This window comes from Pseudophryne corroboree, chromosome 6 (assembly GCF_028390025.1).
Source record: "Pseudophryne corroboree isolate aPseCor3 chromosome 6, aPseCor3.hap2, whole genome shotgun sequence".
Classification (NCBI taxonomy): domain Eukaryota; kingdom Metazoa; phylum Chordata; class Amphibia; order Anura; family Myobatrachidae; genus Pseudophryne; species Pseudophryne corroboree.
This window is the reverse complement of record NC_086449.1, coordinates 405704836-405776924: the sequence shown is the minus strand read 5'-3', so window position 1 is coordinate 405776924 and position 72089 is coordinate 405704836.

Genomic DNA, 72089 nt, shown 5'->3' with positions numbered 1-72089 from the left:
CCGGGTACTTGCGGCAGAGACATTCTGGCTTAGGCACATGATCGCAGACGCTGTCCTGGTTCATGTGGCTGCTACAGGGAGGAGGTAAAAGGCATCTCCAGGCGGGACCCGCCATTAAATTGCGTTCTGTCCGTGACCTAGGGAGACGGGTCACGGCGCTGGCGTGGACACAGTCTCCGAACAGGGATCCCACTAGACCACCGGAGCGTCTTAGTACAGGTCGGGTGTACTAACACCCCATTTAATAAGACTCTGTACCAGGGATGGAAGTCCAGCATAGGGGAGGTGGTGCTTGACCTATAGCCCCTCCCCCGGCCAAAGGCGCCATCTCTGAGCAGAATTTCCCGTCCTGGTGCTGCCTCACACTATCCCTCACTCCCTGACTGAGACGCTGGGCGCCATCTTCTGAGCACAGCTGCGGCTGGTCTTCGGGGACTGCAGGGCAAGGTCTCCTTTGTAAAGCCGCCTGTATACAGCACAGTGACTTTACAAACACTTGAGTGTTCTACATGTCTTTATACAGACAGTATTATTTAAGAAAAAGTGTTCCTGTTTTAGAATGTATTGTACGAGTATTCTTTTTTTCCCCAATAGTTTTTATTGAAGTTTATGAATAACAGTTACAATGAAAGAACACGCAGATACCAAACAACGGAGCATTAGCTATAATTTCTATAAAGAAGTTGGTTAAACATGTAAGCAGAGAAAAGAAAGAGAAAAAGATAGAGCAGAAAGAAGAGGGGGGAAGCCAACATGTCTATCTGTATGGCAAACATTATAGTCGAGTATATCATATTCATTGAAAGACATGAACCCATAGGGAATTAGGAGATCTCCTGACATGAGGTCTATGTGGTCAAACTAATTTCCGGCTAAAATTTATGTGTATAAGGGGGGTGACGTAAGATTATCCATGGTAAGGTGTGGGATGCCAGCCCAGGGGGAGTTACTTCTTCTGATATAGTCATCCCATTTCAACCAGCTATCAAAAACACGAGAGCCAGACTGGGAATATAGTTTACCTGACGTTTCAAAGACATGATGATTATGAATTTTAGTTTTAATGGCTATAATGTCAGGTAATCTTGCTGATTTCCATAATTGGGCTATGGAGGCTTTCGAAGCTATAAGTATGTGTCCCAGCAAGTACGTATCTGAGACAGCTACGTGCGGATGGGGGTAGTGAAATAGGGCTATGAGGGGATCTAAGGGGACAGTATATCCAAGCACATCTGAGATCAAGACAAAAACTTCTTTCCACAAGGGTTGTAACATTGGGCAGGACCAAAACACATGCATAATGTTCCCAATTTGTCCACATCCTCTCCAGCAGTAGGGGGAGACATCCGGCCATATCTTATGCAGCCGATCTGGGGTGAGGTATGCTCTATGGATTAGTTGAAAAAACATTTCTGAATGACCCATACAGCGTGAAATTTTAAAGCATGAGTGATAAATTCTCAACCATATCTCTTCAGTGAAAACATTGGGCAGATCAGCCTCCCATCTACCTTGGGACCCAAACGTATGGGTCGTCATTTCTGAAATCAAGTAATTATACCATCTGGAGACATTGCCCCGACTCTGTTTAGTGCGGACAAGGAGAGGGAGCATCTTGGGGAGACATTTAGAAGCTGAGGGATTGGGGCGATGCCTGGAAAGCCAATTTCGTATTTGGAGATACTTATAGAAGTCCTGTTTCTGAATATGGAAATGCGTTTGTAGATGGGTGAATGTGACCAACATACCCTGTGAATGAATATCCTGAAGGGTCTGTAGGCCCCGGTCTGACCAGGAGAGTAGGGACAGGTTAGGGATCATTAGAGTTATCGTTTTTAATGAAAGCTGGAGGAAGGGGAGAGATTGCTTAGCCTCGGGTGAGAGAAGAGTATGCCAGGCATTTAATGTGCATTGGATCGCTTTACTTTTATTAACTGACGTAGGGATAGCAGACATTGGGAGCCACAACAGATCTGCAAGGCAGTATGGAGACACTGTTGTCTGTTCGACAAGTACCCATGGTTTCACTATATCCACGTCGACCCAATCTCTGAGGTGGCTCAAAATGCACGCTTTGTGGTAGTTTTCTATATCAGGGTAAGCTGCTCCTCCCTTGACCTTTGGGGCTGAGAGGGTGGATCTAGCTATTTTTGGTTCCCCCCCAGATGTAGTTGGAAAGGATCTTATTGAAATCGTTACAAGTTTTCTTCGGGAGGGGGCGAGGGATAGTTCTAAAAAGGTACATTAGCTTCGGTAGAAGCACCATTTTTGCCGCCGCCACGCGCCCAAGCCAGGAGACATCCTGCAACATCCAATCTTTGGTAAGTGTTCTAAATGCTGCGAGAAGTGGGCCGAAGTTACATGTCAGGAGATCTGCCTCCCTAGAGAGGTGAACTCCCAGGTATCTAAGAGATAGTGATTGCCAGGGGTATTTATACTTTGTTTTCAAGGAGAGGACCTTGTCTGTATTTATGTTCAATGGGAGGGCTTCGGTTTTAGCGGTATTAAGTTTGTAATACGACATTTGAGCATATCGTCAAGGACAGCATGTAGGCGGGGTAAGGAAGATCTCGGTTGCAAGAGACATAGCAAAATGTCATCCGCAAAGAGACTTATTTTGTGCTGTTTCCCACCTATAGGGGGACCCAAAATTAGATTATCTCTTCTAATACATTCCGCTAATGGTTCAATCGCAAGAGCGAATATTAACGGGGATAAGGGGCATCCCTGACGGGTACCATTAGTAATTTCAAATCTCGTAGAGTGGCACCCATTTGTGAACACTCTAGCCGATGGACAGGAATATAGGGCTAATATAGAACTGAGAAAGCGACCTCTAATGCCAAACCTGCGGAGCGTGTGCTGCATATATTTCCAATGGAGCCTGTCGAATGCCTTTTCGGCATCAAGTGACAGGAGCAAGAAAGGTTGATCGGCCTGTCGGCAGTGTTCGATGATATTGATCACTCTCCTAGTGTTATCAGAAGCCTGTCTACCTACTACAAATCCAACCTGATCTGGGTCGATCAGGGCGGGTAAAAGGGGAGCAAGTCTATTTGCTATTCGTTTCGCAAAGAGTTTAACATCGACGTTAAGCAAAGCTATGGGGCGATAGTTTTGGACGGAAGTGGGTGATTTACCGGGTTTCGGAATTGTTACAATTTGGGATTCTAGCATTTCTTTCGGGAAATAAGAATTGGTGGAGGCTTCATGAAACACATTCAATAAGGTAGGGGCGAGCAGTTTATTAAATTGCTTATAGAAGTTAGACGGGTAACCGTCGGGGCCAGGGGCCTTATTAAGAGGAAGGGAGGTAATAGCAGTTTCTATTTCCTCAAGAGTCCATGGGGAGTTAATGAGTTCGGTGTCTTGTTTCGACAAAGATGGGAGAGGAAGAGTCTGGAGGAACTCAGAAATTTCCAGAGGCTCAGGTTGAGGAGTATCAGGGTCATCTTTTAAATTGTATAGTTGGCAATAGTAGTCCGCGAATGTGTTGGCTATATCTGAGGGGTCCATAACTTTGGTGCCTTTGGAATTATATACTGCCTGTATCCGTTCCCGAGCTCTGCGTCCACGAAGTTTGCGAGCAAGAAGTCTACCCGCTCTATTGCCTAGGGAGTAATATGTTTGATTAAGCCGCTGGATGTTGCGGTGGACCTCAGCAAGCGCAAAGGAATTAACTTTGTCCCTGGCTGATAAGAGCTGAGAGAAAATGGTTTTATTTGAGGGGTCTTTCTTATGGGCCTTCTCCAGGGAGGCGACCTCCTGCTCCGCGGAGGCGAGTTGCTGGCGTGAGTCACGTTTCAATTTAGCCGCGATTTGTATCGCTGAGCCTCGGACCACGGCTTTCAACGCGCACCAATGGGTGAACGTGGAAGTATCTGATGGTTGATTAGTGCATAAGTACAGTTCCAGAGCTGTCTGTACAGCCTGTAGACCCTCAGGCCTATTTAAGAGGTGGGAACCTAGTCTCCAGGGTCCCGGGGGAGCATTATAAGAGAAGACATCCCAGCTCAGAAGTAGAGGGGAGTGATCCGACCAAGTCATTGGCAAGATGGTGATCTTGCGTATAGAGACTAACGTTGGTCTATCTACAATGGCCAGATCAATTCGGGAGTATGAACTATGTACATGCGAATAGAAGGTGTAATCTCGTGTCGTGGGGTGTTTGACTCGCCAGGCATCATACCAGTTGTATTCAGCTAATAAAGTTTTAAAGGGCCCGGCTGACATGCGGGGTTTTAGCGGACGAGGAAGTATAGGCGGGTTGGATCTATCTATGTTAGGATCCGGAGCTATATTAAAATCGCCCAGAAGCAAAACAGCTCCCCTGGACTTCTCCTGGAGGGCTTGAAAGAGATTTCTACAAAAAGGAATCTGTTTGGTGTTGGGCGCGTAGCAGCAGGCAATGGTTACCTCAACTTTTTCCAGATGGCCAACCAGTATTAGATATCTACCGTCTGGGTCTGAGTATTGGGTCGAGAGCACAAACGGGCAGTTATGGGCTATAAGAATAGCTACCCCAGCCTTCTTAACAGGTCCATTAGCCGTATAACATTGGGGGTATTTAGGGTTAGAGAAACGCGGGGGATTAGTAATTGGAAAGTGTGTTTAGCGAAGTAAGTAAGGGCTAGTTTCCTCTTGTGGGGAGAGTTCAGCCCGTTAGCGTTAATTGAGATAACATTCACCATGGGTCAAGAAAAGGAACTGCGTAGCATAAGCGAATCAAAGGATGTAAACAAAACATACTCGACAATAGGGGTATCATAGAATGGCTTATAAAACGGGGAGCAGGAGAAAAAACAAAAACAAAACGCAAGAAATAAAAAACAGCAAAAAACATAACTAGTCTCCCTTGAGACCAAAACCAGACGCCTTGTCCAGGCGCCTGTGTAGAACCGTTGGGGGTTAGTGGCATGACAACCATCCACCACCCCCGCCCAAGGACATGCGTGAACCCCCGACTCAGCCCCCCCCGACACCCCCCCCCACCCACCCCAGCACACCACCCGGGGCTTACCCATGGCACTACGGAGGAGGGAGGGGGGGCCCCAGGGGGGAAGCCAAGCCAAGAGCCCAGCAACGCTAAATCTACATGTTGTAATACACCTAAATAGGTAACAATAACAAGAAGGAGGAGAGAAAAAATAACACTTTGAATTGACCGGTCTATCGTAGAGGTAGTTCCTGGCCACACTCACCCTCCTCTAGAATTTAAACCTCTCTAAGAACATGTATATAACAGAACACATAAGAATCTGGAGGAAACATTGACACGCGAAGGTGAAAGGAGGGAATGCATGTATCAAAGCAATATATACTTTAAATGCGACAAATGAAGAGTCAGCCATCGCCTAGACTTGACTCCTACTTCACCGTGGACCAGTCCTGTTGGAGTCTACGCTGAGGGGAGGAGTCTCCCCCGGATGGACTCGTAATGTTCCAGGAGCTCAGGAGTTTCATTCCTTCTTCGACGTTATCAATCACGATCGTGGAACCTTCACGTGCAATGAGAAGCTTGACAGGAAATCCCCAGCGGTAAGAGATATTGGCCTTCCTCAGGGCCAGTGTAATGGGTTGAAAGGAGCGACGTCTGAGGAGGGTAGTTTGAGACAGGTCTCCAAACAGTTGCAGGTCCCCAAGAGCCTTTGCGGTATCTGATGATGGTCTTGATGCTTTAAGGATTGCTTCTTTAATATGAAAATAGTGCATTTTCATCAAAACATCCCTTGTAGCGTGGGCCGGGGCTGCTCTGGCTTTAGGAAGTCTGTGGATCCTGTCAATAAGGAGATCAGCTGATGCGGCCTGCGGTAGGAGTTTTCCGAATAGGTTAACAGCGAAATCCTGAAGGCTACTGTTAGATATCTCCTCAGGAACCCCGCGCATTTTAATATTGCTTCGTCTAGATCTGTCCTCGAGATCTGCGATCTTATCTCTAAGCTTGTGCACCTCATCCTCTAGGTTATCGTGGGAGTCCAATAGATGGTTGTGGGACCCCACCACCTCCTCCATTTTCGTTTCCAGATGGTTGGTACGATCTCCTACCTCGTCGATGGATTGCTGACATGCCTGGAGAGTGGAGCGAAACTCCGCAGCGATGTCTGATTTAAATTGCGACATGAGTAATTTCATTGTACCCACTGTTAACGCATCAGAGTCGTTGATAGCTTCCATGGATGGGGAGGGCTGTCTCGGGGGAGATATGTCAGAGGTAGGAGGGGGAGGCGGGGGGTCAGCCTTCTTCATCTGAGGTTTATCTCCCATTTTTTTAGGAGGTTGAGGGGAAGATTTAAAGCATGATATTTGCGACACAGATTTGGAGGCTTTCTGACGCTTGGGAGCCATAACAGAGGTCAGGATGATCTGGGGGAACTGTCAAAATTGCAAGTGTTGAGAGCGAGGGTTCCACACAATGGGTTACCAATCGGTGCATATCCCGGGCCGGGACGGTGGAGGGAGAAGTAGTAATCAAATCAAATCATAGCCATCATGTGCGAGCAGAGCCTCCCTTCCAGGGAGAGCGTAGTATATCAGAGTGGACACTAGATGGAGCCTCCAGGCCAGCAACCAGCTATAATGTAGTAAGTAATGCAATATATTGGGAGACAGGAGTATTCCGCACGGGGGGCTGCACTGGAGAAGAAAAGAGGAGAGGGGTCCAGCGTTGTGAGCAGCTGTGCGGGGGAATTAGCCCTGAGGTTTATCAACCAGGCCACCGTATAATCTGTGGGGCCTCTCTCTTCATCCACCCACGAGCAGGGGGGGGGGGGAATTCAGGGGGGGTCCGGCTCCTCATATATGAGGGGCCTAACTCACCCCCGCCCTCCGATTAGTCCCTCTCCGCCGCTGTAAGGGTCCAGGGAGTCAGCTGTGATTCGGCTCCCGCTCCGGAGATCACTGTGCCGAATGCAGCCGAGAAGCCGCCAGCCGCGCACCCGCCTCCAGGCTCCCGCCGCCGCCTCCGGCCCCCGAACTCTCCGTCAAAGTTGCTGGGGGGAACACGCCCGGACTGCAGGCACCGGTCCACGGGGCCCAGGGGACCAGGTAGTCAGCGGCATAAACGTGGGGAAGGGCAGGTGTTTTCTCCGCTGGTCGCGGGCCCGCGGCTGGGATGATTTAAAAATCGAGCCCGGGGATTCAGGAACCGGCGTAGGCCGCAACCCGCAGAGGCCCAGTAAAGGACCTCCCGGCTCCGCAGTCCACGCCTAGGGGTCCCAGGTCAGTGCAGGCTGTCAGTAAGGGGGGGAATTTTCCAGCCACCCCAGGTATTTATGGCCAAAGGAGACGTTAGGAAGCAGGAGCTCCTCAAGCACACGTCCTGCTACAGCTCCAGCTAGGCCACGCCCCCTTGTACGAGTATTCTAATATATACCTCTGGTCTAGGACCGTGCTTTGTTTAATAATTTCTGCTTTGCCTGTGACTGTGCGTGCTTGTATCTGCTGTGTGGTTTCACTTTCAGTGTTTCCCAGATATAACTGTTTCTATATTCTGTACCCTAAGAGGCTAGATGCGTCTGGGTCTGCTAATATAGTGTGTCACAGTATTTATCCAATACGTATATTCTATTGTGTACTCAGTCACATAATACCGGATTTATTCGCAGGTATTGTACTTTGGCTTTATCGTATTTAGTCGCTCTGTTGCATATTTACATAATGTCTAACAGGAAGGGCAGTAAATCAGTGGAAGCTCCTGCATCATGCAGAGCATGCTCAAGGGATTTACCAGAAGAGGAAGTTTTGTATGATGGCTTATGTACTATGGGGGGTAATTCAGACCTGATAGCTCACTAGCATTATTATCAGCGCTGCGATCAGGTCAGAACTGCGCATGCATATGCACCGCAATGCGCAAGCGCGTTGCACGGGGACAAAGTGTATCATTGCTGTGCAATGGGTTTTACGAAGAATCCATTCGCACGGTCGATTGCAAGGAGATTGACAGGAAGAAGGCGTTTGTGGGTGGCAACTGACCATTTTCCTGTGAGTGGTTGGAAAAACGCAGGCGTGTCCAAGCGTTTCCAGGGCAGGTGTCTGACGTCAATTCCGGCCCCGGACAGGCTGAAGTGATCGCAGCGGCTGAGTAAGTTCTGGGCAACTCAGAAACTGCACAAAGTTTAGTTGTACCGCTCGGCTGCACATGCGTTCACACACTTGCACAGCTAAAATACACTCCCCTGTAGGTGGCGACTATCTGATCGCAGTGCTGCAAAAAAACTGATGGTTAGCGATCAGGTCTGAATTACCCCCTATGTGTCATATACCTCCTAGTCTGTCCGCAACTCCTGGGTCTACTTAGGAGCCACCCTGGGCTGCGTTCACTAACCTACTGGGTACTCTGGTAAAACGCCTTACACCCCCTATGGGACCACCTGTATCACTACAGCCACATATTGTACTTATGGTTAATCCGCCTTGGGCGTAAAATGTATCTAACCAGCTGCAACAATTAAATCAGTCCTTGGTTAGACAGACATCCTCTCCCTGCAGAGTTATATAGCAAGTGGGAAAATCCACCACTGGTGGATTCTAACGTCACCCCCCCCCCCCCTTCCTTGTGGTGTCATCCACTCTGCCTGTCACTACTGTCACCTCACTGAAGGAACCAACAGATAAGCATGTGGAGGGATGCCCAGTGGCAAACGCAGGATTTCTAGAGGGGGGTTTCCAAATACAATGCACAATATCTAACTGCTGGAATACAGTATTAATATTTATTTATTTATCATTTTAGATGGTCTATAGTATAGGCTGTTTCAGACATATTTCAATAATATAAATAAGGTAAGTGGTCAGGAAAAGGTTAAATATACTATAATAAATACACAAACATAATAGAACCAGTACTGCACTTACTAAGCACGGGTGTAGTAGTGTATGCTGGCGCCCGGGCTCCCGTTGACCAGCATACCGGCGCCGGCATCCCGACAGCTGGGCGAGTGCAAATGAGCCCCTTGCGGGCACGGTGGCGCGCTCACGCTATCTTTTCCCGCCAGGGGGGTCGTGGACCCCCAAGAGGGAGAAAAAATGTCGGTATGCCGGCGGTCGGGGTTCCGGCGCCGGTATGCTGGTCATCAGGAGCCCGGCCGGCGGCAAACAGAAGACCACCCACTAAGCACACATTCTCCCACCTCATGGTAAGGCTGCAGTCTCTTCTTCCTGGTAGCTGCTCTCTGGTCCAGAGCAATGATTGAGGATGCAGATGCGCGCACACACAGCAAACTTGGTAGAAGAAGCTACTACCACTGGGCATGTGCAGCAGTTCTGCTTTGTCCTTTACACTGCATGATGTGTCGGCAGCTCTAGTAATCATGTTATATACTATTGCTATTGTCATAATTTGAGCCACTTGCCAAGAGGAGGGGGGTTTCCGGGCAACCAGAAACCCCCCCTGCGTTTGCCTATGATGCCTGAAGTCTATTTACTCCCTTACAGGAGCTGTGCATAGGCACACTATTGCTGCCTCCTGGGCTGCAAAAGGTATTGAAGCGTGGGTTCAGGCATTAGAGGATGAGCTGCCCGAGGATATTTCTGACAGGGCCAGACAATACCTGTCTCACATCACCGCTGCCTACTAAATTCAGATGGCGTCCTCTGAGGCGTGCTCTGTGTTGGCAGCCAAGGCGTCGACTACGTCTGTCCTGCCTTGCGGTATTCTGTGGTTGAGGTCATGGAAAGTGGACCTAGACTCCAAAAAGATCTTGGAGGTACTCCCCTTTATTGGGGACATTTTGGGGGTCATTCCAACCCGTTCGCACGCTGCTCTTTTTTGCAGCCGTGCGAACGGGTCCGGCATGCGCAGTGGGCGCAATGCGCAGACATGTCGCTGCCCTGCCATGGGGAACGCCGGGCAGCGACTGAATTAAAGAAGAAAACGATCACTGCCGTGATCGCAACGTGATTGACAGGAGGAAGGCGTTCCGGGGTGGCAACTGACTGTTTTCGGGGAGTGGAGATCCAAACGCAGGCGTGTCCAGGCGTTTGCAGGGCAGGTGTCTGACGTCATTTCCGGGAACTGAGACTCTGAACTCATCGCAGTGGGTAAGTAAGTCCAGACCTACTCCTCATCAGCACAAAATGTTTTTGCATAGCTCGGCTGCACAAGCGATCACAGCCTTGCTATGCAAAAATACACTTCCCCATAGGCGGCATCTAGTTGATCGCACGGGCTGCAAAAACTCGGAATGAGGGCCTTTGTTTGGGGGAGAACCTGAATAAAATTGTGTCTTGAGTTAGTAGCTGCTAAGACTAGTATTTGGGAGAAAAGCAATCTTTCTGCACAGAAGGCAAAAGGAACCACTTTTCGTTCCTTTCGGCCTCAAGGGAAAGCAAAAGATCAGGCATACCCGAGACAGTCTTGTGGTCCCAAAACCACAAAGCCCAAGGCCCAAGGCCAAACAATCCTGGGCAACCCAGTAGTCTGCTTCCAAACAACAAAAGCCTGCTGCATGACCGGGCAGGCCTCTCCCTGGGGGAGCCCAGGGTGGGTAGCCAATTTCTACAGTTCACCCAGGCCTGGTTAAGACCACTTCAGATGCATGGGTGCTGGAAGATGTCTCTCATGGGTACGCGGTCTCTTTCAAGAGATGTCCCACTCGCCAGTTTTGCACTACGGTTCTACCTTCGGATCCATTAAAGGCGCAAGCTTTGCAAACAAGTGTCAGTTCTCTCCTGTGTACAGGAGTGGTTCAGACTGGATCAGATCACTTTATCTCTGGAGGTTCATCTGTCGCTGACCTGGTGGCTACAAGACCAGTGATTAAACGGGGCTTTTTCTTTCTGGATCCCTGACTGGGTCCAGCTGACAATGGACGCCATTCTCAGGGAATGGGGTGTAGTGTTGGAGCAACACTCATTTCAGCATCTCAAGGGGGAATCACTCCTCCCAATAAACATTCTGGAGTTGAGGGCGGTGTTCAATCTCTCGCCCTGCCTCTGGTACAAAAGAGGCCTGTTCAAGTACGGTCAGACAACGCCACCATGGTGGCATACATAAACCATCAAGGGCACGCGTAGCCGCATATGGAAGTGTCAAAAATCCTTTGTTGGGCAGTGTTCATTCCAGGTGTCCTAAACTGGGAAGCGGACTTCCTCAGTTTCCAGGATGTGCAAATCCTTTGTTGGGTGGAACCGACATAGTAGAGTCTTCATCCGGAAGTTTTTCAACTCCTAGTGGACAGATGGGGCCTACTGGACCTAGACCTGATGGCGTCTCGACACAATCACAAGGTACCGATCTTCGGATCAAAGACCAGGGATCCTCAAGCAGCATTCGTTGACGCACTGGCAATTCCATGGAACTTTCGGCTGCCCTACGTGTTCTCTCCAGTGTCACTCCTGCCCAGGGTACTACGGAAGTTCAAACAAGGAAGAATACTACTACTAGTCGCTCCAGCGTGGCCTCGAAGGAATTGGTTCTCAGACTTGCAGGGTCTATCGACAGAGAGACCCCTTCTACTTCCGCAGCACCCAGACCTTCTGGTACAGGGCCCTTGTCTTTACCCAGACTGGCTTTGACGGCGTGGCTCTTGAAGCATCAGTCCTGAGGGCCAAAGGATTTTCCGAGGCGGTTATTCAGACTATGTTAGAAGCCCGCAAACCGGCATCTGCCCGGATTTATTACAGAGTCTGGAATTCTTACTTCACCTGCTGTGCTGATAAGAATTATGATGCACATCAATTCAGAACGTCCAGAATCCTGGCTTTTCTGCAATGAGGCCTTGACCTAGATCTTTGTCTGGCCCACCCTCAAGGTTCACATCTGTCCCTTGTTGGTATGGTTTCAGAGAAAAACTGCTTCTTTACCTGACAGTCATACATTCACTCAGGGTGTACTTAGGAGTCAGCCTCTCTATGTCCCTCCTGTGGCTCCATGGGATTTGACTGTTGTACTAAAGGTCCTGTAAGAGTCTCCATTTGAACCTCTTGAGTTGGCAGAACTTAAATGGCTCATGGCCAAAGTCCTGTTTTTACTGGCTATTGCCTCTGCAAGACGGGTTTCTGACTTAGGCGCTTTGTCCTGTTGTCCACTCTATTTGATTTTTCACAGTGACCGGGCTGTTCTACGAATTCGACCAGGTTATTGCCTAAGGTGATGTCATTTTTTCACCTTAACCTAGAGATTGTGGTTTCGGCCTTTATCGCTTCAGACTTGTCTTCCAAAGAGTGTTCTTTGGATGTGGTAAGGGCTCTCCATATTTATGTAGAGAGGACTGCCTCTATCAGGAGGTCAGATTCCCTTTTATTACTGTTTGATTTCCACAAACGTGGCTGGCCTGCGAATAAGCAAACTTTGGCCAGATGGATTAGAATGGTGATTGCACAAGCTTATGTGCAGGCTGGACTTCCAGCTCCTACTGCAATAAAGCCCATTCTACTCTGTCTGTTGGATCCTCTTGGGCGGCCCGCCATGGCACGTCCGCAGAACAATTGTGCAAGACAGCTACGTGGTCCTCAGTGAACACGTTTATTAGGTTATATGCCTTTGATAGTTCCGCCTCCCAGGATGCTTCCTTTGGACGCCGGGTTCTCATGCCCGCTAAGGCACATCCCCTCCCTTGAGGAACTGCTTTAGGACATCCCCGATGTTTTCTTGTGGAAACTCTTGTATACTGCTGCAGAAAAGGAGAGTTATGGCAGACTTACCATTGTTAACTCTTTCTGCAAGGTACATTGGTTCCACAGGGCGCCCACCCTGATGGGGAGGCATTTGATATGCCGACTGTCGGGATCCCGGTGCTCACCATACCGTTGCCGGGATCCCGACAGCCGCTATTCTTACAACTATTCTCCCTCTTGGGGTGTCCATGACACCCCTGGAGGGAGAATAAATAGCGTAGCGTGCCACCATGCCCGCCCCGCTGCCTGCATGCCGGCGGTCGGGATCCCGGCGCCGGTATGCCAAGCCCCGGCAAAACGTAGTAGTGGGTTTCCTCTGGGTACTCCGGTTTCCTCCCACAAGCCAAAAATATACTGGTAGGTTAATTGGCTTCTGACAAAATTAACCCTAGTGTGACTGTGTGTGTGTATAAATGTGCTAGGGAATATAGATTGTAAGCTCCACTGGGGCAGGGACTGTTGTGAATGGCCAAATATTCTCTGTAAAGCGCTGCAGAACATGTGTGCGCTCTATAAATAACTGGTAATAATAATAATTTGCACAAACTTTCCTTGCGATTTTGACTGTATAGTCCTTTCAATTACCACCTTTTTAGTTCAACTAGCATCGCGTTTAGTTCAAATTGCACCGTGTGTATTGACCCTTGTGATGCGATGCACGCTCCTGTCTAGTCCATACCTCAAGGCAAAATAGTATGTGCATGCAGGTATTTCTCTAGCATCCATAAGGGATATTGGGGAATTAGTACGATGAGGTATAGATGGGATCCAAAAGAGCCGATGCACTTTCTTCAACTGGATGTGCTGGCTCCTCCCCTCTATGCCCCCTTCCACAGGCAGTTTAGAAAAAGTGCCCTCAGGAGAGGATGCACACTCTGGAGCTCCAGAGAGTTTTCTGCAGTTTATTTTTAAACTTTATTATTTTCGGTATGCTGTTTGGGCAACCACATACCTGTACCATGGGTGTTAGGGGGAGGGGGGGGGGGCGGTCACTGGCCTCTGTAAGGTGTCAGAGCTGCTTCCCCACTGCAGGACCACCGTCCTGAGAGGTTGTTGTACAGTGGGACACACTGCCTTTGTCGCAGCACGCCGCACACCCCTAAGATTGCAAAAACGCAGGGGCGGCATACGGGACCCTCCTGGGGGTTACCCGCTATAGCCCCCCTGTGTACACTGGCAGCAGTAGTGAAAACTAGCACTTGTTGTGATGTTTTACACTTATAGGGAGACTTTGCCAGTATAAATATCACTGAAGCTCCAGCGCCATTACGGGGCGTAGCTTCCGCAGAGCGGGACCAGCGCCTTCCTCTGCTTACAGCTGCAGCAGCAGCGCACACAGCTACTCCAGACACTCAGGATACGCAAGTAAACTGGTACAGGGGTGTAGCAAAGGGGAGAGCCACTATTGTACACAATCTATGTCCTGAAAGGGACTAAAACTACGGTGTTATACAGTCATATGTAACACTGTAGGGGTGCAAGGTGCCTTTTCCTGGGGAATATGGTAGCACGCAGCAGCTGAGGAACAACACAAGTCCAGTTTCTGGTACAACTGACCCCGGCCAGTTTTATTGAAACAGAAAATAAAACAAACCCCAAAATAAAAATACCTTGCCTGTCCGGCACTAACTAAACATAAGATATTCCTAACTGTCACTAAACAAAACACAGAGTTCTTCAGTACATACTGTATAGCTCACTTGCATCAGAAAGCGTGTCTCTCACACACAGATCCTGCAGCCTTCCCAGGCAGTCTGCCCATACTAATCAGGTTAGAAGCACTATATCACTCTTACACAGCTGAATCCCTGATTAGCCCTCTGTGAGGCCAAAGACCCGAACTTGGCCCAATGTCTAGAACTCGCCTTATCTCTCTCTCAGAGCCTTTACCCAGCTTTTACAGCAAACTGAAAAGGTTCAGACAAAACCAAAAGCATTTTTCCTAGAAGTTAACATTTTCTAAAACATGTAAGACAAGAACCTGGGACAAATATACCTGCCCTCAAACACTATCCCAGTGTTCTTGTCACATATCCCCCTCCCCTGTTTCGACCTAGGGGCCGGAACACTTGTAGCCCCCAAACAGAAGATGCGAGACAATGCATCTGCGTTGGCCAATTGTGTTCCCGGTCTATGTTCGACAGTAAACTTAAAGTCCTGCAACGCTAGAAACCATCTAGTTACACGAGCATTCTTGCCTCTATTTACATACATCCATTTTAAAGGGGCATGGTCTGTCACTAGTCTGAATTGTCTACCCAAGAGGTAATATCTCAAGGTATCTAGTGCCCACTTAATGGCCAAAGCCTCCTTTTCCACAATGGCATACCTTTTTTCATGCTCATTGAGTTTCCTACTCAAATAAATGATAGGGTGTTCGTCCCCATCTCTGGTTTGGGACAGCACAGCACCTATCCCTACCTCTGAGGCATCTGTCTGTACCACAAATTCTTTTGAAAAATCTGGTGTTATCAACACCGGTTGTGAACACAAAGCCACTTTTAACGCTTGGAACGCCTTTCCTGCATCGGGGTTCCATTTCACCACATTTGACTGCTTCCCTTTGGTAAGGTCTGACAACGGCACCGCTGTGGTCGCAAAATTAGGAATAAACCGTCTATAGTACCCAGTAATTCCCAAAAAAGCCCTTACCTGTTTTTTATTCACTGGACGAGGCCAGTTTTGAATAGCATCAACTTTATTCAATTGGGGCCTAATCAGACCTCTGCCTATGGTGAAGCCCAAGTATTTGACCTCCTCCATTGCGAGGCAGCACTTCTTTGGGTTAGCAGTTAACCCTGCCTCTCTGATTGAGTCCAGTACTGCTTGTACTTTAACCAAATGGGACCCCCAGTCTGTACTGTGAATTACCACATCATCCAAATAGGCAGCTGCATATTTTCTATGGGGCCTCAAAATTTTATCCATCGCCCGTTGAAAGGTTGCTGGAGCCCCATGCAACCCAAAGGGTAACATCTTATACTGGTACAGCCCCTCCGGAACCGAAAAGGCTGTTTTTTCTTTGGCGCTATCAGATAAAGGTATTTGCCAATAACCTTTGGTCAGGTCCAATGTGGTGAGAAACCTGGCTGTTCCCAGCCTTTCTACAAGCTCATCCACACGGGGCATGGGGTATGCGTCAAACTTGGACACCTCATTTAACTTACGAAAGTCATTACAGAAGCGTATGCTACCGTCGGGCTTCGGGATGAGCACTATGGGACTGGACCACTCACTGTTAGACTCCTCTATGACTCCAAGTTCTAACATGGTTTTAACTTCCTTAGAAATAGCTTCTCGCTGAGCTTCAGGAATCCTATATGGCTTTAAATGAACCCTGACCCCTGGTTCTGTGACAATGTCATGTTTTATTATGGTCGTTCGGCCAGGCAGCTCTGAAAATACCTCCCTATTTTGGATGAGAAATTCTTTAACCTGATTGTTCTGATCAGCTGATAATGTCTCTGACACCTTCACTGCGGGAAGCAACCGGGGTGAAGACACCGAAGGGCAAGGCTCCGCTGACAGAGACAACCTATCTTTCCAGGGTTTGATTAAGTTAACATGGTAGATCTGTTCGGGTTTTCTCTTTCCAGGCTGGTATACTTTGTAATTAACCTCATTCACTTTTTCCCTAATCTCAAATGGACCCTGCCATTTAGCTAGGAATTTGCTTTCCACAGTGGGTACCAAAACAAGAACTCTATCTCCAGGAGCAAATTCCCGTATCTTGGCACTCCGGTTATAGACCCTCTGTTGAGCACTTTGGGCCTGTTCCATGTGCTCTCTGACAACAGGTACCACGGCTGCAATCCTATCCTGCATTTGTGTTACATGCTCAATAACGCTTCTATAAGGAGTGGGCTGTCCTTCCCACGTCTCTTTGGCAATATCCAACAGCCCTCTGGGGTGTCTACCATACAACAAATCAAATGGAGAAAACCCCGTAGAGGACTGAGGAACTTCTCTGATGGCCATTAACAAGTAGGGCAACAAACAATCCCAGTTTTTCCCATCTCTCTCAACAACCTTTTTTAACATACTTTTTAATGTTTTATTAAACCTTTCCACCAACCCGTCAGTTTGGGGATGGTAGATGGACGTCCTGAGGTGAGTGACCTTAAATAACTTGCACAATTCTTTCATGATCCTTGACATAAATGGAGTACCTTGGTCAGTCAAAATTTCTTTTGGTATTCCCACTCTACTAAATACCTGCACCAGCTCCCTAGCTATCGCCTTGGTTGTGATAGTGCGTAAAGGGACAGCCTCAGGATATCGAGTGGCATAGTCCATAATTACCAGGATATACTGATGGCCCCGAGCAGACTTTAACAAGGGCCCCACGAGATCCATGGCTATTCTGTCAAACGGGACCTCTATAATAGGCATGGGAACTAGTGGGCTCCTGAAATGGGGTCTAGGGGCATGATACTGGCATTCAGGACAGGAAGAACAATATTCAGACACTTCTTTATAAACCCCTGGCCAAAAGAACCTTTGTAAAACTCTTTCAGTGGTTTTTTCTGCCCCTAAATGTCCTGCGGTAACGTGACTATGAGCTAAATCTAGTACCGTTCTCCGATAAGGCTGGGGAACTACCAGCTGTTCCACCACATCCTCACCCCTTTTGACAATGTGGTACAAGAGCTCATTACAGATGGCCATGTGGGGATACGTAACCCTGTCACCTGGTACCACAGGTTCCCCATTAACAATCTTAACATTCTCTCTAGCCTTTATTAAGGTAGGATCCTTTAACTGTTCAGACGCAAACAGATCCTTCTTTACCTCCAGGTCAGGCACGCTTTCAGTTCTAACTACTATGTCTCTGTTCCCGGCAAGAGGGTCCTCACTGGACTCCCCATCTGTCACTTCCCCAGCCAAACTAGCAAAAGGCAAAGGGCCAGAAAGTTCCGAAGACCCACGTACATCCATAAAATCACCGGTATTATCAACTGGCTTTTTACTTCTCACATCTGTTGATAACCGTGATTCCCACAGTTTCCAAAAATGAGGAAAATCCCTCCCTATTATGGCCTCATGCACCAAGGTAGGGACCAGTCCCACTTTAACCATTGCTGACCCACAACAAGTTTCTATATTCACCTCAGCAGTGGCATAATGTTGGGTATCCCCATGTATGCAAGTTACCCCAATAGGTATTTGCTGGACCTTTAAGGGGTTCACTAACCCAGCTTTCACGAGGGTAACTAAACTTCCTGAATCTAGCAAGGCCTCTACCCGGTTACCTTCTAAGAACACATCACACATTTGTTTTTCCAGCTCAGGTGAAGGTACCACAGTACAGGCTAACCTAGCAAAGAAAGACATTCTGCGACATTCAAAGGCAGCATCACATTGCATGGGTTCTTGCGTGACTGGGCAATTGGCAATAACATGACCTGGCATACCACACCTAAAACATTTAACCACACGATTATCAACCCATTTGGGCAGCATAGACCGTTCTAGCCCCATTGGCCTGTTTCCAGGGCCAGTGTTTACAGTCTCTCCAGCCTTGCGTTCTCTTAACCGCCCAGCAACGTTTTCCCACGGAACAGTCTTACCAGTCTTTACTGAAGGGCGCTGTCGAGGATCTATGGGTTGCTGGGTGGTCATCAGTAGTTCCTCTGCTGCCATATACCTCTCTACCATGTCCACTAATTGGTCAGCAGTACCCGGGTTTCCATGGCTCACCCACTTGCGCAGGACCATGGGCAAAGATCTCAAGTAGCGGTCCATGACGACTCTTTCCACCATCTGGGGACCAGTTAATGTCTCTGGCTGTAGCCATTTTTTTGTTAGCTGAATAAGGTCGTGCATCTGGGAGCGCGGAGGCTTCTCCATGGCGTACAGCCAACGGTGCACCCGTTGTGCTCGTACTGACAGCGTGACTCCCAGGCGGGTCAGGATCTCAGTCTTTAGTTTATCATAGTCCCGAGCCTCAGCAGGGCTTAAATCAAAGTAAGCTTTTTGGGGCTCACCTGACAGGAAAGGTGCCAGCAGACTGGCCCACTGTGCTTTCGGCCAGTTCTCACGCTCGGCAGTCCTTTCAAACGTGGTCAGATAGGCCTCCACATCATCAGCCTCTGTCATTTTCTGCAGGAAGTGACTGGCTCGTATAGAACTAGAGCTGGTTGGAGCACTGACGGCCACATCTCCAACCCGAGCTGCAAGTCTCTGCACCACTTCTGCTAAGGCCTCTCTATCCTGACGCTGTTGCCTGTAAAGTTCATCAACAACTGCCTGCTGTTGTCTCTTATTTTCCTCCATTGCCACCTGCTGCTGTCTTATATTTTCCTCCATTGCCACCTGCTGCTGTCTGTTGGCCTCCTGCTGTAGTCTCCAATTTTCCTCCATTGCCACCTGCTGCTGTCGGTTGGCCTCCTGCTGAGCCGCTGTAGCTTGCAGCAAGGCTTTAAGCAGATCCTCCATGTCAACAGATTTTTCAGGCGGCTTTGTAGCTGCTTTCACCCAGGACATATATCAAACCCTCAGGGGTGAGTCTCAGTAACTTCACACTGGGCTGTATCTGCATAAACCACCGTTTTCTGCAGGCCTCACAAAGCTGCTGCTTTCACTTATGCGCAGAACGGCCTGCTCGCATTCTCCACCAAGTTGTAACACTGTAGGGGTGCAAGGTGCCTTTTCCTGGGGAATATGGCAGCACGCAGCAGCTGAGGAACAACACAAGTCCAGTTTCTGGTACAACTGACCCCGGCCAGTTTTATTGAAACAGAAAATAAAACAAACCCCAAAATAAAAATACCTTGCCTGTCCGGCACTAACTAAACATAAGATATTCCTAACTGTCACTAAACAAAACACAGAGTTCTTCAGTACATACTGTATAGCTCACTTGCATCAGAAAGCGTGTCTCTCACACACAGATCCTGCAGCCTTCCCAGGCAGTCTGCCCATACTAATCAGGTTAGAAGCACTATATCACTCTTACACAGCTGAAACCCTGATTAGCCCTCTGTGAGGCCAAAGACCCGAACTGGGCCCAATGTCTAGAACTCGCCTTATCTCTCTCTCAGAGCCTTTACCCAGCTTTTACAGCAAACTGAAAAGGTTCAGACAAAACCAAAAGCATTTTTCCTAGAAGTTAACATTTTCTAAAACATGTAAGACAAGAACCTGGGACAAATATACCTGCCCTCAAACACTATCCCAGTGTTCTTGTCACACATATAACAGCAGTCGTTTTTCTTAACACAGAACAAACTCCGTGTCACTTTCCCTGATTCTGCAAAGGTAGATGACTTGTTTAAGTTAGCCTGGAAAAATCCAGATAAAAAATACCAAGGGGTATATTTACTAAGATTCGTAATGTTCAGAATTTGTTTGAAGTTGAAACACGACTGACATCGTTAGTGTGAAGTTGCAACTTTTTGTTTTTTTTACGACTCATTTACTAAGCGTTCGTAATTTGTGTTTTCGTATTTTCCGATGTCAATGTCATCCGTAATATATTTTATGTGATCGCGGCCGACTCTTGTTTTTCCGGCTGTATTTTGTTGGTCTTTTTACGAATTCGTATCTTTAATTTCCACGGCAGTGTTTTTGACCCTTCCCGGCCGCGTTATTTTCTTACTTTCGTTTTCGTCACTCGTCCATGATTGGTTGTGTTTGTCATGGAGGAGTGTCTGTGCTCATTAGTATAAAAACGCCCACAACCAGCCGCACCTCGTGGGTTTAGCTAGTGGAGAGGTGAGAGGAAGTTGGTGTTTTGGAGTTGGTGATTTGTTGGTCGGTTTTGGAGGTTTCTTGCGATTGTTGAGTGCTGTATTGTGTGTGTAAGTAGTCTTGTGGTAATTGTTGTGTAGTCTCTTTAAAGTTTGTGTCATTTTTAGTGTTTGTGCATTTTACTTTCAGTCTATTGTCAGTGTGTGTGTCTGTGTGGTTGGTGTGCAGTGGTAGTGGAGTTTTTTTATTTTTTTTTATTAGTGTTATTTGTTGTTTGTCATTATTATGTCCCAGTCAGAGGTGAGTGAGGTGGAGGAGGTGAGTGAGGGGGAGGTGGTTAGTGAGGTGGAGGAGAGGGTGATGTTGCTGCTGTGGCCTCAAGTGATAGTGACAGTGATGGTGGTGTTGCTCCGTAGCCATGCACCACTACCAAGATGGGCAAAAAAGTTAAATTTAGCTTTGCGGAAAATATGGCTTTGGTGCATGAGTTGATGCGCCATCATCGCCAGCTGTTTGGGCGTGATGCGGCCAAGGTGCCTTCGCGCAGGAAAACTGTTCTGTGGGGGAAGGTAGTAGCGGCAGTAAACACTGAGGGTGTGGTGAAGAGGACCGAGGACACGTGTCGGAAGAGATTCTACGACATCAAGCGCCGTGTCAAGGCCAAGATGGCAAAGGAGGCTAAGTCAGCCAGGCAAACAGGGTGTGGCCATCCCTTTATAGCGTCTTATCGGGAGTGGGAGGAACCTGTGCGGACCCTTATTCCGCATGAAGTTGTTGGTGCGACTAATGTGCGGGATTCGGATCGTCCTAGGCCTGATGGTGAGTTTATTTTTACAAATCTGTTATATCTGCATATGTGTTTATGTCTAATTAGTATTTTTAAAATGATATCGTATTGTTAATATTTTTATGTTCTAAATTGATTATCTATTTTTTTTGTAAATATTTTGTGTTTGTATAGTGAGGTGTTAGGTAGGTTTTTTTTGTTTAATGTCTGCTGTATTTTACTTGTCTTTGTGGCCAATATGTTAGTGTAGATGGCTAAGTATTGTATGTTTTTTTTTTGTTTTTTTTTTAATTTTCTAATTTTTCGGATTTTAAAATTTTATTTTCAAATTTACTCATTAATGTAATAATGTAAAATATATGGTAATACATGTGTGTATATTCAGCTGTTGGCCATGGAAAATTAGACTTCTTGGCTATGTTTTTGTCTTTGGAAATGGAACCTCATTAGCCTATTTACAAAAAATGAAGCAGCCCATTGTTTCAACATTTATTGTTAGAAACTGTACCCATAATGGTAATCATATGTCCACATCACTAAATGTTGCTGCTTACAAAAGTACACACTGTAATTAAAGGTCATAAACACCAATGTATCATTTTTACAGTACGAAAACAAGCCACCACTTCCAGACCACAAGCAACACTGTCAAGAGCTGTGGATGCTGGCGATACAGGTAACGCAAAAATGACACCTGTTAATGTGGCCACCACAAAAAAGCAAAAAAATCTAATGTTTGCATTAATCCATAGGAACTTCAACATCGCATCACAGTCCACAAAGACGTCCTTCACAGGGGTCTGGCAGCCACACGAGCAGGCCTAGCAAGAGACGTCATCCTGATGTCGCACCAACACCAGCATTAAGCACACCCCCACGTCGTATTTCAACTGTGTTGCCTCAGCCACCAGAACACATTTTGGAGAGTACTCAATCACCGGGACCACATTCCCCTCAGCTGCCTGGTGAGTAAACACAAAACATAAATTACACATCAGCCAAAAAATGTAATAATCCTAGTACTTATCCACAACAGCAAGCACATGGCTTGCAAATTTTTAAAATCCAAAAACCACTAAAAAATGTAAGCAAATTTAGAGTGTTCTCTTGCGCCTTATTGCGTATTGTGTTGTCATTATTTATTTGAATAGTAAAATATTGAGCTTCAGGTAGATTCACACCCTTTAACAATGGTGATAGAATTCATATTGTCATTTACTGTTTGAAATTTTAATGCAAGTACGATATGGCGGGTGACAAATCACTTTTTTTCATGGTGTAAACTTTGTACCTCTGTGTTTGTTTCGTAAGTGTGGTATTTGTCAAACATGTGTCCACTTTTGTTTTTGAAGTCATTTTTTTCAACATAAAAACCAAAATAATTGGCCTTTTTGATTGTGTATACGAGTCTTGGTGAACATCCTAATTTGCTTAATAAAAATGTTTGACAAACAAGTCTACAAAGTTAAACGAAATATCAAAACCAGCATCATTTTCAAATACACTCAAATGTTGTCCCCTTAAACCCCATACAGAACCAGACATCATGCCCCCGGAAGCCCAGCAGGAATCTGAACAGGAAACATACACCCTCCATCTGCAAGCAATAGATGTTAACCAACCAAGCACGCCTCAGGAAAGTACCCCGCCACCTCAAATGTCACCACACCCATAATTGAGCCAAACAACCCCCCACAACAACCTGAACCATCATTTTGGGTGACATGGAACCAATAACAGGCACAGAATATTGATTGCCTACGCACACACACCCAATACCTAGCCTGTCTGCCCCATCATCTCCCGAGACTGTGTAGAAACACAAGCAGGCTCAATGTCTAGCTATGTAGAGTCGCAAACAGTATGGAGCAGATGAGAGCAGATAACAGCCAACTTATTGTTACCTTTCAGCGCATAATGGATGAGCAACACCGCCATCAACAGGCCCTCATTCAGTTAATTCAAAGTAATCAAATTATATCAGAAACCATGTCTCGTATCATAGACAACAACACAACTTATGGCAACCCTGGCTAACCTCAGTCAAAATATTAATTTGTTGGCACAACACCAACAAGGTTCCACCTCAGGGACCAACACACCTACACAGACCCCAATTTCATCACCAGTTCGAAGATCAAGCCGAACCCGCTCCACTGCCCAAACCAAACCCACGTCAGCCACCAAAGAACAGCCTACGAAATAGGCCACCCTACAGCTGGAGACACATTGTTGACAAAACTAGGTCTACACAATAGCAGTTATTTGTAATGAAAACACATGTTGTACAGTAATAAATGTGAAAAGTGATTGATGTGCAATGTGTTATGTGCAAAAAACTGTCAGTGTAAGAGGAAAATTCTTAGAGTTAACACTCACATGTGTTGGGAATATTCTAGCATCATTACTAACATGAACGTTTACCACATTACAGCCATAATTATGTGTAAACAATTTTGTAAAGGTTGGTGTTAGTCAATGTATGTTTGGCTAATAGGCACACATTACTCAATGTCCATTATGTTGTGCTAATGAGGTAACATATTTCAAACACAGCTTTAGAAGAAAGTCGACACACAACAAACACAAACAATAGGCTAAACAATAATGGTTGTTAGTGCATACTAAATTATTATGTAGTATTGTGGCAAACATTACCTTTGAATGTGAAAAAGAAACTTTTAACATTATAAACACATAATTACTAAACAAAAACGCAAAAAAAATAGCTAAGTAACTGATACCCAACAGTTAGACATAAACACATATCAAGGAAATAAACAACACTCAGCTGACTAGCTCAAGAGGGAGCAAGAGCCACATTACTACAGAAAATACATTGGTGTGCATTAATTGTTCATATACAAAGCACACAGGCAAATTTACTTACCACTAAAATGTGCCAAAATCAGGTCTTGCCTTACCTGCCTCCCTATATCTGTACTCACAGTGTCGCCAGATGTTTCTAACTCCTCTGCTTGCTGACTGTTTTCTTCATCATCACCATCATGTGGCAGATGTTGCTGCAAACACATGTTATGAAGAAAACAGCAGCAGAACACAATCCTAGTCACCTTTAAGGGACTATACAACAAAAGCCCGGCAGACTTATCCAGACACCGAAACCTTGATTTCAGTACACCAAAACATCGTTCTATCACATTCCGCGTAGACTTATGTGTATGATTGTAATTGTGTTCAGCAGGGGAATCGGGGGCGGACAATGGAGTCAGAAGCCAAGAGTAGCAGCTATAACCCCCATCACCTAAAAAAACAGATTAGCAGCATTGTAAAATATTGATGCACAAACACAGTGCTAACATAATGTGCAGGTTGAGGTAAGCACAACATTAAACACATATACTTGGTACATACCCAGCAGCCAGCCATCCGGCATTTCTCCAGCCTCAAATTTATCAAAGAGGGATGACTGACTGAGGATGAAGGAGTCATGGCAGCCGCCAGGGTAACCCGCAACAACACTCATAATTTTGAGATTTGCATCACAAACCACCTGGACATTAGTTGATTGCCCAAAATGTCTATTTATATAAATATATTGCCTGCCCCTAGGTGGTCTCAGCTCAACGTGTGTGCAATCTATGGCACCCAGCACATTTGGCATGCCAGCAAGCTCATAGAAAGCTACCTTGACTGCATGCCACTGAGACTCCTGGGTAGGGAAGCAGATAGAGGCATCTATGTGGGGTTCAAATGCATCCAAAACCTGAGTGTACAGTCAAAAATATAAGGTGAGTGTCTTAAGCACTTTGTTCAAATATACTATTATAAATTCACATTACACAATACAGAAATGGGGCATAGAGGAGTATGTATGGTTTGCCTCACCTGATTTAAATATTTTGAAAAGGTGGCCTGTGAGATTCCTATTACATCGCCTGTCACAGCCTGAAAGCTGCCAGTAGCCATAAAGTGCAACACAGCCAGGAGTTTGTGCAGGCCTGAGACAGAGCGAGAGCGTGCTGTCTCAGGGGCTAGGTCCAGTTTGACTAGGTCATACAGACGGAAAATGTTGGTCCTATTTAGCCTGAACATCTGTATGACCTGGTCATCGGCCAATGCGTTTAAGTTCAAACGCCCCCTAAAAAACCGAGGCCTGCGCAGCCTCCGCGGCACCTGTACATACTGCTGACCATGTTCAGTTTCCTGGCCCTGGTTTCTTGTAGCCTCATGGAGCAGTCTCAGGAATCCCACAGCAAAACCAAATTCACTGCTACACACGGCAGCAGCCATTTCAGAGTGATTGATTTGGAAAATGTGCTGGCCCACCTTTTAAAGGCCCAAAAATGCAGGTGTGATTAATGATGAAGTCGTAACACATGTAAACACGCTTCTCAAAAGCAGGTCTACTTTTTTCCCGTGTTTTTTTATGAATTGTATTTTTTTACGACCGCAAATGCTCTTTCACGGTAGAGATTTCAAATACGAATGCATAGTAAATGACCGAGTTCTATACCTAAACAGCCGCGTTTGACCGATGGTGTATTCATTCGTATTTTTACAACACAGCCGTAAAAAAAATACGATGCCCTCATCACTGCCGAGATTTGAGTTTAGTAAATTCCCGAGATGACAAAAACAAAAAACACCAAATCGGTCAAAATCGTGAGCTTAGTAAATATACTCCCAAGTGTCAAGATGGTTTTTGCACACATTCCCATTTGTTCCTGAAAGCAGGGAAATCTGGGAAGAACCCCCGGCTGTTGATGTATCAGTCTCTCGCCTATCTAAAAAGGCGGTACTGCCAGCTCCGGGCTCCTTTACCATAAAGGACACTGGGGATAGAAAAATAGAGACTACACTGAAGTCTATCTACACAGCAGCAGGTATATCACAAAGAACAGTCATAGCAGGTTGCTGGATGACTCATGCCATTCATACGTGGGCTACTCCAATTCAGGAGGGCCTCTCAGGGGATATGTCCCTGGTCACTATGGTGACTCTCCTAAAACACATTCAGGACACTGCACGCTTCCTGTGTGACTCTCTCAAGGAGAAAGGCAATATTAATGCTAGGACCACTGCTATGACAGTGTCGGCACGCAGAGCTTTGTGGTTGCGTCAGTGGATAGTGGACGCAAAGTTCAAGCGCATTGTAGAGTTTCTCCCTTTTTCAGGGGATTAGTTCTTCGGGGTGGAATTGGATACGTGGATTTCTAAAGTAACTGTGGGGAAATCCACGTTTCTCCACTCTGGGGTCCCACCGGCAACACGTTCGAACCCAGGGCTGTCTACCAAGTCCTTTCGGTCTACCAGATTTAGATCTAGGGCCAGAGGTGCCTCCAATGCGGCTAGAGGCACCAGAGGTAAGAGAAGAAAAACCGCAATCGCAGGTTCTCAGGAGAGCACCAGTTCAGCTTCCACTAAGGCCTTAGCATGACGGTGCCCACCCACTCCGAGGGGATCTCGAGGTGGGAGCTCGGCTGCGTCACTTCAGCCGCATCTGGGAAAGCTCCTGCCAGGACACCTGGATAAGGGACCTCATTTCATAGAAACATAGAAACATAGAATTTGACGGCAGATAAGAACCACTTGGCCCATCTAGTCTGCCCCTTTTTTATTTTATCCTTTAGGCAATCTCAACCCTTTTTTAATCTTGATTCTTTGTAAGGATATTCATATGCCTGTCCCAAGCATGTTTAAATTGCCCTACAGTCTTAGCCTCTACCACCTCTGATGGGAGGCTATTCCACTTATCCACTACCCTTTCTGTGAAGTAATTTTTCCTTAAATTTCCCCTGAACCTCCCCCCCTCCAGTCTCAATGTATGCCCTCGAGTTCTAATACTTCTTTTCCTTTGAAGAATGTTTCCCTCCTGAACTTTGTTAAGACCCTTTATATATTTGAAAGTTTCTATCATGTCTCCCCTTTCCCTTCTCTCCTCCAAACTATACATGTTAAGATCTTTTAGCCTTTCCGGGTAAGTTTTGTGATGTAGGCCATGCACCATTTTAGTTGCCCTTCTTTGTACACTCTCTAATGTATTTATATCCTTCTGGAGATATGGTCTCCAGAACTGGACACAGTATTCCAGATGGGGCCTTACCAATGACCTATACAGTGGCATTATCACTTCTTTTTTCCTGCTACTGATTCCTCTCCCTATGCAACCAAGCATCTGACTTGCCTTTCTCATTGCTTTGTTGCATTGCTTTCCTGCCTTCAAGTCACTTGAAATAGTGACTCCTAAATCTCTTTCCTCCTCAGTAGTTTCCATTATAGTACCCTTGATACTATACTTAGCCTTTGGGTTTTTGAGACCCAAGTGCATGATTTTGCATTTTTTAGCATTAAACTGTAGTTGCCACGTTCTTGACCATTTCTCAAGCCTACCTAGGTCATCAATCATTTGTTTGACCCCTCCCGGTGTGTCTACCCTGTTGCATATCTTTGTATCATCTGCAAAAAGGCATATCTTCCCTTCAATACCATCTGCAATGTCACCAACAAAGATATTAAAGAGAACTGGACCAAGTACAGATCCCTGGGGTACTCCACTGGTAACATTTCCCTCCATAGATTGCACTCCATTAACTACAACTGTCTGTTTCCTATCCTGCAACCAGGTTCTTATCCATTTCACTAATTTATAATCCACCCCCAGGCTTTCAAGTTTATTTAGCAGTCTGTGATGTGGGACAGTGTCAAATGCCTTACTAAAGTCTAGATATGCTACATCTACAGCTCCCCCTTGATCTATTATTTTCATCACAGAGTCAAAAAAGTCAATAAGATTTGTTTGGCAAGATCTCCCACCAGTAAATCCATGCTGTTTTGGATCCTGTAAGTTGTTTGATTTAAGATATTCCACTACTCTTTCTTTTAATAGTTTTTCCATTACTTTCCCTACTACTGATGTAAGGCTTACTGGTCTGTAGTTACTTGCTTCTTCCTTGCTTCCACTTTTGTGCAGTGGAACTACATTTGCTCTTTTCCAGTCCTCTGGAATATCACCTGTATTTAGTGACTGGTTAAATAATTCTGTTAAAGGTGTAACCAGGACATCTTTTAGCTCTTTGAGTATCCTTGGGTGTATCCCATCTGGTCCCATTGATTTATCCACTTTTAGTTTTGAAAGTTCTGTTAGGACCTTCTCCTCTGTAAATGTATTTTCATCTACCTTATTTTTATGAATGTCCTTGCAATTTAACTGTGGCCCCATCCCTTCTTCTGTAGTAAATACTGAGCAAAAATAATTATTTAGGTGATCTGCTATTGTCTTGTCTCCCTCCACCAAATGCCCACTCTCTGTCTTAAGTCTTATTATTCCTCCATTTGATTTTCTCCTTTCACTTATATACTTAAAAAAAGTTTTGCCCCCTTTATCTACTGACTGGGCCATTTTCTCCTCAGCTTCTGCCTTTGCACGTCTGATCACTTTCTTAGCATCCTTCCGTCTGTCCAGATACTCCTCTTTGTCGTTATTATTTTGAGTCTGTTTGTATTTCCTAAAAGCCATCTTTTTTGCTTTCACACTAGTTGATACTACTTTTGTGAACCACACTGGCTTCCTTTTCCTGGTGCTTTTCCTAACCATTTTGATACAAAGGTCTGTTACACTTAGTAATGCACTTTTAATTTTTTTCCACCTCTCCTGCACCCCTTCCAAGTTTCTCCAGTCTGCCAATGAATCACTTAAACATCTCCCCATTTTAGCAAAGTCTGCATTTCTAAAATCCAACACCTTTGTTTTTGTGTGAGAGGAGTTGGATCCTGTCTTTATACTAAACCATACTGCTTGATGATCACTGGATCCCAGGTGCTCACCCACATATATATCAGATATCCTTTCACCATTTGTAAGAATTAGATCTAATATTGAGTCTTTGCGAGTGGGCTCCCTCACCAATTGCTTGAGAGATGCTCCCTGTAAGGAATGTAGAAATTTGCCACTTGTAGCTGAACTTGCAAAAGACCCCTCCCAATTTACATCAGGTAAATTAAAGTCTCCCATGATTATGACTTCTCCCTTAAAAGCCATTTTAGAGATGTCCAACAATAGGTTCCTGTCCAAATCCTGCCCCTGGCCTGGTGGTCTATAGATCACCCCAATGCGAATAATGTCCTTCTTCCCAGTTTCTATGGTGACCCAAAGGGCCTCAGTTTTGGCTTCAATATTTTGTATTAAAGTGGCATTTATGCTTTTTTTCACATACATTGCTACCCCTCCTCCTATTCTTCCTATTCTATCTTTCCTAAATAAATTGTATCCTGGTATAGTTAAGTCCCAGTCATGATTCTCATTGCACCAAGACTCTGTAATTGCCACAAAATCCAGGTTATCCCTTGTCATTATCGCAATGAGCTCTGGAATTTTGTCTCCTAAGCTCCTAGCATTTGCAGACATAGCTTTAAAAAATGTTTCTGTGCATTTGTTAGTAGTAGCCATGTCCAGAGCGTACAAAATAAATGACAAGTTTAAAGTTGAAATTACCTGTTTGGGGATGTTGCTCAGTATTTGTTTTCTTTTACTAATCAGTAATCATACTCTGTCCTTTACACCATGACTATACCTTACTAAATATAAAGACATAGTACACCTGACCACAATGGGTTAATGTTCAAAAGAGGTAATCACCAGTTAGTATGCAATACTAAACTGTTTCACTGAGCAACTTCCCCACACATGCAATGACATTTTCAAGAAATCATTACATAAAGAAACATACATACAGTAAGTTTGCATAAGAGAGAACTGTAGTGAGCAGATTGGGGATGCCTTTTCCTAGGTTTTGTAAAAACGGATGATATGCATAAGATGAATTACATACTTTTGTGCATTAAGGCAGTCCTTTTGTGGTAGTGTTGGTGTGTTGATGTTTTCCTTCTGGTTTTCTTCGGTTTAACGCAGGTATAACGCTATTTTTATAATAACACTTTTATGTCAGCACTTCTATGAAAGCACTGCCAGCCGACGTCTATCCAGCCGTATACTAGACTAGACTATTCAAACATGAAATTCATTTGACATAATCAGCAAATGCAGTACAACTTGCTGGGATGTGTAGTTCAACGAATCATACCTAGACTATTCAAACATGAAATTCATTTGACATAATCAGCAAATGCAGTACAACTTGCTGGGATGTGTAGTACAACGAATCATACCTAGACTATTCAAACATGAAATTCATTTGACATAATCAGCAAATGCAGTACAACTTGCTGGGATGTGTAGTTCAACGAATCATACCTAGACTATTCAAACATGAAATTCATTTGACATAATCAGCAAATGCAGTACAACTTGCTGGGATGTGTAGTTCAACGAATCATACCTAGACTATTCAAACATGAAATTCATTTGACATAATCAGCAAATGCAGTACAACTTGCTGGGATGTGTAGTTCAACGAATCATACCTAGACTATTCAAACATGAAATTCATTTGACATAATCAGCAAATGCAGTACAACTTGCTGGGATGTGTAGTTCAACGAATCATACCTAGACTATTCAAACATGAAATTCATTTGACATAATCAGCAAATGCAGTACAACTTGCTGGGATGTGTAGTTCAACGAATCATACCTAGACTATTCAAACATGAAATTCTGAAGGCTACAAGCTGGAGTTCGACTGCGCTTCTCCCCAACGATTTTTCAAATTAAGCTTTCCAGCTTTGCAGGATACGCGTGTTACGCTGCAACAGGCCATCCTAAAATTTGTCCAGTCCTAAGTCATTGTTCCAGTGCCACTTCAACAGCAGGGAAAGGGTTACTACAACCTGTTTGTGGTACCGATACCGGACGGTTCGGTAAAGCCCATTTTAAATCTAAAATCCTTGAACTGTTACCTAAAGGTTTTCAAATGCAAGATGGAATCCTTTCGAACAGTGATTGCGGGCCTGGAAGAACGGGAGTTCATGGTCTCACTGGATATAAAGGACGCCTATCTCCATATCCCGATTTGGCCACCTCACCAGGCTTACCTGAGGTTTGCCCTGCTGAACAATCACTACCAGTTCCAGGCCCTGCCTTCGGTCTGCCCACAGCTCCGAGGGTGTTCACGAAGGTGATGGCGGAGATGATATTCCAACTCTGGGTCCAGGGGGTCAATATTGTCCTTTATCTAGACGATCTCTTGATAAAAGCAAGATCCAGGGAGCTTTTATTGCTCCATATAGACCATACTCCAACTTCATCACATCATAGGTGGATCCTCAAGTTATAGAAGTCCCACCTGGAGCCAACCCAGCGGCTCCTGTTCCTGGGAATGTTGCTGGATTCTGTGGCCTAGAAAGTGTTCCTCCCAGAGGACAAAGCGAGAACGCTTCAGGAGATGGTTTGAATGGTCCTCTGGCCTACTCGAATATCCATCCATCTTTGCATAAGATTGTTGGGGAAGATGGTAGCCTCATATGAGGTGATCCAGTATGGAAGGTTCCATACCAAAACATTTCAATTGGATCTCCTGAGCAAGTGTTCCGGATCACATCTTCAGATGCACTGGATAATATGGCTGTCACCTCAGGCCAAGATTTCCCTCCTGTGGTGGCTGCAGTTTCGGGATTCAGGATTAGATCCTCCTCATGACGGATGCGAGTCTGAAGGGATTGGGAGCTGTCACCTAGGGGGCTCAGTTCCAGGGCAGGTGGTCAGCCCACGAAAGCCCTACTTCCGATCAACATTCTGGAACTTCAGGCGATCTACAGTGCTCTGCTTCAGGCCTCCCCTCTACTCAGGGATCAGGCGATCCAAGTTCAGTCAGACAACGCCATGGCAGTGGTGTACATCAATCTGCAAGGAGGGACAAAAAGCAGGGCCTTTACTCCACAGGGCAGAAAGAAATGCAAGAGCAATGTCCGCAATCTTCATTCCGTGAGTAGACTTCCTGAGTCGTCACGATCTCCACCCGGGAGAGTGGGGGCTCTACCATCAGGTGTTTTAACAGATCATTGACTGGTGGGGCTGCCCACAAATAGACATGATGGCTTCTCGACTCAAGAAGAAGCTTTGCTGGTATTGCTCACGAACCAGGGACCCTCAGGCGAGGGCAGTAGATGCACTGACGTCGCCTTGGCCTTACCGGCTGGCCTACCGGTTTCCTCCGATTCCATTTCTCCCAACGGTGCTAAATCGAATCCGGAATTAAGGAGTCCATACAATTCTGATTGCCCCGGATTGGCCTCTGAGGGAGTGGTACGTGGATCTTCTGGACATGTCCGCCAAAGACCTTTGGCCTCTACCACTGAGAAGAGATCTTTAACCAGGACCGTTTGTCTACCCGGATTTGCGGTGACTTCATTTGATGGCATGGAGGTTGAGCCGACCATCCTAGCTCACAAGGGCATTTCCAAAAAGGTTATTGCTACCATGGTTCAGGCCAGGAAATCTGTAACGTCAAAACACTATCATCATATCTGGAAAAGATCTGTATCTTGGTTCGAGGAATGCACGTATCCACCTGCAGAGTTCCACTTGGGACGTTTCCTCCGTTTCCTGCAGGCTGGTGTGGATAAGGGCTTACGTCTGGGTTCCACTAAGGTCCAGATTTCAGCTCTCTCCATTTTCTTCCAGAAGAAATTGGCAATGTTGCCAGAAGTTCAGACCTTCTTGCAAGGGGTACTTCACATATAACCTCCTTTTGTTCCGCCCACGGCACCCTGGGATTTGAATGTGGTGTGGAATTTCTACAGTCCTCCTGGTTTGGACTTCTGATGATGGTAGAAGACAAGTACCTCACGTGGAAGACTGTGATATTATTGGCCCTGGCTTCTGCTAGGCGTGTCTCAGAATTGGGGGCCTTATCGTGTAAAAGTCCCTACTTGGTCTTTTACGAGGACAGAGTGGAGCTCCGGACTAGGCAATAGTTCCTGCAGAAGGTCGTCTCTGCGTTCCACTTGAATCAACCTATTGTGGTTCCGTCAAGTTCTGGCACTTCTGCTCCTCCGGAGGCATTGGATGCTCTGCAAGCCTTGAAGATATATGTCAAGAGCATAGGCGTGCGCACGGCGGGTGCCTGGTGCGCACAGGCACCCCCTAATGTCCGGCACCCCCCGCACTCCATGCCTGCGATCTCAGCCTGCTGCACTGACCAACTGTGCTGCTGCGCCTGCTGGCCGCCGCCGCCGCGTACATGCTGCTGTCACTAGTGGCAAGTGGCTGCCCAGCGGCTGCAGTGGGGGTGATTGAGGTAAAGTTCCGCCTCCCGCACGCGCCCACCAGTCTCCTCCCGCGGCTACGCGAGCGCTGGGGGGTTCTCATGAGGCTGGACTGGACGAGTCGGATGCAGCGTCTCCTCTCCTGTCTGCGAGTATGAGACACATGTCAGGGGTGCCGGCGCTAGTGGCATGTCCGGGGGGGGGGGGGGGAGAGAGAATCGGTAAGCGGGCAGCTTTAATTAAATATGCTGGCCAGACAGACTCTAGCTGACCCGGCAGGGGCTGGCAGCAATTATGGTGGCTGTGTAATTTTTTTGTGAAAGCTATGTGTGTGTGTACAGTATGTATAGTGTCTGCTGTGTATCTGTATGCTACTCTGTGTCTACTGTATATGCATGTTGTGTACTGTGTATGTTAGTATATCGTGTATGTGTATGTATACTATTATATTAGTCTCCTATGTGTATGTATGCTGTATGTGTGTGTATGTATGTATGTATGTATATAGGTATATATATGTGTGTGTGTATGTAAATATATATATATATATTATGTGTGTGTATATATACAGTATATATATGTGTGTGTGTGTGTGTACTGAACCCCCCTCCCCATAAAAATCCTGCAACTGCCCCTGCGCCATCTCCTCGCTGTCCTGCAACTGCCGCCGCCAGCCACGCCAACATTACAGGCTCAGCCCAGGCAGCGTTCCTCTCAGGAGGAATCGGAGCCGCCGCCGGAGCGGAGGACACAGCTGAGCAACCCTGAGACAGTTCAGCACTCAGCAGAGAGGGTAAGACACGCTATCTGTCTGTGTCACTGCGACACCTCTGTTTAATATATGTTAAATTTGTTTTTTTTTATTACTATGAATTATTTATATCCCTCAAAATATTTATTATTAATAATGTGTTATACTTTTATGATAACAGTGAGCACTACTGGGATATTATGTGTATCTGGCACTGCTGGGGGCATACTGTGTGCCATAATGTGAATTCTGGGTCATACTGTGTGACATAACATGAGTTTTGGATCATACTGTGTGGTGTAACGTTAATTTCAGCTCATACTGTATGTCATAAAGTTAATTTCGGCTCATACTGTGTGGCGTAATGTGAATTTCGACTCATACCGTGTGGCGTAATGTGAATTTTGTCTCATACTGTGTGGCATAATGTGAGTTTCGTCTCATACTGTGTGGCTTTATGTGAATTTTGGCTCATACCGTGTGGCGTTATGTGAATTTCGGCTCATACCATGTGGAGTAATGTGAATTTTGTCTCACACTGTGTGGCGTAATATGAATTTTGGCTCATACTATGTGGCGTAATGTGAATCTTTACTCATGCTGTGTGGCGTAATGTGAATATGGGGCACTACTGTCAGTGGCTGGTGAGCATAGGGACATTTGTGACAAATGCTGGTGTCCTGCAGTGGGGTCTGATGGCAAAAAAAGAGGCAAACGTGGCTCTGATGGCACAAGTGTGCATTATAAACTTGTTTGTGTTATATTAAAATGGAAATGTTCATCCTGGAATACATACTTCTTACAGGCGGCCGGGATCCTGGCTGTCATGATCCCGACAGCGGGATACCGGCCACCAGTATGCCGGCAGCGGAGCGAGTGCTAGAAAGCCCCTTGCAGGCTCACCGGGATCGCCATGCTAGAAGGCCCCTTGCGGGCTCACTGCACCGACCACGCTGTGGGCACGGAGACTCGCTGCACTCGCCGCAGGATCTATTCTCTCTCTGTGAGTGTCGTGGACACCCACAGAGGGAGAAAAGCCTGTGGCGCCGTTATTCCAACAGGCGGTCTCATGATTGCCTCCTGTTTGGCTCAATAAATCTCCTGTACTTTTCAGAGTGGCCCACTCAAAATTAGGGTGTAGTGCTGGGGGGTGCAAGGGGTGTGTGTGGGGTGGGGGGTGGAGAGGGGAATGCATATGCACCTAGGCACACCACTCTCTAGTTCCGGCACTCGGTCAGGGATATATTGGAGAAGTGTAAGCAGTGATAGGGTACAGCGGCAGCTAGCATTCAGGGTTATGTCGTAGTGGACCGTCAGTACTACCTGGGGGTGTATTATATCTACTTTATTATTAGGGAGAAATTAGATTAAACCATGTGATTTTACTGAGAGAATGTAAAATTGTTTTAGACATGTCCTTGGGTGATGCTAGACAGTAGACAAGCCCAAAAGGTGGTGCTAGATACGCCCAAAAGGCGGTGCTAGACATGCCCCTCTGGGGGTGCACCCCCTAATAAAATTAGCTGCGCACGCCTATGGTCAAGAGAACAGCTCGGATCAGAAAGATGGATTCCTTGTTTGTGCTATATGATGCGCAGAAAAATGGTTGCCCTTCTTCAAAGCAGTCCATTGCTCATTGGATTAGGCTTACTCTCCAACAGGAAAAAAAGGCATTTGTTTCCCCCAGCACCCTGAATGATAACCGTAACCAGTTATAAATTCCACATAATAATAGAATTCAGAGATCTTCGTTACACATATTTGCACAAATGTGTGAATAAGCCCCAAAGCCGCATCAAGGCGTCTCTGTATATTTGGGGTCCCTAGCGCTATATCTAGGTGCAGGGTGTGGCACCCCAAAACACCAGCATAAGCCAGAAAGCCCAGCGTAGCATACCCGTGAAAAAACTATAGTGTTAATAAATTAGTATTTAGGAAGCCGAAGCTATAGAGAAAGTGATACAAAAATGAAATGCTATAAAAATAGAGAAATAGTGTTAAAAAATTAATAAGTGAAAAGTGTTAGTAGAATGTAAAGGTATGCAACACTAAGGCCATCCAGCTCAGCCAGTCCAGAGGCACCACACCTCACACCTCCATTACCCCAATCTGGGTCTAAGATTAACCAGCAAGGAGCCACATGATAATGGCTCCTTACTACAATATGTCTAAGCTAAGAGCTACCTACCTTGGAGCAACCCCATAATCATCAAAGCAGTCCATTGGCCCTGGCTTCTGCTAGGCGTGTCTCAGAATTGGGGGCCTTATCGTGTAAAAGTCCCTACTTGGTCTTTTACGAGGACAGAGTGGAGCTCCGGACTAGGCAACAGTTCCTGCAGTAGGTCGTCTCTGCGTTCCACTTGAATCAACCTATTGTGGTTCCGTCAAGTTCTGGCACTTCTGCTCCTCCGGAGGCATTGGATGCTCTGCGAGCCTTGAAGATATGTCAAGAGAACAGCTCGGATCAGAAAGATGGATTCCTTGTTTGTGCTATATGATGCGCAGAAAAATGGTTGCCCTTCTTCAAAGCAGTCCATTGCTCATTGGATTAGGCTTACTCTCCAACAGGCCTATGTGTCGCAGCCTTACCTGTTCCACAGTCTCTGAAGGCCCACTCTACAAGATAGGTGGGGTCTTACTGGGCGGCTGCCTGTAGAGTCTCGGCCTTGCAACTATGCCGAGCTGCTACCTGGTCGGGGAAGAACACCTTTGTGAAATTCTACAAGTTTGATACCCTAGCCAAAGAGGATACCCAGTTTGGGCAGGCCGTTCCCGGCCGTTCTGGAAGCTTTGGGACGTCCCCATCGTACTAATTCCCTAATATCCCTTATGGATGCTAGAGAGAATAGGATTTTAATTACCTACCGGTAAGTCCTTTTTCTTGTAGTCCATAAACTCAGAATTACCCCCAATGAGTGGTGAGATTCACACACCAGCACAGCAATAACATAAGGGATATTGGGCGCACGCCTCAGTGCGTTGACTTTTCTGCAGGTTGTCTCTTATATGGTTACCTGTTCAGCTGTTGCTGTTTTGTTACCAGCTGTTGCTTGTTGTTTTATGTTATTACTGTGCTGGTGTGTGAATCTCACCACTCATTGGGGGTAATTCTGAGTTGATCGCAGCAGCAAGTTTGTTAGCAATTAGGCAAAACCATGTGCACTGCAGGGGGGGAGCAGATATAACATTTGCAGAGAGTTAGATTTGGGTGGGTTATTTCGTTTCTGTGCAGGGTAAATACTGGCTGCTTTATTTTTACACTGCAATTTAGATTTCAGTTTGAATACACCCCACCCAAATCTAACTCTCTCTGCACATGTTATATCTGTCCCCCCTGCAGTGCACATGGTTTTGCCCAACTGCTAACAAATTTGATGCTGCGATCTACTCAGAATTAGGCCCATTGTTATGTTCCTTCTCTCAAGTATGTAATTTCTCCTTCGGGCACTGTTTTACCTATAACTGCCTGTGGGAGTGGGCATAGAGGAGAGGAACCAGCACACTAAGTTGAAGAAATTTAAAGTGCACCGGCTCCTTTGGACCCCACCTATACCCCATCGTACTAATTCCCCAATATCCCTTATGGACTACGAGAAAAGGATTTACCGGTAGGTAATTAAAAATTACCGGTAATTCCTTTCCTCCTAGTCCATAGTGGATACTGGGGTCTTGTACTTTAGTACCATGGGGTATAGATCAGGTCCACTGGAGCATGGCACTTTAAAACGTTTAGTGTGCGCATGTGTGTGCTGGCTCCTCCCTTCTGTGCCCCTCCTATCAGACTCAGTCTAGGAAAACTGTGCCCGAGGAGACGGCACAGATATGATATGAGAGAAGAAACAATACAACAGCGCGGAGGCAACAACCAACACACAACCATAAATGAAAAGAGGGTGCTAACCAGAACAGAGGATAGCGACACCAACCTAACGCGGATAGCACAACTATCCCAACAACAGAATAGGACCGCAACTTCTGTCCAACCAAACACTAACACAGGTAAGTAGGAATGAAGCACTGAGGCGGATGCCCAGCATCCACTACGGACTAGGAGACAAGGAATTATCGGTTGGTATTAAATTCCTATTTTCTCTTACGTCCTAGTGGATACTGGGGTCTTGTACTTTGGGACTTCCCCATGGTACTAAACAGGTGGGAGAGTGCTGAGACCTCTGCAAAACCGCCTGACCAAACTGAAGGTCATCCTTGGCCAAGGTATCGAACCTATAGAATTTAACAAACGTGTTCGAACCAGACCAAGTTGCAGCGCGGCACAACTGTAGGGCCGATACACCCCGGGCAGCCGCCCAGGAAGACCCCACCAACCTTGTAGAGTGGGCCTGAATAGGCGTCGGCAAGGGCAGAGCCACCTAAGTATAGTATGGTCAACCGGAGCCAACGAGCAATAGATTACTTAAAAGCCAGCCGACCAATCTTGATGGCATCATAGAGGACAAACAGCGAGTCAGATTTCCGATGACGGCCATCCTTTTGACATAAATCTTCAGAGCCCTGACCACATCCAAGGATTCAGGACCAACGGAAGCGTCAGGCAACACTGGAAACACAATAGGTTGATTCACATGAAAAGCTGACACCACTTTAGGCAAAAACTAAGGGCTGGTCTTAAGTTCCACCCTGTCTGCATGAAAAATCAAATAAGGGCTCTTACAGGATAAGGCCCCTAATTCAGAGACACGTTTGACAGACGCCAATGCTAATAACATCACCGTCTTCCAGGTTAGAAACTTTAACTCCACCATATGTAAGGGTTCAAACCAGTCCAATTGGAGAAAGGACAAAACCACATTGAAGTTCCACTGAGCCGTGTGAGGAATAAAAGGTGGTTGCATATGAAGAACACCCTTAAGGAAAGTCTGTACTTCTGGTAACATGGCAAGCTGTTTCTGGAAGAAAATAGAGCGTGCCAAAATCTGGACTTTGAGCCTAAACGTAGGCCCATATCCACTCGCGCTTGTAGGAAAAGTAGAAAGCGACCAATTCTAAATTCCACGGGCGACACCCTTCTACTTTCACACCAGGAAACATACTTTTTCCAGATACGATGATAATGTCTTGACGTAACCATCTTCCTGGCCTGGACCATGGTGGAAATAACACTGGAAGGAAGGCCCTTTCTTGCTAGAATTTCCCTCTCAACATCCAAGCCGTAAAACGTAGCTGCTGTAAGTCTGGATAGACGAACGGACCTTGCTGCAGAAGATGTCGTGGAGCGGCAGAGGCCAGGGATCCTACAGAGACAAGGTCAGGAGGTTCAAGTACCACGCCCGTCGAGGCCAATCCGGGGCAATTAGAATTGCCTGAATGCTTTCTCTTAGCCTTTTTAGTACCCTTGGGATCAGCGGTAAAGGAGGGAACAGTTACACAAACTGGTACATCCACGGTGTCATCAAGGCGTCCACTGCTACAGCCTGTGGATCCCTCATCCTGGAACAGTAATGGCGTAGCTTTTTGTTGAATCAAGAAGCCATCAGATCGATCTGCGGACAGCCCCACCGGTGAAGTAACTGTTGAAACACCTGGGGATGTTAGGCCCCATTTATCTGGATGGAGGTTGTGCCTGCTGAGTAAGTCCGCTTCCCAGTTGTCCATTCCTGGAATGAATATGGATGAGATGTCCCTTGCGTTGGCTTCTGCCCAGAGAAGGATTTTTGAAACCTCTTGCATCACCGCTCTGCTTATTCCCCATTGTCGATTTATGTACGCCACCGCTGTGGCGTTGTCCGACTGAACCTGAATCGCCTGATCCTTCAGGAAATGAGAAGCCTGCAGAAGAGCATTGTAAATTGCCCTGAGCTCCAGGATGTTTATCGGCAGAGCCGATTCCTGTCTCGACCATATCCCCTGGAACTGGGCCCCTTGGGTCACAGCCCTCCAACCTTGGGGGCTGGCATCCGTCGTCAGTAGAATCCACTAGTGGATATTAAAACTCCTGCCCCCTACCAGGTGAGGAACTTGTAGCCACCATAATAGAGAGATCAGGGCTCTCAGAGATAATGTCACTTCCTGATCCATGTGAAGATAAGACCCCAACCATTTGTCCAGGAAATCCAGCTGAAAGGGTCAGGCATGAAATCTGGCCGTATTGGATTGCCTCGTAAGCAGCTACTATCTTGCCCAGTAATCGGATGCAAAGATGAATGGATACCTTGCGATGACTGAGCACTGAGTGAACCATAGCCTGGATAGTCCAGGCCTTTTCCATTGGGAGAAATACCTTTTGAGACACTGTATCCAGTATCATTCCCAGGAACTGAAGATGCTGGTCGGTTCCAGGGGAGATTTAGTATCCACCCATGATCCGAAAGTAGGCGAGTCATCGAATCGATGCTGTGCAGCAGACGCTTCCTGGACACAGCCTTTATTAGAAGATCGTCCAAGTATGGGACTATGTTCACTCCCATCATGCGCAGTTGCAGCATCATCTCTGCCATAACTTTGGTGAAGACCCTCGGATCTGTGGATAATCCTAAGGGTAAAGCCTGAAACTGTAAATGGTCTTCCAATATGGTGAACCTGAGGTAAGCCCAATGTGGTGACAATATGGGAATGTGTAGGTAAGCATCCGTGATGTCCAGAGACACCAGGACTCCCCCTCCTCCAGAGCGGACACCACCGCCAGCATGGATTCCATCTTGAATTTGAACACCCGCAGATATGGGTTTAGAGACTTCAGGTTCAAGATGGGGCGCACCGAACCGTCTGGTTTGGGAACAACATAAAGACTGGAGTAAAAACCCCTGTTGCGTAATGGAGGAGGTAAAGGAACCACCACCCCTGTCTGCAAAAGTTTTTGAATAGCCTCTTGCAAGGTATCTTTTGCTGCGGGTAAAGCTTGTAAGCCCGACTTGAAAAACCTGGGAGGAGGGAGTGCTTGAAATTCTAGCTGGTATCCTTGGGAAATGAGGTCCCTCACCCAAGGATCCCGGCAGGCCTTCGCCCACACGTGGGCGAAGTGTTGAAGGCAAGCACCTACCTGAAAGTTGCCTTGTCGCAGGGGCCATCATGCAGAAGGCTTTGCGGCAGGGGATCCAGTGGTCTGGACCAGGTAGACAGCAGGTGAAGGTTTACGGGACTTACCGCGAGAACCTTTGGAAGTGGTGGAGACCTTTCTGCCCCTGCCTCTGAACCTTGCCACACAAAAGGACTGCAAGGAGGGTCCTTTATAAGGATGTCGATCAGGCGGCGCAGCCGACGACAGATAAGTAGACTTACCCACCGTTGCTTGAGAGATCCATTTATTAAGTTTGTCACCAAACAAAGCATCACCTATAAAGGGAAGATTTTCTACACCCTTTTTGGAATCCGCGTCTGCCGACCACTGATGTAACAACAGAGCTCTGCGCGCTGAAACAGCCATAGTAGTAGTGCGGCCATTAATCTTACACAACTCCTGAATAGCCTCGCTCATAAAATTTGCAGCATCCTGTATTTGTTGCAGCAGAGTAACTACCTCATCTCGGGGCAAATATTTCAAACCATCGATAATGTTATTAGACCACTTGACTAGTGCCCTGGAAATTCAACCAACAAACAATTGTGGGGCATTGAGCAGCACCTGCCGCTGTATATACTGCCTTGAGCGTGGTCTCAATCTTACGGTCAGTTGGCTCTTTTGGGGATATAGCCCCTGGCATCGGCAGTAACAATTTCTTAAACAGTCTGGACACAGATGTGTCGACGGACGGGGTTTTTTCCCATACCTTCCTGTCCTTAGCGGGAAAGGGAAAAGTAGTTTAAAACCTCTGTGGAAATTTTAATTTTTTATCAGTGTTTAACCGTGCCTCCCTGGCCAGGAAGTTCAACTCCTTAGATATGGGAAAAGTCGCTGAGGCCTTTGGTTTAACATTAAAATACAACTCCTCATCTGGCTCTGACTCCTGGTCCGGTATGTGAAGGGCCTCTCACAGCAAAGATGAGGGTCTCCACCCCTGGGGACAGAGAGCTGTCCTCATCCATATCATTATCTACATAAGGCTGATCAGAATCAGACTGGAGCACCTGTGGCAGTGAGCATTTTTTTTTTTTTTTTAATTCAATAAATTTTTATTGGATTTTTAGATATTTTGACAAAGCAAACAATAACTAAAAACAACAAACAAACAAACAAAAAACCATAACTGCTGACATTCAGCTGCACAAGAGTACAATATATATTAAATCAGGCAGATGAAATTCAGACAAAGCCATAGAGCTGCATAGCACTGGCAACCTGGAGCAGAGCATCCCCAACAAATCGCGGACATAGTAAACACAGACAGAGCAAATAACAGAATATAACGTAACATAACATGGCTGGCTACGGGCCACCCCTCCCCAAAATCCCCCACAAAAACAAAAAACAAATCTGGGCTTTACTTATCCTTGAAATATCGAGAGCCCATCCACTTTCCCCAGATCATAAAAAATTTATTTTCCGCATTCCTAGCCAGAAACACAAATTTTTCATGTGCAATTGATTCATTAACCAGAGAGATCCATGACTTTAGGATCGGGGTCTCCTTAGCCAACCACAGCCTGGCTACACAGACCTTGGCCAGAGCACATAAGTTAATGACATAACGACTACTGGGGGGATCCAGAGCCTCCTCATCTATGACCGACAGTATACACGTTACCGGCGTTAGTATGGGAGAGGGAATACCCGTATTAGTTATAGCATGCATGATTTCTTTCCAAAACACAACCAACATGGGGCATGACCAAAGCATATGCCAAAAGTCAGCTCCTGAGCTTCCACATTTAGGGCATCTCGAGCTATGAGATCCCCCAATATGCGCCAGCCTCATCGGGGTCATATACACCCTATGAAGTATAAATAGTTGTATTTGCTGGTATCTAACGGAGGATGTTGAGATCCGATGGGACCCCAAAGCACCCTCCCATATGTCATCCGACAACGGACCTATATCCGACTCCCATTTAGTCCGGAGGGAGACAAGAGGTTCATTGTGATGCATCTGGAGTATATGGCCATATATCTTAGAAACTAAGTGTCCCGATCCCAGTGTTTGCAACATTGATTTAACCGGGGAATCAGCAATAAATGGAGCGCCATCAGGGAATTGGGCAGCCACAGCATGTCTCAGTTGGAGGAATTGAAAAAAAAACCCTGAGGGGACATTAAACTCTTGTTGGAGTTGCTGAAATGATTTAAACACCCCACCAGTATACAGATGTCCCAGAGAAAACACTCCCCACCTCCCCCAGACCTCCCTAACTTGAAGCTGACACAGCTCCGGCAGACCATAAGTGTTATCTAGCGGAGTATCAGGATCAATACCATGTCCTTGCATCATAGAGTGCACCAGCTTCCAAATAGAAATGGATTGTTTTATAAGTGGTAATGTGGACATTTTTACGCTGCCACAAAGGAGCAGCTGTAATGGGGAGCCACCAGGATATTCCTGTAACAGCATCAATGAGTGCAAAGCTGAGGCATCAAGATCATTAACCCATTCCCAGATATGTGTCAATTGTGCTGCATAATAATAAAATCGGAAGTTATGGAGAGCCAAGCCCCCCCAATTCCCTTGTCCTGGTCAGGGTGTCGAGTTTCAATCATGCCCGCTTACTAGCCCATATCAAAGAGGAAAGCAGACCATCTATCTGTTTGAAAACCTTCTGAGGGATGTAAATAGGAGACTGCTGTAGAATATACAGAAGTTTGGGCTGAAACACCATTTTTATCATGTTAACTCTCCCTGTGACTGTCAAGGGTAGCTTCCCCCAGGTCTTCACTCTGCCGCGAAGGTATGTTATTTGCGGTGTGATATTAAGGGAGGAAAATTTGTAAGGATCATTAGACACCCAAATACCCAGATATTTGAAGGAGTCCACCCACCGTAACGGAAGAGTAATTAATGGGGAGGCAGGAATCTCACCCCGAAATGGGATAATGGAGGATTTCTCCCAAATAATCAGGAGCCCAGAGTAGCGCCAGAACTCATTAATAATTTCTAATATCCTAGGCATAGACTCTGCATAGCGATCCACAAATAACAGAATATCGTCAGCATATAGGGCTATTATATCCTCCCGGGTACCTACTTTAAAATCAGAAATTCCCCCATCCGCCCTTAGAAGGCATGCAAGGGGTTCAATAGCCATAGCGAACAGGGTAGGGGACAATGGGCATCCCTGGCGTGTACCTCTAGATAAAGGAAAGGATTGAGACACAAAACCGTTCACTGCCACTCTGGCTGAGGGGGAAGAGTACATTAACCGAACATATTTAATAAAGTTTGGGCCTATACCAAATCTACGCATGATTTCCCATAAATAATCCCACGCCACAGAATCAAAAGCCTTAGCGGCATCCAAGGAAACAACTATGGAGGAGGAAGAGTCCTCACGGGGAATCTGCAAATGAGAAAATAAACGTCTAAGATTAATGGATGTCGATTTATTGGGCATAAATCCCGTCTGATCCGGGTGTATTATGTGCGAAATAACCGTATTCAGTCTACGCGCCAGAACCTTGGCTAAAATTTTAACATCAGTGGGCAGAAGGGATATAGGGCGATAGGACTCAACTTTCCTAAGATCCTTGTCAGGTTTAGGAAGAACCAATATCAATGCCTCCGCCATAGATAGAGGAAGAGATTTCTGTACAAATATCTGACTGTACAACTCAAGTAGGTGAGGGACAAAGAAATCCAAATGTTGCTTATATAACTCAGAGGGTATGCCGTCTAATACCGAAGCCTTGCCACTAGGAGAGGCCTTAACAGCAGCCATAATTTCCTCAGGCGAGATGGGTGCCTCCAGTAAGTCATAAGGTTCACGGGACAAAGAGGGAAAACATACAGTGTCTTAATATTCATCCAACTGCAACGGAGTAGTCTAGTTTGGAACAATACAGGGATCTATAATAAGATACAAATTCCGACGCAATTTGTGGAGTCTGTGTCAGAATAGCACCATCTGGGGCTACAATCTCAATAACAACATTAGTAGATCTGTTTCCCCTTGCCAGGGAAGCTAAATAAGACCCGGGCCTGTCACCAGTAGCATAAAAGGCGTGGGAAGAAAAAAGGAGTCTATGCTGAGTCTTTTCCATTAAATAATCTTTCCATTCCCTTTGGGCCGCCAGCCATGTCAATTCAGCAATCCTGCAGGTATTGCGTTTCGGCAGCGACACTCTGGGCCTCCAGTTTGATCTCCCGACGCCTATAGAAGGACTTTAAATTGGACACCCGTTTAATTAAAGTTCCCCTCAGAAACGCCTTGAACGTGTACCACAAAGTAGAAATAGAGTGTTCGGCATTATTCATCTCAAAGAATTCCTGCCATGCGGCCACCAAATCAGATCCGTCCCCCATGTGTACAAGCCAGAATGGATTAAACTTCCATACGGCCTGGCCCCTATAACCGTGGAGATTTAAGGTAAAGGTCAGGGGAGAGTGATCCGATATACCTCTAGTCTTATATCTAACATCACGGACTCGGGGAACCATGTCATTCGAGAGGAGGGCCAGGTCGATCCTAGAGAATGAAGAGTGGGAGAAACAGGAATATTGTTTAAGAGATGGATGTCTCAGTCTCCAGGGATCAACCAGGCCCAACCCCGACACAACATCAGCGAAACCGGATTTCCCTGGATGTACAGCAGGGGGCGGTGCAGAGGATCTATCCAACGCCACATCTAAAACATTATTAAAATCCCCCAGGCAGATGACAGATATCCCCGGAAATGAGGCCAGAAGCCCTGCAGCTTTTCTAAGAACATCAGGAGAATATGGGGGAGGCACATACACGGCTAAGAGGAGTACAGGGACATAATATATTCTACATTTTAAAAACACATATCTACCCCAAGGATCCGTTTGTATAGACTCCAACGCAAAGGGGAGGGTCCTTCTAATAAGAACTGAAACTCCACGAGAAGCAGAAGTGTGCATGGAATGGAACGCCCATCCCACCCAGGGTCTCTTTAGAGAGAGAATCCTACCGCCCACCAAATGAGTTTCCATGAGACAGACAATGTCAGCAGCATATTGCCTGATCTGTCGAAGTACCAGGGACCTCTTAATTTTATCATTGAGCCCTCTCACATTCCACAACATCACTTTAAGCCCAGCCATAATAAGTCAAAATCATAACAAGGACATGAACCCGCAGCCAGCCAAGTCCGCCATTCAGGTACGCGATAGCAAGACACCAGTGCCCAAAAAGTACAGCGATAATCCACATACATTTAAACCATAAACATCCACACAGAAAATAACTGCAGCCTGAAACAACCCTCCTCCCACCACCCTGTATACTACTCCCAACCTGTAGCATACTTGGATCCCAAAACAGTACAAATTCCTACAAAAAAAAACAAGCAAAAATTTGTCGCACCATAGATTGGTGCAGGCAGAACCTACAGAGAGGGAAAAATAAATAAAATAAAGATTATATAAATATATAATCCCACAGCAAGTTATATATTAGGCGGGGCCAAGAATATAATGGCACTCGAGAAAAAAAAGAGATAGCTTCCAGCCACCCAACCACAACACCCCTGAAAAAAAACAAAAACAAAGGGTGAATCATATAGATTCTCCCCCTATGACTGTAAAATACACAAAACAGAACATATACGGATAATGTAGGACCATATACACCCTTCCTTAAAAATATGTCAGCATATACAGACAGACAAATATATAAGGTCTAAGTAATTAAGCAAAGCAGCAGAAGAGGAGAAAAAAAACAGTAAAACACTCCCCACAGTAAATATACATATAATTATATCTATCATAGCAAAAGTCTTGCAACCAGAGCCATAGGGAACAATCACGGATCAGCAAGAGCACGCCTCGCCGGGAAGCGTCTATCCAGCCACACTAGAGCCTCACGAGGAGTCGCAAAAAAATTTGTTTCACCATCAGCCACCACCCGCAGTCTCGATGGAAAGAGCATAGCGTATGGCAGATCGAGTTCACGAAGCCTCCTTTTAACAGGCAGAAACTGAGCCCTATCTTTCTGGGTAAGACCGATATTGGCGACCCGTTCCATATTAGAGGGCCTTTCGTGCGAGCAAGTTTCAGAACAGTGTCCCGGTCACGGAAGTGGAGGAACTTGGCGATGAAAGTACGGGGCAGGGCCCCCGGAGGCAATGGGCGCATTGGAACCCTATGGGCTCGCTCTATTGTGAAGTAGGGCGAAAATTCTTCAGATCCAAATGCATCCCTGAGCCATTTTTTCGAGAAATTCTTCAGGAGATGAGCCCTCCTCCTCAGGTAGGCCGATGTAGCGGATATTGTTGCGCCGTAAGCGTCCCTCCATATCTGTCATCTTTTTGCGCACATCAGTCATTTGAGATTCCAAAGCATCAGTACGTCGTCCCAACGGGGTGATAGTGTCCTCAACATTGGAGATGCGAGTCTCGGCCTCTCCCACCCTCTCCCTCACCCACTGAAGATCCTGATGAATAATGGAGAGGTCGGACTGCACCTGCCCAATTTTATTAGCCAAGCGAGCCTCACTAGCAGTCACCGCATCCAACACTCTCTGTAATGCAGCATCTGGTGGGTCAGAGGAAGCAGAACTATACGCAGGAGATGGGGGCAACGTCACAGATTGTACAGTCTCCCTCCTCTGCTGTTGAGGACCAGGATTACGAACAGACTTCTCCATTGCACCCGCCGCCGCACTATGCACTATGCTGGCGGCCTCTCACCATTTTGGATAACACGATGCCGTAACACCTGACCAATAATATGTATCAAAGCAAATGCAGGTAAAGAGAGTTGGCGCACGCACCAACACAATATGGAAGGACCAACAGGTGCAGTAAATAGATATATATATATATAGGAAAGGACCAGGGTTTTTTTTTGTTTTTTTTTAGCTGTATTGCAAAATATCGGCACAGTGGATCGTGCTAGATATGGGCCGGAGCAGGAAGCCAGGCAGTAGACCACCTGAGCAGTCACTGTCCCTTTAAGGATTCCCACAGAGGTGTTTCCTGGGTTTGGCAAGGGACACAGTTCCTGTATTAATATGGGCAGGAGCAAACAATCCTATATATAAGGATAAGAGGAGGGGGAGAGGGTGTATATACTGCAAATAGCACCCAACACAGACTCCTAGTAAATGTACCCCCCGCAGCAGCAGTTAAATGCTCCAGTACCTCCGGCTCACAGGGAAATTGCAGGCATCACATGACACAGCAGGAGTCTAGGGAGCGGGCCGCGGGCTTACAGAGGCAGACACGGCAGGACACACAGGGCAGCCTTAGATGACGCTCCGGGCGCCCGTGCAGCCGAACGGGGCGGCAGGTATCCTCTCTCCTCACCCGATCACAAATGCCGCGGCTGGCTGCAGCGGTCGGTGGCGAGGGGCGGGTGGGCCGAACTTCCGGAACAGCTGAAAGCATGAGCCCGTGGCGACACACGCAGGCCCAGTGCACACCAGAGCCCACACTGAGAACGGCTCCAAATGGCTTAGGCAACAACAGTGGCCGGTCCAAATCCACTCCAGGGGGGGCACCAGGTACTCACACAGCTTTGATCCATAAAATAGTCCCAGGGGGGAAATGCAGGATATGTCAGTAGGATATTGCGGCTGGAGAGCTGCACAGCGTGTGTGCTACTCCATGCCTGTCCTGGCCACGCCCCGGCCGTGAGCGTTTTTGTGAAACCACTAGATGGGGCTGAGAAGCCTTCTTTGTATCTGCTGCCTTGGCCACAATCAATAGAATGCTCAACACCTGTCTCTCCCTCTTAGCTGCAGCTAATTCTAAATTAACATGCTGGATCATGCTGGTAAAGCTGTCCAGCCAGGCAGGTGCTTGTGAACTGTGTCCTTGTGGAGACCAGGAACATTTTTCACACGAGTGACCCCTCCGAAGATGGGGATGAATAACAGGCAGTACACATAACCATGTCTACAGCCATCCTTCACCCTGTAAAACTGTGCAGCCCACTGGCCAAACACCTCCACACAGCCCCTAGAGCACCTGGAGCGACACCAGCACCCAGAAACACAGCAGTATAAGAGTAACTAAAGAGGTGATTCAGACCTGATCGCACGCAGGCGTTTTTTTGCATTGCTGCGATCAGGTAGTTTGCGAGGGAGGGGGTAGTTGATGTGCAGGGGTGCGAACGCTTGTGCAGAGAGCTGCACAAACAAAAGTTTGTGCAGTCTCTGCACAGCTCAGGACTTACTCAGCCGCTGCGATGATCCGGCCAGGAGCTGATGTCGGGAATCCTTCCTCCAAACGGCTTGGTACGCCTGCGTTTTTCCGGACACTCCTTAGAAACGGTCAGTTAACACCCACAAATGGCCTCTTCCTGTCAATCTTCTTGCGATCGCCCGTGCAATCGCTTTCTTCATTAAACCTGTCTCTGTCCAGCGATCTCCATCGCCGGGGACCGACGCGCCTTCACATTGCGGAGCATATGCATGCGCAGTTCTGACCTGATCGCAGCGCTGCAGAATTTTTTAGTGTGGATCAGGTCTGAATGACCCCCTAAGTGTATGACCTGATAGGAGTGCAGAGGCGCTATCGCTAGTGTGCTCCCTCCTGTCTAAGACCCCCTGGTACCAGTACAGAGTCCTGTAGCAGTGTGGGTCTCTGGAAGAGCAGCGTTGTGTGCAGCTTTAACCGCAGCAGCAGGAAAATGGCACCTTCCTGACTGAGGTCCCACTCCGGAAAGCCCCGCCCCCTGTGATGGCACAATAATGGTACAATAAATTATATTGGCTATGTCAAAAATAGATATATACAGTACACCCAAAGTCTTTCTGTGAGAGTGAGCACCGAGGGGCGTCTGCCCTTTGCCAGTTCATCCGCGGTGGGCATCGCAGCTCAGGGCCTGTGACCGCTGCATGACCTGCTGCCAAAACCGCACCGGGGACCCGCTAACCGGGACCCTGGTGTAAAACTCACTGCACCTGTATCTTCGGCATCTGTTAGAGGGTGGTGGCTAGCTGCTGGAGTGGGTACACATACTAACGATGTGTGATCAGTACCTCAGGAGCTCAGTGTCTTGTCAGCTGGGATTACGAACCATTAACCCTCAGGAGATTGGTTCAGTCCCCCCTCGAAGTCCCACAAAGCAGGTAGTCTGTCTTCCAAGCAGAGCTACCTGAAAATAATAAACTAAATTTAGCACAGCTACGAACAGGCACTCAGACATGCAGGGGGAAGCCCAGCAGAGTGCTAGTCTGCCCCGTATGTCAGTGCCACCCCCCCCCCCCCTCCCTGCAGAAATGCAAAAGCATCGCACAGTGGCGATGCTTTTGCATTTGAGGAGTAACTCCCAGCCAGCGCAGCTCCTGCGGTGGCTGGGAGAACCTCTTCGCTGCCCGGGCGGGCTTAACACCACCGTCCAGCCCCCTCCCACCCAGTGACCACCTCTGCCTGTCAATCAGGCAGAGGCGATCACTAGGCAACGATGGCCGTCTGGCCGGCGCACTGTGGTGCCGGCGCATGCGCAGTACTGACCCGATCGCACTGCTGCAATAAACTGCAGCGTGCGATCGGGTCAGAATGACCCCCCATAGGGCCTAATTCAGAACGGAGCAACAGCAGCAAATGTATTAGCTAATGGGCAAAACCATGTACACTGCAGGTGGGGCAGATGTAACATGTGCAGAAAGAGTTAGATTTGGGTGGGTTATATTGTTTCTGTGCAGGGTAAATACTGGCTGCTTTATTTTTACATTGCAATTTAGATTTCAGTTTGAACACACCACACCCAAATCTAACTCTCTGCACATGTTATATCTGTCCCCCCTGCAGTGCACATGGTTTTACACATTAGCTAACAAACTGGCTGCTGCGATCTGTTCTGAATTAGGCCCATAGTACATTGTAAAACCAGTTATAACTGGGGTGCGCATAACCCAACCAATAATAAATGTAATACTTTTATTACGGATTTATTGAATCTCCCCCGTATTGAAATTATCCAATAGAGGCTAAAATGCCCACATACACCTAGTAGCATAAATTATGAATTATTTTTTTTTTGACATACAGGGACTAACTGTCCTTTAATGTTTGACGGGCGAAGTATTCAAATCAGAAAAATGTGAAAAGAATGAGAAAACAAATATTGTGAATAAAGATTAAAAACAATTAGCAGATGTGTCAGTTTCTTTGATTTATTATACGTGCTTTTTTTTTTTTTTTTATCCACACATTCATGAACTCTAAAATTGAGGCTGAATGAGGTGCTGTGTCAGCACTGACTCAGTAGATCTAATTTGTGATCGCCCCGTTGATCAGATAATTGGTGAAATGATAGAGCTAGTCTCTCACAATGAGAGAATGCAGTAATCTATTATTCAAGTTGATGCTATACAGTATTTGTAACAAATGTATCCAAATGTTACAATATAAATTCAGTGCCACTGACAGTCTGTCCAGCTGTATTGGAATGCTACAATGTAGATACACTGCCACTATTTAGCAACAGAAGATGGATACATGTGAATTAGGCATAATTGATGCTATTATATATATATATATATATATATATATATATATATATATATACAAGAAATAACACTGATTTACTGTCACCACACAGCAGACAAAAACAAGTATTTGCAATAATAAAGATGGTATAATTCCAATAACGGTGCAGCTGCACATAGAGATCAAACAGTGCACTTGTGTATATATGATTTTACTCGTGGATTGCGTGTCAGCAAGAAAATACGCTCTGGATTGATTAATGTGAGTATATTGTATGGTCACGAGCATTGTTGTAGCTATAATGATATAAGAAAATGTCAGTCACACATCAGTGCATATAATAGAGATGTTTAATGCATCAACATCATTGAAAATGATACAACTAGGTTAATTTGTCACCTGTATCTAGTGTATTAGTACACTGGTGATATAGGGCTTAAAGGGTTTAATGTGTAGTGATGCTACTGGTATTCCCTTAATATCTACGGAACAATAATCACACCTTGCTGCATTTTATCTTCAGTAGTGTCCAATTATCAGTGTGAGATCATCGCACGCTGTCAGCATTCTGGAGATACTGACATGTTATATGATATCACACTGCGTATTATTAGCAATTGATTATCAGTGCACAGTAACCGCATTAATTGTACCACTGACAGCACACAGAATCCTTTTTGTGAGCTTGCTGATGTGTGTGATGTGCTGACAATTATCGAGTGTTCTGTATATGATCTCCTATCTACACTCGTATAGCTCTCACCTAAATCACTGCTCCTTTCTGTGTATGGGCAGCGTAATGACAGTAACGGCAGATAGGGCTGGATCACACATGAACAGATAAATCTATCACATTAGTAATATCACTTACAGCACACATAGGGGGAGATTCAAATCTTTGAAAAGTCAGTTGGGAGTCTGTTTTTTCCTATCTAATAAACAGGAAAAAAACAGACACCGAAACGACTTTTCAAACATTTGAAATCCACCCATGGAATCCTTTTTGTGTGCTGACTGATGTGTGTGATGTGCTGACAAATATCGAATGATCAAGTATGATCTCCTATCTGCACTGGTATAACTGTCACATAAATCACTGCTCCTGTCTATGTATAGGCAGCATGATGACTGTAGCGGCAGATAGAGCTGGATCACATATGAACAGATAAGACTGTCATTTAATTTGAGTACTCCTTCACAATATATCACATAAACTCAAATTCTATATATTTCACAGATCATGGGTTCATGAATATTAAGTGTTTAGTATACATAATAGAACACAGGACACATTGCTAAGCTACCAATGCGCATTTCGCTCTAAATAGGCTTCCTCAGGGCCCGCCGGATATGATGGTTATATAGGGGGAGGAAGAACAGTGGCGTGACGTGTGAGTAATAATTGACCAATGTCCGCTATATGGAGTGAATTCGAATTTGGCAGCCGTTACTGCAATGATCCGACCCTTGCTGCTGTATTTGACTCAGGTAAACTACATCAGCTGGAGCATGTTTATTAATTAGGTTGGAAGCAGTACTGCATGTGATCCTTCCATTTATACTCTATAGACGTGCATACCTAGGTTCATATTGGTGTCTTAAACCCCATATATAACATATAGAATGTGTTATGAGAGATCATAGTTTTAATGGTGTTGTAATGTATAAAATTAATACGTGAATCCTGATATAGAATGAAAGATATCATTAAAGTATAGGCTTAATTGTACCTCAACTGAAAAAAGATAGATGTTTTAACCTGCGCTTAACCGTGGAAACATGTATCTAAATTTAATCACCAATGTGAAGATTAGGACAAAAGGTGAATCACATAACAATAAAAAGTAAATAATACTGAGCTTTGAATAGCTATGAAATCATCCAGCTCCAATGTTAGATTTTACTCAAACTTGGTAAATTAGATGTGTGGGTATTTTCTTAAAGCACCTGTAACAACATATGTGCTCCCCTCCTAAAAGCTTATTCAGCATTGAAGGGATAAGCACAATAACAGACATAATAGTGCAACCAGTCTTCACAAAGGGCATCAAAATTTAATAAAATACACTCACAAACATGGAATTTAAAAACAGCAACGCTGTTGGGAATGCAGCAACGCTTAAGGATCTCACGGATTCCACAGATGTCAGCAGTATCGTGGTGGGTGTATGCAGGTCCGGAGTCTGCCAAACCCTTCCGTACCGATCCCCAGTGTCCAGCGATTGTCCAAAAAACTGAGTATTATAAGTCACACATGAACGCGGTTTCGGATCACTGCAGATACTTCATCAGATGTGTGACGAGTAAACCACTCATAAGTCCTTATAAAGACGCTTAATTTAACTTTGATCAAGTACACCAGGATACATCAATCACGTGGTCCGGAAGCCGTCACTTGCGCTCTACGTGTGCGTTCCACAAATACAACTCCGTCACAAACTTTCTCTTCTGGAGCGGAAGTGTTAGGTACGGAAGCCGGCGCCCGTCCTTGCACCGCCTGCGTATCAGATATGTGTTCCATAAAGTCCCGAATCAGTGTCCATTAAACAGATAATTAAACACTGTAAAAATAAATATTTAGAAAAAGGTGCAATGGCACATCACAATGCACATAGCCATCACCCATTTCTACACAAAGAATAAACGGTGAGATTAGGTTAAAAAGCACTTTAATTCAAACTCACTGTTCAAACCTTTAGGCATTAAGGTTTTTAGTTGATATATCCACCGCATTTCCGTTCTTGATAACCTTTGCTCTAAATCTCTAGTTCTATTTTTTTGGTAATACTTGTTCAATACCATAGAAACTAACTATGTAGCATTCCTTTCTATTGTGGACTTTTTTTAAATGGGCTGACACAGTATGTGTGTCAGGTCCCTTTCTAATATTGTAGATATGTTTGGCAAGACGCACTTTCAGTGCTCTCGTTGTCTCCCGACATATCTCAGTCCACAGCTACATTCTAAAACGTTGTTAGGTTCCTGGTGCTCAGAACAAGGGAGATGTTGCGTAGTGAGTCCAGAGCACCAGAACGTGATGCTGAAATAAGGTGTGGTGTGTAAATAGCCCCTAGCACCCTACCTCCATTGTTTCACCTGTGTGGTCAGTTCACGCCTGAGTGACTATGGTTTCTTGGGCCCACGGCAGCCGCATTTGAAGGGCGGATTAGGTCTGCCCAACTCCGATGCCCCCAGGTCTTAGAGTGAGACAAGGCGTGAACCGAGACAGGATAATAACAAGGGGACCTCTAACTAAAGCAAACAGAAGGCTAGGGGCTACTAACAACCCTAAAACTAAATATATGTGCGGCACGCCGCCAAAGGAAAAGAACAACAAAGGAAATGCTGTCCACTCGCCGACACAATACTGTTGTGTACCGGCGGTGACAGGATAAGCAGAACCCTCTGCAAAACACCAGTAACAAAATATAACCAAAGAATACTGCGGCCTAGGCCGACGGACTCGGCAAAGCCGCTACTCACGGAACCGGTACCAATACTGGCAAACGGACAGGAAACCCCAATGTAGCCGACACAGACTCTCAGAACTGGAGGACAGGCAGAATCCCAAACGACAGACCGGTGGACACCAAGAAGCCAGATACTCGACCAGGCACAGACAAAGCCACAGGACTTCTGGACAGGAACGCTTCACGGCAGGACACTGGATCAGACACTGGAATCGACACTGGAACCAACACTGGAACCGACACTTGACCAACACTCGAAGCAGCTAGACAGACACTGCTAGACAGGAGCTCAGGAACTGGCAGGGACTAGCTCAGAACTCAAGAACTCTGGAAATATCACCAGCGTCTGTAAATTGCACTGAGCCAGAATATAACAGAGTCTTAATTAATTATGTTGTGCAGCTGCCCTGCTGCACAACTGAGAGGTGCAATCAACAGACAGGTGAGGCTGAACACATGGGAACAAGCTGCAATCACAGACTCATCACCGGCAGCAAACAAGAGTCTTCTAAAACCAGAGCAACGGGAAATCCTGGCCTGCAAGACAACTATAAACATAGAATAGGAATGAACCACTACCGGTGGTTCATAACAGTACCCTCTCCTTAAGGGTGAGCTCCGAACACCCCATGACACCCACGGGGAACATAAACAGAAGTATAACATAAAATACATAACCAAAATGCAAAACAGGAATGAGCCACAGCCGTGGCTCATAACAGTACCCCCCCCCCCTTGAGGAGGGGTCAAAGGACCCCAAAATTCAGACTTTCCAAAACAAGGGATACAAAAAAAAAACTGACACACTGGTCTAACAGAAACAAGCTGTGGCAACAGCTTGTAACGGTGCCCCTCCCCCCCCTTGACGGTGGCCACTGGACACAAGACAAGGGAAAAAAATATTATTTTTTTTATATCAAGGCAAGAGTCAATAATTATTTCTTTTTCTTCTTCTTACAAAGTTCTTGAGGTCTGACCAAGGTAATTTCCCAAACATTGTCTGAACTGATGGTACCTCCCAGCAAGGCTTGGGAGCTGAACTTTCAGGCAAAGTACTACTATTAGAAGAAGACAGAAAAGCACATCCTGCAGTCAAAACAACGGGCTGAGACTCTTGTGCCGAGTTTACAGTATACGGTGAACTCTCAGCAGATAAGACGGGTGACCTAGAGGAACCTGAACCAATTTCTTTGGAACCATATCTTTTAATAACTGCATCACTGAATGCTGGGGGATCCTGAAGAATGGGATCTTCAGCTTTCATTAGGCTGGTCGCCCACTCAAAAGGCTCTCCTCTAAAGGAATATATCAGATAGAGCACAAGGTTCTCTGAAGTGATGCCCAGAAATGGTCTAGACAACAAAATGGTGTAATAGTGTTTGTAAAGCGCCAGAAATTGGACTAAGTCCCCATCAAAGATTATAGATGTTGAGATATCAACAGAGTCAGGATCTGCTTCCTTCCCATCTGACTGACTAGAGTGCTTTGCTAGGACCTGGTCACTATTGACCTTACTCGAGGCTCAGACTTTCTGAACCCCACCTGGGGCAGTGACTTTCTGAACCCCACCTGGGGCAGTGGCCCTCGGAACCCCACCCGGGGCTGTGACTTTCTGAACCCCACCTGGGGCAGTGACTTTCTGAACCCCACCCGGGGCAGTGACTTTCTGAACCCCACCCGGGGCAGTGGCCTTCGGGAACCCCGCTGGGGCAGTGGCCTTCAGGAACCCCGCTGGGGCAGTGGCCTTCGGGAACCCCGCTGGGGCAGTGGCCTTCGGGAACCCCGCTGGGGTCAGCACCTCGGATTCTTTTACTGGGACCGGGCCGTCGGCCTCCCTCTCTGAGTTGATAATTATCGAAACTTCTCCCGGGACTATCACTTCCGGGACTTTTGCTGAAGCTTTAACCTTCAGAACCTCCACTAACGCTATGCCCTTTTAAGTTCTTTCCTGGGGAAGCGACCTCTAGACCCTTCTTTGGGGCTGCGTCTCTCGAGACCCCACTTGGGGATATTACTTCAAAGATCCCTTCTGGGGTTTTGCTTCTCGAGTTCCCTTCTAGAACTATGGTTTTAGATACCCTTTCTGGGGTTGCGCTTGTCAAGTCTCTACCTGGGGTAACAGCTTCTGAGACCCCTTCTGGTATTGACACCTGAGCTATAATATTCGATGTCCCTCTATAACCTAGAGCATCGGGTACCGCTCCAGGACTCTGGGCATCCGGTACCGCTCCAGGACTCTGGGTATCTGGTACCGCTCCAGGACTCTGGGCATCCGGTACCACTCCAGGACTCTGGGCATCGGGTACCGCTCCAGGACTCTGGGCATCGGGTACCGCTCCAGGACTCTGGGCATCGGGTACCGCTCCAGGACCCTGGGAATCGGGTACCGCTCCAGGACCCTGGGCATCGGGCACCGCTCCAGGACCCTGGGCATCGGGCACCGCTCCAGGACCCTGGGCATCGGGCACCGCTCCAGGACCCTGGGCATCGGGCACCGCTCCAGGACCCCGGGCATCGGGCACCGCTCCAGGACCCCGGGCATCGGGCACCGCTCCAGGACCCCGGGCATCGGGCACCGCTCCAGGACCCTGGGCATCGGGCACCGCTCCAGGGGTTTGTAACTCTGCTTCAACAGGAAAATCAAGAGAGGAGAGAAACATTCTCCTTTGGTTCCTGAATCTATAATGGGGCTCCCTAGCCCAAGGACCCCAATTATAGGACAGAGTGCTTTTTAGTGTGGGTTGTGTGACAAGTACCTCTGCCACAGTAGAGACAGGAGTAGGTCTTGTATCCTGACTCAACTTGGCCAGAGGGCAGGACTTGTCGCCACACTTTGGCTTGCGCAACTCACAGGTCTGCAGATAGTGGCCTAAACCCGCACAATATAAGCATAAATCTAAGTTTCTGCGACGCAGACGCTCCTCTTCTGAGAGCCTGGGCCGCAGAAAACTTTCAAACATTTTCTCTCTAATTAAACCTGAGGATTCACTTGTCACCATACTGTGAACAAGAGTCTCTTTAGAGAATGAACTCTCAACTACTTCTGGCAAAATAAGCAAAATTTTGGTCAGAAGGTTTTGCAGTTGCTTTAAGGATTGCTGCAAAACTTCCAGCCGCTCAGGTTTCAAAGCACTGAAAGCAGAGTTCAGGGCTCAGAGAGATGCTTGCAGGGTTTGCATAGTAGGCATAGGAGGATTTCAAACTAGACAAGACAAGACTAGACACGATTCTAGACACGATTCTAAGACAAGATTCTAGACAAGATTCTTAGACACGATTCTAAGACAAGATTCTAGACAAGATTCTTAGACAAGATTCTAGACAAGACAAGACTGGACTGGATTTTTAAACTAGACAAGACAAGACTGGACTGGATTTTTAAACACCGGACTGGATTCTGCATACTGAATTCTAGACAGGACTGGATTCTAAACACCGGACTGGATTCTGCACACTGAATTCTAGACAGGACTGGATTCTAAACACCGGACTGGATTCTGCACACTGAGTTCTAGACAGGACTGGATTCTTGACAGGACTGGATTCTGCACACTGAATTCTAGACAGGACTGGATTCTAGACAAGACACTGGACTGGGCCAAAAAAGAAAAAGCTTTATTTCTTTTTTGTTGTATGGCTGGTGATAATGTTAGGTTCCCGGTGCTCAGAACAAGGGAGATGTTGCGTAGTGAGTCCAGAGCACCAGAACGTGATGCTGAAATAAGGTGTGGTGTGGAAATAGCACCTAGCACCCTACCTCCATTGTTTCACCCGTGTGGTCAGTTCACGCCTGAGTGACTAGGGTTTCTTGGGCCCACGACAGCTGCGTTTGAAGGGCGGATTAGGTCTGCCCAACTCCGATGCCCCCAGGTCTTAGAGTGAGACAAGGCGTGAACCGAGACAGGATAATAACAAGGGGACCTCTAACTAAAGCAAACAGAAGGCTAGGGGCTACTAACAACCCTAAAACTAAATATATGTGCTGCACGCCGCCAAAGAAAAAGAACAACAAATGAAATGCTGTCCACTCGCCGACACAATACTGTTGTGTACCGGCGGTGACAGGATAAGCAGAACTCTCTGCAAAACACCAGTAACAAAATATAACCAAAGAATACTGCGGCCTAGGCCGACGGACGCGGCAAAGCCGCTACTCACGGAACCGGTACCAATACTGGCAAACGGACAGGAACCCCCAATGTAGCCGACACAGACTCTCAGAACCGGAGGACAGGCAGAATCCCAAACGACAGACCGGTGGACACCAAGAAGCCAGATACTCGACCAGGCACAGACAAAGCCACAGGACTTCTGGACAGGAACGCTTCACGGCAGGACACGGGATCAGACACTGGAACCGACACTGGAACCGACACTCGAAGCAGCTAGACAGACACTGCTAGACAGGAGCTCAGGAACTGGCAGGGACTAGCTCAGAACTCAAGAACTCTGGAAATATCACCAGCGTCTGTGAATTGCACTGAGCCAGAATATAACAGAGTCTTAATTAATTATGTCGTGCAGCTGCCCTGCTGCACAACTGAGAGGTGCAATCAACAGACAGGTGAGGCTGAACACATGGGAACAAGCTGCAATCACACAGACTCACCACCGGCAGCAAACAAGAGTCTTCCAAAACCAGAGCAACGGGAAATCCTGGCCTGCAAGACAACTATAAACATAGAATAGGAATGAACCACTACCTGTGGTTCATAACAGTACCCTCTCCTTAAGGGTGAGCTCTGAACACCCCATGACACCCACGGGGAACATAAACAGAAGTATAACATAAAATACATAACCAAAATGCAAAACAGGAATGAGCCACAGCCGTGGCTCATAACAAACGTAAACTATATTTCTGGAGTTACAGGTAATAAACTGATTGATGGTATAGGATTTTTTATTCACAGTGAGTTATTTGAATTTAGTAGTGCTACTTTTAACCGTGCGACACATAAGACACTCCCCACACCTGTGAAAGCCTTTTGTATGAATGCTCTGACGTGATTCTGTATCGAGATTGCTATGTACAAGTTTATCTCTGCGTGCCGGAGCACGTCTATAGATAAACCATCATATCCGGCGGGCCCTGAGGAAGCCTATTTAGAGCGAAATGCGCATTGGTGGATTAGCAATGTGTCCTGTGTTCTATTATGTATACTAAACACTTAATATTCATGAACCCATGATCTGTGAAATATATAGAATTTGAGTTTATGTGATATATTGTGAAGGAATACTCAAATTAAATGACAGTCTTATCTGTTCATATGTGATCTAGCTCTATCTGCCGCTACGGTCATCATGCTGCCTATACATAGACAGGAGCAGTGATTTATGTGACAGCTATACCAGTGCAGATAGGAGATGATACTCGATCATTCGATATTTGTCAGCACATCACACACATCAGTCAGCACATAAAAAGGATTCTATGGGTGGATTTCAAATGTTTGAAAAGTCATTTGGGTGTCTGTATTTTTCCTGTTTATTAGATAGGAAAAAAGACTCCCAACTAACTTTTCAAACATTTGAATCTCCCCCTATGTGGGATTTGATGGTATATTTTCAACTAAAACCGGATCCTGAAGTAATAATTTCCAATTAGCTTTGAACACTCTTTCTATGTCCTTAAACCTATTGTTGTATTGACTGACAAAGGCCCATTGGAACCTATCATCAGCAACACTTGTCTTTCTTTTAACCTTTAGGAGATCTTCTCTTTGTAAGGAGCTTGAGCATTGCGGTGAACGTCTTTCATTTTATCATGGGTAATGGTCATTACTTCTGGCAACACTCTTCCAATGTAACACAATCCCTCTGAGTTTGGGGCAAGCCACTTATACGCCTTCCTCCCACATATGAAATATGCATCATCGGGGAGGACATATGGGACAGAATATGACATCACCATATTGCAAACCTTCCAGGTGAAAAATCCTATCCCTAACTTTCTCATCTGTTCAGTACACGTATCAGGCTGTATGATATGCGCACAGTATCCTGGTGATACTTCTCCAACCCGCATGGGTATGCGCACCTATCCTGGTGATATCTCCCACCGTTGGCTATTTGGCGTATAAGTTCTGAGTCTACGGGCATTCTATCGGCTCTGTGTGAAAATGCCATGGTTTGGTTGTTCCATGTCACTTCCCAATTTCCCGGCTTTCGGGGATTGGAAATGTTAAAACATACTAAGGATCTATCCACATGATATTGGTGGAGCTTCAAACTAGGAGGCCTAGAAATATAAAATTTCTTGTCCACCGGTCTCCCACCCCTTAATTCAAGTACCTCACCTATTGTTAAAGAGTATGGCACTAGTCCTGACTTGCTCTGACCTTGAGGTACTTGTGAGCACACCCAGCATTCTGTTTGGTTTAAAACCTTACCCACTAATGAGTGATAGTCACTCAATGGATGATGGTCCATGTTGATATTAAGGCTGGACTGACATCTCTGGATGCACCCGTCCTCAACTATGTTTTTACAATTCCTACAGATACAATTTTCCTCAGCTAACAATCCTTCACAATGTCTTCTAGTGTCATGACTACCAGATCGTTTTCTGATACTCGCCTTTGTTCAGTGATTGTGTTGCTCTTGGAATTCTACGAATCCGTCCTTGTCATCAGAACCCATTCCAGATCCTTTCTCGACCTCTCTGGTACTCTCACCGAAACAGACTGTTCTGGTCAACAACAGGGTCAACAGGAAAACCCGGAACGCAGTCTCTTGGGGTAAGTCCATCTTGCAGGAGGAGAAAGAAAGAGTGGTAATGGGAGGTAAAGAAAATAATTAGAAGGGAAAGAGAACTGGCGCGACAACCGCCTCTGATCTTGTAGTTCTTTGTGCTCAGGTGCCGTGACAACAGTCCTGCCTCTCAACTTTCCCGGAACAGGCACTCCAGTGATATGGTTTCCTCTATACTCTGCTCTTTGTCACGGGCTTTCTCTGGGTCAGCGACCTTCTTACAGTGGGACGAGTGGACCCAAGTTCTCTTTCGGCAACCTTCAATGCTGTCGTGCTGGTCAGTAAGACTTGGTACGGTCCTTCCCACCGGTCAATCAGGCAACCTGAGCGTAGAAAATTTCGAATCATTACATAATCCCCAGGTTCAATGTCATGACAATTACTGTCTGGCAGATCAGGAATCACTAGCTTTAGATTGCTGTTTTGATTCCTCAACTGCTTGCTCATCTTAACCAAATACTTTACAGTCACTTCATTGTTACATTTCAAATCATCCTGGGGGTCAATCATTACATGGGGTTGTCGACCAAAAAGAATCTCAAAGGGTGACAGGTTAAGAGGGGACCTGGGAGTGGTTCTGATGCTGTACAATACAAGTGGCAAAGCTTCTGGCCACAACAATCCAGTTTCAGCCATCACTTTGCTCAACTTGTTCTTAATAGTGCTGTTTACTCTTTCCACTTTCGCACTCGCCTGTGGGCGGTACGGAGTATGCAGCTTACTATTAATTCCCATTAATTTGCACATTACCTGAAAGACTTCACCTGTAAAATGGGTACCCCTATCACTTTCAATTATCCTAGGGATACCATACCTGCACACAAATTCCTGCACAATTTTATTTGCAGTAAACACAGCAGTATTTGTGGCAGCGGGGAACGCTTCTACCCAATTTGAAAACACATCAATACAAACCAACACATACTTTAAGTTTCTATAAGGTGGCAATTGTATGAAATCAATTTGTATCACCTGAAAAGGGCCGTCTGTTGGCGGGATATGGGATTTTTCTGTTGGTATTGCCTTTCCAATATTCTTCCTCAAGCAGGTGAGGCATGTCATTGCTCTCTTACCCGCATGAGAAGAGAATCCTGGCGCGCACCAGTAGGCTCTTACCAACTTGCACATACCTTCTTTGCCTAGATGGGTCAGACCATGTGCCGCCTCAGCTAAACTTGGAAGGTATGCTCTGGGTGCCACTGGCTTACCCTGTCCATCTGTCCAGAGTCCTGAGGACTCCTGGCCATATCCTTTTGACCTCCAGACTGCCTTTTCCTGTGGGGAACACACAAATTTTGCATTTCACTCAATTTCTGTGTGTTGACGGTATTGAATACCATCAGTTGTGTGATGTCTGTCTGTATGGGGGTGCTGGCTGCTGATTTAGCAGCTTCGTCTGCCCAGCTGTTACCAAGTGACACTGGGTCTTGGTTGTACGTGTGGGCTTTACACTTGATAACAGCCACTCTGTCAGGTTCCTGTATCGCTGCTAGAAGTCTTTTGATGTGGGTCGCATGCGCCACGGGTGTGCCAGCTGCCGTCATGAAATTTCTGAGGCGCCATAGGGCCCCGAAATCATGCACTACTCCAAAGGCATACCTAGAATCTGTGTAGATATTGGCTGACTTACCCTTAGCCAATTCACACGCTCTGGTTAGGGTGACCAGCTCAGCAACTTGTGCTGAGTGTGGTGGACACAGGGGTTCCGCTTCTATGGTACCTTTGTCATCTACAACTGCGTATCCAGTACACAAGTCTCCCGAGTCCGTCTGTCTGTGGCAACTACCGTCAGTGTAAAAAGTAAAATCTACACCTTCCAGTGGGTTGTCACTGATGTCGGGCCTTGCAGTGAAATTTTGGGTCAAATATTCCATACAATCATGTGTGTCAGTATCTGTACTAAATCCTCCTTCACCATCACTCTCATCCCCCACCCTTTGTGCCTGTCCAGGCACACCTGGGAGATACGTTGCAGGATTTAGTGTGCTGCATCTCCTTATGGTGATGTTTACAGGGGCCATTAGTGCTAATTCCCACCTTGTAAACCGTGCAGATGAGACGTGTCTGGTTTGGGCAGAATTCAGTAAGGCTGACACTGCATGAGGTGTATGGATGGTCAGGTTGTGACCTAACACTACATCTTCGCTTTTACTCACTAGCAATGCTATCGCTGCAACACTTTGCAAGCATGTGGGGAGGGATCGTGCTACAGTGTCTAGCTGAGCGCTGTAGTAGGCTACCGGCCTGCTGACATCACCATGTTTCTGGGTTAAAACACCTGCCGCACACCCAGCACTCTCCGTACCGTACAATTCAAAAGGTTTCCCATAATCTGGCATACCTAATGCTGGTGCCTGCGATAGGCACTGTTTGAGTCTCTCAAATGCCAGTTCGGACTCGTCTGTGTGCGAAATCCGATCTGGTTTGTTTGATGAGACCATCTCTTGCAAAGGTAGGGCTAGCATGGAAAACCCTGGGATCCAGTTGCGGCAATATCCACACATTCCTAGGAAAGTGCGGATCTGTTGCTGGGTTTGTGGCAGAGTCATGTCGCGAATCGCCTGTATTCTATCAGCGGTAAGGTGTCTCAGTCCTTGTGTCAAGCAATGTCCCAAATATTTTACCTTGGTCTGGCATAACTGCAACTTATCCTTTGAAACCTTGTGTCCCGTATTAGAAAGATGAAACAAAAGCTGTTTCGTGTCTCTCAAGGACGATTCGAGTGAATCAGAACACAGCAGTAAGTCATCTACATACTGTATTAATACTGATCCGCTCTCAGGTTGAAAGGATTGTAAACAATCATGCAAAGCCTGTGAGAAAATACTTGGGCTGTCAATGAAACCTTGTGGTAAGCGAGTCCAGGTGTACTGTACTCCTCTGTATGTGAATACAAACAAGTATTGGCTGTCAGGGTGCAGAAGGACAGAGAAGAAGGCGGAGCAGAGGTCAATAACAGTGAAAAATTTCGCAGTGGGAGAGATTTGCATAAGGATGACAGCTGGATTTGGCACTACGGGGAATTGGCTCTCGACTATTTTGTTGATCCCCCTTAGATCCTGCACTAGCCTGTAACCCCTCCCCCCACTCTTTTTCACAGGAAAGATGGGACTATTGGCACTGCTGGACGTCCTGACTAGGATGCCCTGTTGCAGCAAGCGCTCTATGACTGGGTACACTCCTAACTCCACCTCTGGCTTCAGAGGATACTGTGGGATTTTTGGAGCTATCCTACCATCTTTTACTTGAACTACTACAGGAGCTACATTTGCCATCAATCCAGTGTCTTGTCCATCTTTGGTCCAAAGTGACTCCGGTATCTGGGAGATCATTTCCTCTACCTTGGATGGACACCTGTCTGTAACAGCAGTGTGTGACATTAACCTTTGTGGGGAGTATAGCATATCCTGCACTTCCTGAGCGTGATTCTCGGGTATATCTAAGAAAACACCTTCAGGAGTACAATATATGACACACCCCATCTTACACAGTAAATCTCTCCCAAGTAGATTAGTCGGAGCCGATGCAGCTAGCAAAAAGGAGTGCTTGGTCTGCAAAGGCCCTATCGTAATCTCTGCTGGTTTACTTAAAGGGTAGTGTTGTACTACTCCTGTTACTCCCATTGCTGGAATTGTTTTACCCGTGGTTTTCATACCCACCGTTGAATTTAACACTGACTTGGCCGCCCCCGTATCTACAAGGAAAGGTAGTGATCTACCAGCTACATCAATTGTGACCTCAGGTTCACTTCCAAGGCTCGCAATTAATTTCACTGGCTGCAGACTACAGGTGTGGCCTGACCCCTATTGTAAGTTGTGACCCTCCCGCAGCGCGTTGGCAGCTACAATATGTGAGGGGGGTAACTGAGAATTTTCAGAGACCTGCCAGTCTCTCTTTGGTGGGTACCTCTTTGTTTCCCCTGTATGTACTCATAACTCCTCCTCTGCGGTCCCTGATCCCATTTGCGTGCGGCATAGCGTGTGTCATGTTCTGGTCTAGGGGGTCGATATACCTTATGTGGGTCTCTAGAGTTGCAGCTCCGTGCGTAATGTCCTTCCCTCTGACAGTTATAACATTTTATCACATACGACTTACCATCAGGGGTCTGGGGCTTAGGCTGAGGTGGCCTTGTTGTAAGGGCCTGTATACTTACTGCCATCAGCTTATCCCCCTGTGACTCCCTGTGTCTAATGATGTTCCGATCATGCCCGACAGCGGACTCTCTTAATGCAGCCACCGAGATACCTCTCCAGTTAGGTTGAGTGGTCTGTACCCTTGTTCTCAACACTTCCTTTAAACCGTCCATTAATACGGACACCACTACCTCCCTATGATGCATATTTTCCTCAATGTCCACGATCCCAGTGTATTTAGCCATTTCCTCTAATGCTCGATGGAAATAGCCAGAAGCAGTTTCACCTTCTTTTTGTCTAATGGAGAAAATTTTGTTCCACTTGACAACAGTTGGGAAATATACTCCTAACTGCAGATTGATCTGTTTAACATTCTCCTGATTGTATTCATCAGTGAGAGGTACCTCTTCATCTAATTTACAATCAGTAATGAATTTCACAGGGTCAATACTAGAGGGCAAACATGCCCTTAGCACTGTCCGACAATCTTTGTTATTGGGTTCAGCGGCGTTACCTAGTTCTTTAATAAACCTTTGACATGCGGCTAGATCTTTCCTGGGATTGGGAAATTCAGACATAATTGTCCTTAATTCTGTCCGGGACCAGGGACAATGCATTGCAATGTTCCTGACGGGAGTGACTCCCTGTGCGTCAGTCTTTCCATTGGGCACTGCGATCACCCTGACAGGATTAAGTTCAATTACATCACTCTGGGTTGATTCTACAATGTGAGGTGTGATTGTTTCTGCATAATGTACAGTACCGTACTTACCTGTGGACACGACCTCACCTGTCCCTCCACTAGGGGCCTTTGCTACTGCTCTTACTGGTTGGGCAGTGCCCACTGTAGTATCTTGTATGGTGGCTGCTAGAGAGAGTGCCGATATCGTGGTGGGTTCATCTTCCTGGTCGCAGTCCTGAGGGAAGTTTAAGACGGGATACAACTTGCACGGGTTAGCATTAGCATCAATACACTTATCTACTTTACTCTTATCACCATTAATACATTTATTAAGTGCACTTTTATCGTATACCAGTATGACATTCTCTGTAGCCATTTTCTCTCCTGTTATGTATGGTGGTGGTGGTGCTGTTGCTATCAGTTTCCTGCTAGGGTTGGAACCAGCTGCTTGAGCTAATTCCTGTTGTATCTCACCCTCCTGTTGCCATAACTGTAAAAAATCATAATGTCTAATCCTTTGCTTTCCGGATTTTATCAGACATATCCTTCTCCTTAAATTTTGCAATACCTCAGGATTAAAACTGCCTACCCTAGGGAACGGTTCCCTATCGTCCACAGTCATTCGTTCCCACTCATTGCATAAGACCTCTGCGTGTGATCCATATTTCTCACACATTATGTACCTCGCCGACCCTTTGGGCCGACAAATATCAACGTGAACCCTTGTTGATCGTCCCTTACTTGAGCAACTGGCCCCCATTCTTTGCAGGTATTGCCTTCTCAGCTAATCCTTACAAAAACCAAATTACTCAGTGGTAAGGCGACGGTGAAAGTTCTCCGGGCGCTCTCACCCACTCACGCCCCTGTTGGCCAATACACCGAACACTGTGCTCAATGCTGGTCGTACCCAACCTCGGGCTCCTGTGTAACCGTTATTTACTGAGAGCGTGTGGGAGTATGCTACCCCTCCCAGTAAATATCAGTTGTTGGAGATTTCCTGAGTGAACAGCGAAACTCCCTTAAAATAAAAAAAAACCTGTTACACAAATCACGTTACGTGTACAATTAGCGTCTATGATCCCGCAAATTGAGTGGGTATCAAGGTGAACTAACTAATGCACACAGTAACGTGCGGTACAGTCGCACTGCGTATAAGTAACTATTACTTATCCGCCGAACGACCAACGGAATCGGTTGTTTAGGCTGCGAAACCTCAGCCGGAGCGTATTCTCAAAACGGGCCTATATGGGTACTACGCAAACCCCCGGGGCTGCGCTCTCTACCTCTGACCTTTCTCAGGCCAGGGTTTTCAGAGCTTCGCTTGACCTGGTCAGCGGATTTCTGACTTCGCCGACCTTTTGGTCTGCTGTAATACTAATTGCTCCTTTATACCTTATACAATGTTAACGTGAGAAAGCCACTCCCACGCCACCAAGTGTCCACTACGGGATCCCGAATTCTGGGTTCACAAAACCTTTATTTGCACACTCACTCTTGCTCACTCATATACACTTCGATTTTTTTTCTGTACAGAAAAATTACTTTCATTCAGGTAAAACAGGCTAATCCCAGAGGTGATGCAATAAGAGAAGGATCTTTTAAACTAAAATATTGGAAACTGAACAAATTTGTGCTATTATCGCGTGGCTACCGTATCGCCTAAACTAAAACAATGCTATTGTGTGATTTGTATTTAGTGGGCGTATCTGTACGCACGTTGCGTAAACACGCCACGTGTGTAGGCCTTTGCGTTGCGTACGCAGTCCCGTACGCTGTCCGAGACACGTGTACAAAGGCCGGATACGCCCGTAGTAACACAAATAACACGTTTCTATAAATGTAAACGATATTCAACTATAATCGCTTACTAACACCACACAGTATCTCCTGTATAAACCTTTATAACTGGGTCAGGCTGCGTGTGTGTTTTACAATTACTCCCTTAAATATTACTCTTTACTTTTAACTAAAATAGCAACAAATTTTCTCAGCACGTGATCAATGCTAATGGCAAACAAGAGGGTAGATATGCGAAAATACACCAATGAAATACAGGTGTGTGCGTGTGTTACGTGTGTTGCGTGCGCAGTTGGCACCAAACAGAAATTTAACAGATTTAAAGCCAAACAAACAATAGCTTTACGTTCTTACCTTCCGGATCCCACCAGCATCCCTTCAAACCAAGCGGAGCAGACGCTTATCTAATCAGCACTAATGTATCCCCGACCACAAAACGGCTAACAGGGGATACTACCTTCCCGCCCTTTGCTGATAGATAAAAGTCTGCCTTGTCCTGCTAGGCTGCGGATATGAGGAGAACCGGACGAGCTCCCAATTGATAATGTCAATTATTATCTTTAAACATAAAGCTATACACTATTACCATGGAGCCGCTATGGCCGCCAGACCACGTGCACGTGCTACGCATTTTGTACGCTATTTGCGTACAGAGACCCGCACCTGGTACGCACTTGGCGTACACACGCTGCGCTGAGTGTACGGAATACACACAGCGGGCGCACACACAGTAGATAACCTTTAAACCTTGTTGATAAAACACAGTAAGAATATACTTATACTCTAAACCTTAGTAGTCAAATACTGTAATGATGTAACGCTTAAAAACCTTAACAATGTGTATGCTGTTTGAGCGATTGAGACGCTAAGAGAGCCCTTTGCAGGAAAGTGAAAACACAACACCGGGTTTGGTTAAAACCACAACAGCTCTAACACTGCCGTGGATTATTCAGAGGAAAAGGGGAAAAACAATACAAGTTATACACTACAAGCTAACACAGAAATCTAACAGAATAACAGAGAATAAGACGAACAATGGCTACAGAGAATATACATACGTGGGGAATCTTTCGCATGCGCGACCTGGAATCCAGTCCTCAGCTGTTCAGGTAGAAAGCCTTCAGAGACATGGGGCTGGCCAGGCAACAGTGGTCTTTATATACACAACATACATTCACAACACAATGGTACCTGTAATCTCATTGTTCATTGGACACAGGGATGTGTCTCTACATTACAGCAAAGGTCATAGGTGGATTTGAACAGGTGGGCTGTGTCTTTCCCCAACTGCTCTGGTGGGAGGTATCCTCAGGATTCCCGCCGCATGTGTAATTTATAGCAAATACAGTTAATGTTCATAATCTACTTCTGTACATAACTATACGCAGGAGCGAGCGATCCTTTCCTAACTAACACCGGAATGTTACTCTTAAAATACCCTACAGCTGGATACTAGACACCACCTTTCAACCTTTATCTGACCCTTCCTATCATGCAAAGAGGAATCTCTCTGTCCAGGAACAGTTTAAACTAATCATACTCGCTGACATGGTCTAGGGGAATATTAACTACAAAATGCACTATTTGGGTTAAATATGCTACGATCGAGTCGCACGCTACACGCTCACAAACTCCGCCGTAATTACACATCTCATGCGCACGATCGCCGGAGCGATCTTACGCAACTTGCGGGTATGTGCACGCACGGGGGAACAGGTGCACGAGCAGCGTGCATGTGCATGAGGGGTTAGTACAAGGGGTATGCATCATGATATTTTTCGACTTTGACACGCTGCTCTGCTCTGCAGAGCAGCCGGTGATCACTGAAAACATGCTGTGCGCACAGCACTGCATGCATTCAGTGCTAGAAGGGGAGCGGGGGCTGCCCAGCTGCTCGGGGAGCGCTGGGCACGCCCCCAAAAGGCATTAAAAGGCCCCGTTTGGCGAGGCCATGCCCACTCGGCGAGGCCACGCCCATCACGGGTGAGGCCACGCGCCCTTTTCGGGTCGGCGCACGGCTGCGCCGCGCGAGAGGCCCTCCTTCGTCAAGCCGAAAGTTGGGAGGTATGTGTTAATATACCCTATAATAATATCAGAAGTGTATTAATGAGCGATGTATTAATAACTGGCATGGTCAGATTTCATGCAACTGCATCGTCCCACCCTGTCCCCCCATTTTTGACGAGGAGATCCGTTCTGCAGATATGCATAATATAATGTTTAAATATTTAAAAAAATACTTTTTCAACTTTATTAAATAAAATACATTAAAAAAAAACAATGTTGTTAACGCTTTTGAAGGGAAAAATCGTCAGTTAAGTGGTTAATAGTGCTGTATAAAGTGAATACATTTGGTAACCACTGGAATCCAATAATAAAAAATGAATAAAAGTGAAGTGCTCAAAGTGAAAATAAATCATTTGGTTATAATACCGATGTGTGTTATGCAATGCTGTCCTGAATAAATAACATGCAATCCACTAATCACGTGCATGATTACGGCAATGAAAAATGTGTTGCACATTTCTGACATTAACCCGGTTACCACTAAAAAGGGTATTATGTTTGGGGAGAAAAAGCAGCCAGTGACTTTTCCCCCATCTGATGAGTTAAATGAATTGTGTGAAGAAGCGTGGTGTTCCCCAGATAAGAAATTAGTGATTTCTAAGAGGTTACTGATGGCGTATCCTTTCCCGCCAACGGACAGGCTACGTTGGGAAACATCCCCTAGGGTGGACAAGGCGCTCACACACTTATCAAAAAAGGTGGCACTGCCGTCTCAGGATACGGCCGCCTTAAAGGAGCCTGCAGATAGAAAGCAGGAGGCTATCCTGAAGTCTGTATATACACACTCAGGTACTATACTGAGACCTGCAATTGCTTCAGCATGGATGTGTAGTGCTGCAGCTGCTTGGTCTGATTCCCTGTCAGATAACATTGATTCACTTGACAGGGATACTATTTTGCTAACCATAGAGCATATTAAAGACGTCGTCTTATATATGAGGGATGCACAGAGGGACATTTGCCGGCTGGCATCTAGAATTAATGCAATGTCCATTTCTGCCAGGAGAGTATTATGGACTCGGCAGTGGACAGGTGATGCTGATTCTAAAAGGCACATGGAGGTTTTGCCTTATAAGGGTGAGGAATTGTTTGGGGACGGTCTCTCGGACCTCGTATCCACAGCAACAGCTGGGAAGTCGACTTTTTTACCTCAGGTTCCCTCACAGCCTAAGAAAGCACCGTATTATCAAGTACAGTCCTTTCGGCCTCAGAAAGGCAAGCGGGTCAGTGTTAGGCGCCGGGGTCCGCTTGTCCACGCGACCCGGCGCCTAGCAACTAGGGACGCCATGCACGTACAGCCGCCGGCTCCCTAGCAACGCTAGACGCCGGGCGCGCTGAAGCCGCACGGACCCTAGCAACGGGGACGCCACTGGCGGACCGCGTTCCCCGTTGCTGGGTTTTAGGATTTAATGCGTTCACCTGTTCTCTGGCCGTGCAGCAAGGCAGCTGCACGGCATTTAGTCCAATCAGCCTCTAAACAGCTGATTGGAGGACTCCCTGTTAAGTACACTCCCAGGGCTTCTCACAGACGCCGGTAATTTATTTCCTGCATGCTGCCTTTGTTTGCTGAGAGTCTGTTTCCAGTCCTGCTGTATCCGGTCATTCCAGTCCTCAGAAGTCCTGTACTCGGGAGTTACCATCTCGTCCCTGGAGCCCTGACTGATCACCGTTTTATATCCAGTGGTGTTCGTGAGTTGCGGCTCAGCCGCTTTACCTTTTATATTTTGTGTTTGGAGCATTTGCGGAGGGTTCTGCTTCCACACGTCC